The sequence below is a fragment of the Vigna unguiculata genome, chromosome 6 (genome assembly GCF_004118075.2).
Source record: "Vigna unguiculata cultivar IT97K-499-35 chromosome 6, ASM411807v1, whole genome shotgun sequence".
NCBI lineage: Eukaryota > Viridiplantae > Streptophyta > Magnoliopsida > Fabales > Fabaceae > Vigna > Vigna unguiculata.
The window spans coordinates 8,351,283-8,423,371 of NC_040284.1; the positions used below are offsets into that span (position 1 = coordinate 8,351,283).

The 72,089-nt window shown below is 34.1% G+C and overlaps 4 protein-coding genes across 5 annotated transcripts; 2 read left to right on the forward strand and 2 right to left on the reverse strand.

Annotated features, from left to right (window-relative positions):
- Positions 1-8,038: 8,038 nt before the first annotated feature.
- Positions 8,039-9,205, forward strand: LOC114188358. Its single transcript, XM_028076952.1, has 2 exons — positions 8,039-8,269; positions 8,810-9,205. Exons 1-2 carry the CDS (start codon positions 8,039-8,041, stop codon positions 9,203-9,205), a joined length of 627 nt encoding a protein of 208 aa, XP_027932753.1.
- Positions 9,206-17,656: 8,451 nt separating this feature from the next.
- On the reverse strand, positions 17,657-24,550 carry LOC114186785. Of its 2 annotated transcripts, none has more exons than XM_028074800.1 (6): positions 23,936-24,550; positions 22,069-22,367; positions 21,323-21,974; positions 21,019-21,218; positions 20,299-20,540; positions 17,657-19,113 (listed from the first exon to the last, which is right to left on the reverse strand). In XM_028074800.1, exons 2-6 carry the CDS (start codon positions 22,338-22,340, stop codon positions 17,990-17,992), a joined length of 2,490 nt encoding a protein of 829 aa, XP_027930601.1. In that variant the 5' UTR covers positions 22,341-22,367; positions 23,936-24,550; the 3' UTR covers positions 17,657-17,989. The 2 variants fall into 2 exon arrangements, with proteins under 2 accessions (XP_027930601.1, XP_027930602.1); XM_028074801.1 differs by having other exon boundaries at positions 22,069-22,332; positions 23,936-24,132.
- Positions 24,551-24,805: 255 nt separating this feature from the next.
- Positions 24,806-32,773, forward strand: LOC114186786 (protein CLT3, chloroplastic-like). Its single transcript, XM_028074802.1, has 10 exons — positions 24,806-25,367; positions 27,329-27,474; positions 28,106-28,143; positions 28,495-28,610; positions 28,842-28,941; positions 29,029-29,064; positions 29,470-29,520; positions 29,617-29,740; positions 30,976-31,101; positions 32,235-32,773. The coding sequence occupies exons 1-10, from the start codon at positions 24,964-24,966 to the stop codon at positions 32,402-32,404; spliced, it is 1,311 nt and encodes a 436-aa protein (XP_027930603.1). The 5' UTR covers positions 24,806-24,963; the 3' UTR covers positions 32,405-32,773.
- A 7,281-nt stretch (positions 32,774-40,054) lies between these two features.
- On the reverse strand, positions 40,055-41,692 carry LOC114188359. Its single transcript, XM_028076953.1, has 3 exons — positions 41,579-41,692; positions 41,106-41,432; positions 40,055-40,651 (listed from the first exon to the last, which is right to left on the reverse strand). Exons 1-3 carry the CDS (start codon positions 41,690-41,692, stop codon positions 40,055-40,057), a joined length of 1,038 nt encoding a protein of 345 aa, XP_027932754.1.
- Positions 41,693-72,089: the final 30,397 nt, after the last annotated feature.

Genomic DNA, 72,089 nt, shown 5'->3' on the forward strand with positions numbered 1-72,089 from the left:
AGAATATCCAATAATATTTTATGCAACTAAAATCAATTTTTACGCCACTTTTACCAAACTTACTCAATAAATCTAATAATCACAAATCCTAATTAAATCAATCTCTAAGCACAAAAAATTCAATTAAATCCCCAAATTTAAATATTAAATGAGGGCAAAAATTTGAACTCATCACCAAGAAAGACCATAACCAAGTTAAAGCATGGAACTAATTTGCCAATTTCACCCAAAATCCAAGTATAAAATTTGGTAGCATAACACCTAGTAAAAATGTCCAAATGGATTCACCAAGCAACACATTAGCTCTCAGCCAAACTGTTTTTGGTCATGAAAATAATTTTTCTTTTCAAAACTAGGTACTTAAGAGAAGGATATTTTAGGGTGTCTTGAACACTTAGTTCCTTAAAAATTAGGTCAAAATCAATTACAAGGAGCATGCTACAACAAAAGGCATAGATCTCATGCAATAGCTCAAATACTTAGAAACAAGAATAAGAAAACTCAAAGAAGCATATGACATATGACTCAAGCAAAAGTTAGACACATTTAAAGACTCAACATGACATACACAAAGACACAAACAAGTAGCTATCATGCATTTAAACTCATGGATTTGAGGCTCAAAGACTAAGCATCAAAAGACATGTTATCCAAACACATTTAAGAGTTTAAAGAGGTGCAAAAACCGTAGCCAAACTGCTACAACATAACCTGAAAACGCTGATTCCCGTATTCTTGGCAGATCTGACCTTTGCTCACTAATTTGATCATAACTTTCTCCACAAAACTTCAAATGCGTTGATTCTTTTTTGTATGGAAACTAGACTCAAAGATCTTTCTTTTGACACCAAAAACGTAATTTTTGGACCGCTGAGCGGGTGCAGTTGAATGTTTTAAAATCGTCACGTTTTCTGCCAGCATTATTTTTGTGTGTCATGGAAGTGGATTTGAACCATAACAAGATAGCTACAACAAGACAAGGTTAGCACATGAAAAACACCATATTCAAGATAGCCTAGGCTCTAGATACCAAATGATGAAGGATTATCTTGTTTTCTTTTAGGGTTATGAATATGGTGAAGTTGTTTAAGAAAGCTTTTTGAAAATTCCCACTAGACATTAAGATAGCAAGCTATCTAGATGTGAAGGTTCATTTCTCAAGCTCATGAAAGGAAGAAGAGAGTTGGATTCAAGCTTAAAACACACATGGAAATAGCAACACTTAAAGAAAGAAACAATAAAAATGGAAAGTATAGAAGATGAACAATGGAAGAAGCACACCACTCATACGGGGGATCTAAGCCAACCAAATTCTAGAGATGAGTGATGGTGCCGCCACTTACAAGCAAGATAAGGCAAAGGTGAGTTCACTTCTAGGAAGGAGAGCTCATGGCAATGGTGGTTGAATACACAAAGTTTATAACAAAATGATCAACCCTTTTACATGTCTAGGATCACCCCTTATATAGAAGAGTTTATGGGCCTCTAAGCAAATAAAAGATACCTAAGGATGTCTCTACAAAAACCTAACCCTAGCTTCTAGAAACTAGGTCAAATAAGGTTACAAAAATGAGAGACAAAAGAGCCAACTATGGTGTGTGCAAGGCTAATTTCGTTCTAACACAAAAGGAGACAAAGAATGTGTCTCATATGTCTCCAAAAAGTGGCCAAAGTGTGCTAAAAACAAATAAGACCAAAAGGTACATAGGTACACTTGTTTTATGCCTTTTACTTTATGCTTTATGCTTTCCTCTCTCTTCCACTTCATCCATGTGCTCCAATCACCATGTGCCACCTAGCCATGCTCTACTTTCTCTTAATTACCTACAAAACAAGACAAACAAGGATTATCATGTTGGTTTAAGTTAATATAATCTTGGTCAAATGTCAACTTTAGGTCAAAGTCAACAAGTCAACCAAAATAAGTCAACTAGAAACCAACTTAGGGAATTCAAACTAAAGTAATGCAAAACAAAGATAAAGGTGATGGAATAAAAGACTCCCTTCTAAACATGCTTCTAGTGATCCTTCTTGAGGGAGCTTCTAAGGAGGTGGTATGGTGGGTCACGCCTTCATCAGATACACCAATTAGATTGATGCAGTCTTGGTCCCAAAGCATGAAGTTAACAACCTTTTTTCCATTAGTCACTTGAATTTCAAGCTTGTATCTACAAACATCAATTCAACCATAAATAAGATTGTAACATAGGTAAACTATTACGCATCTAGTACAAATTACTAATTTTTTTATTATATTTGGCAGGTATTACTAACCTCATTCTTGAATACTCATTATAACCAATAATAAAAGTGTTAAGAATAGCATCAACAACAACAAAAAGTTGTGAATAAAAGTTTACAAAATCACAACTACCTCTAACACAGTTAGAATCTCTAAAACACTTTTAACAACAATTTTATATATAAACCTATATATCAACATGACTAATCTGGGAAGACCCATTGTATTGACTTCCCCACTCAAAAATTTCAGTGCACAACTTCTACACATTAAACATTAGTTAGTGTTTATCAAATATAAAGCTTTATTGAATAATACAGGGGGTAATATAAAAATATTACTTTTCAAATTCCTTCCTAAATTCAATTAGTTCAACTATATCATCTCCCACTATCAACTTCAAACCATTCCAACAATTGCACAACGACACCGGACATGGACCTATACAAAATAATTTAAATTAATTCATAAATTATGCACATTAGCTTCAATAAGAATAAAGAATATAAAATTTTTTTGTCTCCATAATAAAACCTTATGCAACCTTTAACTATTCTAGAGTAAGAATAATAGTAGGATAAGGTGTTTCACGACTTTCCCTCCAATAACTCACCAATCTTATACAATATGAATCCCACAGAGTGCAACAGATTGACACACCACTAAATTAATCTATACATAATATAATTCAAGGTAGCACAAAGTGCAAGTTTTAAAAAAAAACTAACAAAAGTCATCTTCTTTTCATTACTAAAATGGGAAATTGTAGAAGTGTTGAGCTGAAAGAACGTGGTTTTCTAACATGCAAGAACGTGATGCTTTATGTGAGTGACACATGTCTAAATTTTTAAATTTTGAATTCTTTCGTGAGCATATATTTTTCTTACTCTTTTCTATGTATCAGTCACCTTCCACGCCTCTTACACACCTCCCTCATTCTTCAAATATCCAAATGCAAAACACTTCATCTTCCTCTCCCCTCTCATTGTCATTTTATTCTCGCCCTATCTCCTCCACTAAATTTCTCACCATATTCTTTTTGTCACATTTTGGGCATGGTGGTAAGTTTCAAAGCTTGATATTTCACTATTTGCAACAAGGTTTAACACCATAAAGTTTTGGTATTTATTATTGATCTAGGATTTTTTGTCAGTTTTCTTTCAAACTACAGATGTATCATTTAACATTTTCACATCTTTTTTATCTTCATCCTTTGGACATTATTGATGCTCTTAGGAGATGAGTTGAAGAGGAAAAGACACTTGAATGGTTAGTTTTCTTTTTTTTTTCTTTTCTTTCTTTTATTTTATTTTCTGAATGTTAATTTATCCACCTCATCTTCTTTGCCTTCTTTCTATAGCATTTTGGGTATCGTGGTAAGTTTGAAAGCTCGATCTTTCACTATTTGCAACAAGCTTAATACCTTAAAGTTTTAGTTTTTATTATTAATCTAGGATTTTTTTTGGCCAGGCTTCTTTCTAACTATAGATCTATCATTTAAGGTTTTTACATCTTTGGTGTCTTAATCCTTTGAATGTTATTGGAGCTCTTAGAAGATGAGTTGAAGAGGAAAAAGGGACTTGAATGGTTAGTTTTCAGTTTTCTTCTTATCTTTCTTCTTTCAATTCTTTTCTTTTCTGAATGTTAATTTATCAACCTACTCTTACTTCTTTTTATTTGGTTTGCAACCATTTGATGAGTTTTCACTTCTTGGTGTGCAAGTTGTTATATGCAATTTTGTTTGGTTAATTGATGGGTAACTTTTGATACTTACTGTTGGTGTTGGCAGGCAAGGATTTTTTTTTATGTTAGTCCTACTATCAGAAGAGGAGTTGAAGAGTAAAATAGAACTTTAATGGCTAGTTTTTTGGTTTTTTTTCCTTCTCTAATTGTTTGTTTGAGTGTTTGTTGTTTCTATTAATCTATGTTTCAAATGAATGTTAACTTCATTGTTTTTTTTGTATATCTAAATGGATTTTTCATTCCTATCCATTAGCTCATTAGTATCATCTTCTTGAGCTACTTTATTGCTCCATATCATTAATCCATATGAACTCCTATCTTTGTAAATATATTTGGCAAATCTCTATGTACAGGATAAGGCTAATTTTGTCTTTGGAATCTTACATGTTGAAATTGCTACAAAAGAAATGGCTATTTGTTTTTAAAATGTTTGGTCCAAATACTCCTCTAATTCTCTCTTACACCCAAAATTATTTTACTTTTATTATTTTTTTGTTTTTTTCGTACTAATCTAGCAAAAACTTGATAGAAATCAAAATTGTAAGACCCGTGAAATTTAATTTAATTAATTAATTATGGTATTAGCTCAAATGGTTACGAGTATGACGTGAAAAAGTATTATTTATGGCATTAATTATTGATTAATATGACGTGAAAAAGTATTAGCTCAAATGGTTACGAGTACTTAATTGTGTTGGAGGACTTGGGTTTAAGTCTTATGTATGCCATTTTTGTGCTATTTGATTTATTATTATTTTAGCAATATGTTTGATCATGTTGAGTGATAATATAATTATAGAATTATATGAATTATCACAAAACATGAATTGGTTGAATGGTTGTGCATTGGTTTGACATTGGCATGGTTGTGGGTTCGAACCTTAGTAGAACCATATTAAACTTATTTTTGCTAAAATTAATTTTGGCATGAATTTGAAAGAGTAGAGAAACCCTAGTAACAATGGGCGACCAAGGGAGGCTGGATAAACAGTCCATAATGACCTAATGAATGACAATAATCATCAACATTAAACCATTTTCGTTTTAGTGCATTAACATATCATTAAGACACCATTAAAAGGCAAAATTTGAGTGAGAAGAAAGGTTTTTGTGCTGGCCATTGTTGCTTAGTGAGAGGAGTACGAAATTGGAGAGTGTACTGCGATAATTGAGTGAGAAGGGGAGCTAAAGTGAAAAAGCAAGGGGCGTCCATTTTGATCAAAGAAGAAGCCAAGAACCCCAAGTTTAAGCTAAGGAATCCATGTTAGGGGAGCTTTACTCGTTAGATTGGTGTTTAAGTCTGAATTGAATTATAAATATATTATGATTATGCATGAAATTCGTTTACTCTGTTTAATCTCGTGTTTCTGGAAATTTCCAGAAACTTCCTAGCGGGCGATGAACTGTCGTCAAGCGACTCATCCATTTTCTAAGCAATTTTGGGTTCCTACAGAGGAACCGCCTACCAACTATATTTGGAAAATAGTCTATTTGACCAACTTTGACCAGTCTTTGCCTATAGTTGATTGTTTGACTAGTTTTGACTCTTTGACTGTCCATTGAGAAGTTGACATGTGGTAGTCTGCTTTCTCTCTTCAGAACTAGGGTTTCTTCCTCCTTCCTTCTTCCTTCACCGTGGTTTCTGCCGCTGGGACGTTTTATTACATTACCAAGCAACCGCAATGGGTTCTCATGATGGTTGTTGTGTATGTCGCGTTTCAATCTACATCTGATGGTATCGCAAGGTTTGTGGCTGCGTTTACGTTGCACGATTGAATACGTGATCTCTGGTATTGCAAAATTGGTGAGAACTCACATGTGCGATGTGGGCATTTGCAGTGCAGATTTGTGGTATTGCGGCAACAAAGATGCTGGTGCGAAAAGATGAACGTTGCAGCGGATCAGTGGTGGACGGGAGGTGTTGCTCTGCTATTGCGACTTCTCCAAGTTTCACGAGTTGCTACAAATGTTACAGAACACATAAACGATGGAGGTGCTAGGTCCGCGACTATTGTAAAACAATGGTAACAAGTTCGCGTTCTAGAGCGGTGATGGTGGTTGCGAGAAAGGTTCGTGGCTGCAGGTTGACGGTGGTGCTACCATTGAAGGAGTCAAGCATGGTGACTTCGTGTTTTCTGCTGCCATGAGTGTTGTCGCGATGAATAAGACGTAGCTAATGGTCACGGTGGAAGTGGACGGCTTGATGGTCCAACGTTGATAAAGAGTCACACAAATCTAAAGCGGTGAAGAATTGAGGCTTACTCGAGCATGGTGCAGGCTGTGGTGGCAACATGATGATTTGGAGAAGATGGTGGCACAAAGACGGAGCAATGAAGGTCCGTTTTGGCTACTATAGGTGATGAAGTTGATGGCGCGATGTGAAACGACAAGTTGCAGCAGTGGTCAACCATTTGTAGTGGCTTTCGTGGAGGGTGGCGGCTGCCGACATGGTGATGGTGAGAAAGGAGAAAGATTAGGGTTAGGGTTTCTGTTTGGGAAGCAGATGATGACATGGCAAGCTTTGATTGGTCAGTTTAATCAGTGGAGGATTGCCACGTGGCATGATCTGGTTGAGTGGAGTTTATGTGGTAGTAGGGGTGTAAATTAGTAAAAATTAGAGGTGCAAAAAAGAATTAGGTGGCCCAATTGCAGGAGGAGTGTGTAAAATAAAAACTGGAGGTGCATTTAGCTCCTGATTATTCTCTTTTAGAAATTTTCTATTTTTGGACCTATTTTGTAACAATGAATAAATCCAATAATCACAAATCTTAATTAAATTAATCCTTAAGCGCAAAAAATATATTAAATCCCCAAATTTAACATTAATTGGGGGCAAAAGTTTGAACAAATCATACCTGTCAGGCGACACCTGCAGGCAGAGTGACACCAGAGGTGCTTGGCGCCTGGCGGTACGCATCCCCCGCTAGGCGGTCTGGAGGCCTGTTGCGCCTGGTGACTCGCATGCAGCGTCAGGAGATCTTGGTGAGGCAAAAGCGGTTTGCTTGTTTTGATGTGCATGGTCTATAAGGCTTTAATGATACTTCAAAGGTCGACTTGCTGGTGTTCCTTGAGTTGTGGCTTAGAACGAATCCCTTGAGTTGTGGCTCGAGATAAGGGTTAAGTACGTGGCATTCCTTGAGTTGTGGCTCGGAATGACATCTCTTAAGTTGTAGCTCGAGATGACGGATGAACACGAGGAACTCTTGAGTTGTGACTCGGGTTGGCGAGTGTTGTTGGTATGAGTGTGCACGTTGTGGCATGTACTGATTGGTCCAGTTAGATTGTCCTCCTCAGTAACAAGCTAACGAGTTTGGTAGTCTTGGGATATTACGAATGTTATTCATATTGGGAACTCCGCCTGGGTTACAGTGTGTGATCCGTAGCATGGTTTCCTACACGTGCTCTGCCAGTTGTGGCTGGTAGGTGTGGCAGCAAGACATATTCAAGTATTCATCAGAAGACGTAGAACACGGGTGACATGGTTATAGCCATGTGTGTGAAATCAAAGGATATGAGTTCCTTTAGTGTGTTTGAAATTATATGAATTGTGTGCATATCTTTTATTATGTTAGCTCACCCTACTTGCTTGTGTTTGGGGATGATCGTGTACGCGGTACACGAGAGCAAATGATGTTGCATGTGGATTTGGTGAGGCCTAGAGATGGAGGGGGATAGATCGGGATTATCAGAGTTTTGATTATTTTACTATGTTCAGATTAAATTGTAAACTTTATCAGACATCGATATATTATGAGAATTTTATGACCATGGAGTTATGGTTACAAAGTTTATTATATGATAATGGGAATAAAGTTTTAATTTTCCCATGTTTTTTTGGAATCTCAGTTATAATAAATGAAGTGTATTATTTATTTCTTTATTCTATTATTTAAACCCATAATATCCGATCGGGATGTTACATTTGGTATAAGAGCTTTGTTTTCAAAATGATTTTTGGGGTCTAAGGGGGGTAAGCTTGTGTAATTTTGGCTTATATAGTCATGACTTAAGTTGTGTGGTTTGAACAGCTGAAAAATGTGGCGCGCACAAGCTATGACAAATCTAAGAAGAAGAAATAAAGTTGGAGCTGATGAGATCACGCATGTGATTCAGTGGATGGTGGATGCCATACAGCCTATTACAGCGCAAACCAAAGCTGTGGTCGCACCTACTCGTCTTATGACCATGGGAGACTTTATGAGAGACAGGCCAACCAAATTCTCAGGCAAGGCCACTCCTGATGAGGCGGATGCATATAAGTTATCTTTCGTCACCTTCCTGCTGGTGACAGATGTTGAATATTGCTAGGTCGGGATGCAGCACTTGATGTAGACTCGAGAGGAAGCGATAAGTTAGAACTCCTTCAGGACGAGATTCCTGGAGAAATACTTCCCTGATAGTGCCAAACATGAGAGGGAAGTTGAATTCCTCACATTCCAGCAGGGGAAACTGAATGTGCAAGCATACACAGACAAGTTTGAGTACTTGGCGAGATTCTACTTGCCCGCTGTCATTGAGGAGTGGAGGTGCAAAAAATATGAGGGCAGACTGAAACATGAGTTGCGCTGATTCTTAGTACCACTCCGATCGAGTAGCTGGAGATGGGGCCCAACAGAGTGGCACGATCACAGAAGACTATTACAAAATCACGACAGCAGAAGAAGCCTTACAATTGTCCGCAAACTTCAGCTAGGAAATTATAGTGTCTTAACTGTGGGGGAGAGCATCTGGGGAGGGATTATCCAAAACCCTTTGGCAGCTTAGGGTGGTGTTAGCACTGGTAAGTGCTAGGTGTGTGATCAGACAAGACACTTTGCTTGACAGTGTCCCAATAAGAAACCAGCTGGAGGTGTGCCAGCAAAGAAGCCAGTTAGAGAGCGGCCTAGAGCACTAGGGCGCATGTTTGCATTGACGACCACCGAGACGACTCAATCAGGTAATCTCGTGCAGAAAACTTGTATGGTTTTTGGTAACAATGTGGTGGCGTTGTTTGATTCAGGAGCCACCCATTCATTCATGTCTAATGAATGTGTGAGAGGACTCGAACTTATATTACGAGAGCTGGGGTGCGAGCTGATAGTTGTGACACGAGCATCTGTTGAGGAATCTACCACTTCTGTTTGTGTGGGATGCCCTATGGAAGTGGCATGTCGCAGGTTCAAGGCGAATCTCATATGCTTGCCAATGGAGGGCCTGGAAGTGATTCTAGAAATTGATTAGCTGTCAAGCAACCATATTGTCATCGATTGTGGACGGCGTAGCGTAGTATTCCCAAATATAGAAGGATTTGTATTGTAATAAAGAATACAATAACAAACTTGTGCACAGCGTAGCGTAATAAAGAACAACAGATGAAGTCAATACCTTTGTTATGGATAAGTAATCTGGCTGAAAACTTGTGCACAGAAGATTTGTCGTCAAAATAACAAAAAAGATTTCAATAAGGATACAAACTTGCTGGAGAAGCAAACTACAAAATGGCTCCAATTCATTTAATTTATTAGATTAATAACATGGGTTTCGAAATTTGTTTTGTAAAACAATGCCTAACATGAATTTCAAAATTTCCGATAAACTTAAGGCTCATATACAGATGAAATCATAGGAAGATGAAGTGCGTACCTTGCGATTGTTAAGAAATTTGGTAGAAAACTTGTGTATACAAAGATTGTGGTGAACAAAACATATCAGATTTCAATTTCAATATTGATAAAAACTTCATGGAGAAGTAAAGTAAAGATCTGACGGAATAAATTTAATACTTTATTTTATTAAAACTATATGACGTGTTGATATGCATTAATTATGAGCATTGAAAAATCTGGATGAATATATACAAAATATATTGAGAAGTACAGACAATCATAACATTACACAGTTTCAAGACCAGAGTTTACAAATTATTAAAATTGAAAAGATGGGAGAGAGTTTTGACGGTTGAGTATGGCGTTAAGTACTTGCAAAAGTGTCTTGAATAGCGCAAAAAATGAAAAAAATCTTTAAAGTCATTTTAATCAACAATTAAAAAATCAAATTTAAAATTAAAAAATCATTTAAAAAAAAATACTAACTGATAAGACATTTTGGTGTCTGACATTAAATAAATTGAAAAGATATTTAATTGTGGAGAAAGATATGGAGTAGTGTTGAATTAAATGACAACTTTTTAAAATGGCAATAATATAGTTGAAAATGGAAATAATATGGAGCAAGAAAACATTGAAAAAGTTGCAATTTGTTAGTTCCCATTTGTATTTAGATATAGATTCAAACTAATAATGAACTTGACTCTTTATTCTAGCATGTCTTATAAGTTTCATACCAATAAATTTATTTTTAATAAACCCCGTGCGTTGCACGAGTCAAAGTTCTAGTGAAATAAAAAAAAACAACTTCAAAACACAATTAAACTAATATATTAAAACTGCTCTATCAAAGAAAATAACATTAATATTAAATTGTACCTATCTCGAAACGACATGTAGGTCTGCTGCCGACGTGGGAGTGATGAGGAGTAGAGATGTAAATTAGCATCATCACAAAACCGAGGTAGAGTTGGTGATATATGAAGAAAAAGAGTAGCATCGTCATAAAGCCGAGGCAGAGTTGGTGATATATGAAGAAAAAGAGTAGCAATGTCATAAAGCTGAGGCAGAGTTGGTGATATATGAAGAAAAAGAGTAGTGTCATCATAAATCTGAGGCAGAGTTGGTGATATATGAAGAAAAAGAGTAGCATCGCCACAAAACCGAGGTCATTGCAAGAAGCTAGAAGGATGTCTTAATAGGAACGACCTCTCTGTAAGAAGCTAGGATCGAGGAGATGGTGTGCGTGAAGATAGAATCAAAATCTTAGATTATGTAAAGTAATTATTTTGTTAAGAAAATGTTTAAAAAAGATACGTTAGTTGTTATTTAGGGGAATAATTTTAGGTTATCTCTAAGGCTATTGTTATTCATTAACTGATTATGTATATCGACAATATTTGTAACCAATTTACCTTCTATAAATAAGAATGTTACTCCCATGGTTGAGGGTTATTTTACACCTTTTTTTGACCGGAACATAAACCAACCTCAAATCCTTCAGGTTAGAGAACATTTTTCGCATTGGGTTTCTCCTCCACATTATCCACCACACCAATGCCATCACGCAAAAACTAAAAAGTAAATCAACACAACAAATTAAATAAGACATATGGAGAAATGACAAATAACTTACCAAACAACAAATTCGTGAATATTGACCATCAATGATATCCTTTATACTTTTGAACTTCCAAACTTTTGCAGGTATGCTGGCAATGTGTAAGACCCGAGAAATTTAAATAATCAATTAAATAATTATTTAATAAATGCAGGTAGTATAAGCCTTTAAGGCATTTAATGCGGAGTTCTATGACGTGGAAAAGTACTAGCTCAAGTGGTTGAGAGTACTTAGTTGTGTGAGAGGACTTGGGTTTAAGTCCTATGTATGTCAATTGTATGTTATTTTAATTTGTGCATTATTTTAATGATATGTTTGAATGTGGTTAGTGATAATGTAATCCTAAAATTTTTATAATTATCACAAAAAATGAATTTGTTGAATTGGTTGTGCATTGGCTTTGTAATTGAGTGGTTGTGTGTTCAAACCTTGCTAGGAACGAAACTAAACTTTCTTTTTGCCTAATTTTATTTTGGCATGGAAATGAAGAGGCATAGAAACCCTAGTTGCATAGAGAGGCAACTTAGTGAGTTAAAGACAACCAAATAATGGTCTTTGATTAACCATTAACCTAAAACTTAATGACAATTTCGGTTTTGGGTTTAATTAGAATTAACTAAGGTAGTTTTGGAGAGAGAGGAAAAAGGGAAAAACATGAGAGAGGAAGAGAGGAAATGAGGTGGATTCGTGGAAAGAGGAATCTGAAGGCAATTTGTGGGACTGGGCCATGCATTTTAGAAGGGGGAGAGTTGAGTTTTTGAGAAGGAAGGGAAGGCTCTTTGGCATCATAAAACAAGGGTTAAGAGACCTTTTGAAGTAAGAATTTCAGGTAAGGGGAGCAACTTTTGCGTGTTTTAAATCTTATACAATGTATTGTATTTGAATGAATCTTATTGCATGAATTCCCTCCTTAAAAGCGTTGTTTTCGTGATTTCTGGGTTTCTGCCCAAAAAACGCTTGGTGGTAAAGCCCGAGCCGCCAGGTGACGCATCAGTCTATGCCTGATTTTGTTGCATTTTAACATGAACCGCCTGGTGGCGATGAATACCCGCCAGGCGGCGCGACACTGTTCGTGTTTTCTAGTTCATTTTGTTGTGTTCTGTGTGAAAGTCAATGTGACTTCTGGAAAAATTGGGTGTATAAATCATATTGAATGATTTATTGTCGTGATATTAATGATATTTGAGTATGTGTTGAATCTTTGGGAAAAATTGTGAGTGATGAAGCATGAATATATGTTAGGAGTTTTGAGAAGAGTGATTGGAATCCAATTTTTGAGAGTAAGGGTTAATGGACATTAATAATGAAATTGGGGAGAAAGTTTTAAAGCAGCGTGTGTGATTCAAAGCATTGTGGTCCTTTAGAAATTGGAAATATTCTGGATTAGGGCCTTGGGCTACTCGCAGGTACAGAAACAAGAGGTTCTGTCTGGTTCTGATACACTGCCTGGCAGCACCTTGCTTGCCGCCAGGCGATGACGAGGTACAGGCACAGTTCTGCGAAATTGTGTAATTTGGTAACGAGGGAGAGACCTATGGAAGTGAGTGGTAATAGAAATTAGGTGATAAAATGGGAAGGAACAATATATATATATATATATATATATATATATATATATATATATAGTAATTGAGAATGGGAATAATTGAGAAGTGTGATAGTATGTATATATTAATATACAGTTGTGGAAACGTTGATGAATGAGAGGGAGAATGTTAATTCTAATCAAAAGTTTCAAGTTCTGGAAAGCATAGGTTTTCTTGGGTGTGTACAATTGGAACACGAGAAGGTCATGCCTTAGTCGCTTAAGGTATAAATCCTAGCTATGGAATTTTGAGTGGGAGGGGTTTTGGAATGCAAGACTTGGATACATTTTTGGGTTTAATTAGAAACTTGTGGTCTTATATTGAAATACTGGATTAGTGGTATTTTCTATAAGTGTGATTGAGGCATTATGCAATTTTAAAGTACATAGTGAATCCATACGCCTTGAATCAAGGAATTGACAATTAGGGTTGATAGGCAATCAAACCTTGTGAGGGTTTCAGATTTCCAAGAATTTAATCTTAATTGATGTGTGTATTTCTATACTTGTGGAAGTACCTTGGGTGGTAAGCCAACCTGCTTTGGGGTGCAAAAACCAGTAGGATTTTCGCTACTGGTATAGCGTCTGGCGACACGGGTGTGTGCGCCAGATAGGAGCACTAGGGGGTTTCTTTCACGCGTGGCATCTGGCGGCAGAGTGTGGTCCGTAAGACGATAGACTTCAAAACAAAGGGTTTGCAATGACTTGGCGCCTAACGGTAGAGGCGTTCTGCCAGGCGGTCTGCACAGGTTTCGCCTGGCGGTGCTTAGGCTGCATCAGGCGATAATGCTACAGAATGTGGCTTGTGTTTCTTGCGTTCAAGCAGTGATGCTATACTTGGATCAGGAGATGTTGTGCCATGAGCGGGTAGGTTCATGGATGGTGGTGAACACATGATGATATGAGCAGGTAGGTTCATATCATGTTACTCTCGTGTGGGGATACGAGCGAGGTAGGTTCGTATGTTTCGTGATCACATTTGAGATATGTTGCTTGCGGGGAGATACGCAGCTGGTGGATCATGTGTGTTGGACTACGGGCGGGGAGGTTCGTAGAGTAGGATTACAAGCGGGGAGGTTCGTAGAGGCAGGATCACGAGCGGGCAGGTTCATGTGAGCATCATAAATCCTGAGTACAAGGCTAACTAATTGTGTGGTTTGAAGGTTGAAAATCCTTAGGGATTAAGGTCTTGACCAAAAACTAATTAGGATGAATAAGATGGGTGTATTACTTTTATTCTATTATATTATATGTTGTTTTATTTTACAAGCTCACCCTTTCTGTTTGTGCTTGTCGATGATCGTGTAATTCTTTACACGGGAGCAGATGATAATACAGGTGATGTTGTGGATGCATAGGCGACGAAGAGAGGGCTAGCTTGGGGACTTGAGCTAGGGATTTTTACTATGTTTTCATTTGTTTTATTGGAAACTTGGAACTTATAATAACTTTGTGTTTTAATTTCATTTGAATTTTTGGCGCACTGGATATTATTTTAAACTTTCCCGCGTTTGGGAATAATAATATTACGACGTTTGAATTTCATTTTTATATTTATTTATTTAATTAAGTAATTTCCCATAGGGATGTTACACAATGGGTTGTGGTCGTACAAGCTCCTATAAACAATATCTTAAAGGGACGCAAACTCTATATTGAGCTCTGTTCTTTAAGATTTTGAAGTTATGCATTATATAACTTTGTCCCTCCTTTTACTTGTCTTCCCACGTACTAATTTCTTCCTTCTTAATCATAACAGGGATAACATCACCCTGAGCATCACAATCATGCATATAATGTTAAATTTATTTTTTATTTTCTAAAATAAAAAATATATAATGTATATAAACAATGAAATAATACATTACCTTTTGATCTGTCAAAACCATCTCCATATTTCATTTGGAATCCCATGATTCAACAAACTACAAATCTACGATTCTGACAAGTTTCAAAGTTTTCCTTTTTTCATCAATATCCTTGATCATATCAAATTTCTTTACCATCTAATAAATGGCAATAAAATAGTTCATACGTTTTAGCACAAAAAAACATAACAACTTAAAAATATGAACAACCATGTCTGCTTCAGCAAACATAAATAGATGACAAAAAAATAGCAAAAGACCACCAACAAAAACATAATCATCATCACGTATACTTTTTGTTCAAAAATACCTTCTAAAAACAAAAACTTGAACTTTTTCTTCAACTCACAGTAATAGTTGCACCAAGTATAAAAAAATAAATATAACACCATCAACAACAACAAAACATGTTCAAGATTTTGTTCAAAAACATCTTCTAAAAACAAAAACTCAACCTTGTCTTCAAGACGAAAAACATTGCAAAAATTAAATCTTTCGCAAAAAACAATCAACACGAAGTAAGAAAAAATAACAGAGTAAGAAGAAGAAAGAACAAAGATCCACGAAGAAAAAGAATAAAATTAAGAAAATAGAAGAAAAAATAAATAACAAAAAAAATTACCTACACCAAACCAAAAGTTCTATCAACCTTCAACAACAACAAACATGAAATAAAAAAAAAAATTAACTTGGTATGAGGAAGAAGAAAGAAGAAGGATTGAAGAAAAAGAAAAAGGAATATAGAAGAAGAAAAAAATAAATTACCTCGACGAAATTGATTGCCTTAGAGAAGAAGGATCCTACTGTAAGCCAACATCAATGTATAATTAAAGTGTTTCAACAACAAAACACTACTACATAAAAAGACAAATATAGATTCAATTTTAGACATGTGTTAATTAAACGGAATGTCTATTTCAGTAATTTACATACAATAACATTGTCTTAGATATATAATAAATTTATTAGCTTATAGTTTTGATTTGATGATAGATCGAGAATAGCTTACCATTTTGGAGATGCTATAACTTTTGATACAACATTTAAAAAGAGTGAATATATTGTGTTGTGTGCGCCATTTATTGGACTGAATAATCATTATCAATAAATTTTGTTTGGTTGTACATAGATGAATCAGATAATTCTTTCACATGATTGTTTCATGCACAGTTAAAGGCAATATGTGGGTAAAACGTGTATCTATCCTAACATTTCAAGATTTAGCCATTGAAGCTCTACTGCAAAAATGTGTTTCCAAAAATACATAAGTTTGCTCATATGTATCATTTCTTTTAAAGAGAAGAAGAAAAGGAAAAATGAAAAAAGAAAAAGAGAAAAAAGGATGAAATGAGGGGAAAGGGAGTCACGGTTTTACATCTTTCATATTTTATTTTATTTTTCATTTTTACTTGTAAACACTTTTGGACGTTTCACACCACTAGAAGAACAATTGAAACACCTTATAACCTAAGAAAATATCTTAAACTAACAACAGTGTACTAAGTATTTTGTTAAAGTTAAACTAGTAGTACACATAATAAGTAGTATGACTACAAATGTGATTATCACATCATCATTTGATGGTAATACTTGAGAAGAAAAACTAAAACTAACGCTAAGTAATCGTGAAAAACTAAGATTGATAAATAAAGGTATAAAGCTAACTGAAAAAATTCATAAATAGAGTTACATTAAATGTTTAAAATATATTGTTTTCTCTTTGGAATAGAATTTTTGAAACAGAACTTTTGAATAAGAATTTTAGAATACGTCCCTAATACATAAGATAGACACAATTTTCAAAACAAATTGTAAACTTTGACTAAAATGTGTCTGAGTTTTGATTTAAAATTTTTTTATATCATTTTGCTTTTCATTTTTTTCTTGAATTTATATATATTTTTATTTCATAATCAAAATTGTAATTGGTCTTGGTTCTTAATATCTTTTTGTCTGTGCCATCAAGTTAAAATGTTAACTGATGATGATGCAATAACAATGTTAATTCTTATGACATAATATTTGGTAAAGATGATTAAAATTACTTTTTATTTTGAATTTTGGTGTGAACACCAAAATTATATTTTAACGAACAAAAAGCGTTTGTTCTAATAAGACTTTAAAATGATGAGTCAGGTCATTAGATTGTCAATGTTGCTCTTACAATTACAATTAGTAGTAAACTGTGTTATAAAAATAAACAAAATTTTAATATAGAAAAAGCTCAAGAACTAATGGCGTGTTTTTTTTATAGTAAGAAACCAAAATCAAATTTTACTATAAAAATACACGTGTAAATTATGTTTAATTATTACAGTACTTGTTTGTCACATGATTATTTAACCATGTTAACATGTTCTTAAATATCAAAAACTGAAAACAATAAAAGAAAAAAGTAGAGAAATTAAAATTGTAAAATATAAAAAAGATTGAGAGATGAGAAACATGTTTCATTATTTTTTCAATTATTTTAAAATGTAAAAAATTTAAAGATGAACTAATTGAAGGTACTCTTACAGAGCTATTAGTAAAGATACACAAACTCTACAAAAAAGGACACTGCCTTGTTGACTCCCAACAATTCCTCCAATGACCTTTCCAGCTTTGAGTCCAATGTGATTTTGCAGAAGTTTCCTCATTCAACTCTTTTTATGTTATATTTTAGTCCATAAAAAGAAATTAATCCTTTTATTTTATTTATGGAAAAAAAAATTATACCTAAGGATTGGATGAAAAGAGGATGACGATTTCGCACACGCAGATGAGATATAAAGTCCAGAAGACAAGTTCCACTATGGGTAAGAAAACCATCAGCTCTTTTTTCCAGCACTTGTTGACAATAATTTAGAATATTTGGCTAACGGTGCTGACGTAAGTTCTAATTTATGAGAACATTTTAATCGTATAACCATTAGCATTAAAGATCTTGTAAGGCAATAGTGACGTGCTTTTTTGATTAATAGACTACAATAGAGAAATACTGAGCTTCGATGGGTACGAGGAATGCGAAGGTAGCATCAAGTGCGCAACATCAGTGTGCCATCGCCATTGACAGCTTTATGCACCTCAAAATTGAAATACACTACTGGAATAAGTTCTATACACTCATTCAATTATAGGTTGTCATATAATTAAAAATTATTGATCTTTGCCATAATGATTTTCTAATTACTAAGAACGAAATTTTTTTACAGTGTGTATCAAAATTTATCTTTATTGGCATCTATATCTCTAAATTGCCATTGTGTGTTCTGATTCAGGATTTAATTTCGGGAATTCGAGCCCAAACTCACATCCTCCTTGACGGTACCTAAATATTCTTCACCCATATCAACTGCAAGTGGCTTAACGGGTGTAGCCAAGGTTGGGGGATCTTGGGGGATCCAAATCCATAGCACAGTCTTTGCCACCTTTATCTAAAATATTATCTTCAATCTTATCATTAGAAAAAGCACCACTTTCAGAAGGTGAAATCTCATTTCCTGTAGTAGCCAAGCCCCACTCTTTGTTCTCTTGCAACGTGTCACTTGGAACGGTATCATCGATAGGGTGCAAGACAGGAGGGTTAACACAAGTTGATGGTGGATCAACATCCATATCAGAAGTCAAACTGTTCACTCCAGCACTCTCAAAACGTTCGCCATCCTCATCCTGATCGGTGATATCACGCATCGCACTCGTACATCCAGGGGCTTCATTTGAATCATGTCTATCCTCATCACCATCCAAAGATAAAACATCATTGATGACATGCTTCTTAATAACCATGTCCTGACCCCGGTTACCAGAGACAACCCTGAAACTTTCCAGTGGAATATCAATATCGATCCGTTTCTCCATGGAATCAGTGACAGTTTGGACACTTTCTTTATCCAGTAGAGTATTTAACTGCTTCTGAACTGAAATTGCCAATGACGCCGCGTGATCACGAATTAAAGAATCAAAAGGGGGGCAATGCAACATCTTATTCAGTGCCTGGTGATACTGAAACAAGGTGACAGATGGTAAAACGGACCCTCTCTTTCGACAGATACTGAGAACTTTCAAGATATGCTCACAAAGGTTGCCATCTTGTGCCCAACTACAATCACAAATGCTCAATATTGAACCAGTATTCCAGACAACAAAAACTTTTTCTCGATCATCTTGATCAGTAACCTTAGCACATCCATCTTCTATTGAGACATCAGAGTCTGGAATGTTCAGTGCCTTGCGCCATGATGTCAAACCACTCATCCATTCATTTTTCCAGTATCGTGCAAAATCATCTTTTCCCGAGTACTCATCCAGCCAGAAATAAGAGTGGACTTTTGTACCCAACTTGTCGACCAACCAATCTGCCCGCTGATAAACATCAATTTCTTTCTCATTCAACAGCCTAATCTTCAATTGGTTGTGGTAAAATTCTATTGCTGCACAAGACTCCTGGCTAGCAAGTGGAAGAGTTTGAAGTGCATTGAGCCATGCTCCTATATCAAAGGGACAGTAATTTCAATGTACTTTAAGTTACAATAACAAATTCATATTATAAAAATATCCCATACAAACATTATGATTTTATCCTCAACCTCATTGACGTTATATTAACAGAAATATTCAGGAAATAGCATCCTGCAAATATAACAAGTTGAACAAAACAAACAGCAACAGTCACAACCAGTTAATAAGTATATTATATGCAGTGGCTTTTCCCACCCAACAAGAGTAAGCCAGTAGATAAGAAGCCTTGAACATCACATCCTCGCACATATAAATTTTTAAAAATACTCTACCACTAATAAAATTACATAAATAGCACACCATGATTAAAGTCAATTTTCAAAACTACTACACTTGATGATTGATAATATTCATCACAATAATATATTGGCATCAATCAAGTTGACCAACTCTTTGTTGTCATAGTAACAAAATCTTTACCATAATATGAATGAATCTATATTATTTTGAGAAACCATTACAATCTTTCTAAGAAATACAATTTGCCTCTACGTCTTTGAGAAATGAAGTTTAATATCTGGGACAGCTAATGGATTCTATTTCTTTATTTAATATGGTATATTATAATGGGTCTGTGGGTGACTAAACTGTCAAAATTATTTTTAGAGGATAATATATTGTTGTTATAAACATTATTAATTATTAATAGTTTTTTCATAACCTTTTCTTTTTAGGCAGCCTAATTCTTTCTCCCTAAACATATATAGAAAGAGGAGTAACGACGGGACAGGTCACGACTACGTGTTTGACTCCGGCCAGAGAGTTCTTTTGTCCAACTACTACTCCAACTCTATAGAAAAGACAGTCAGGCCTCTCCCTTGAGCCCCGGGAGGACAGGTTATATTAAGAATAAGAAAAAGATTCCAGCAAGAAAACGGATGGCAATCAACGGCTTTAAGTACACCATGAAAAACTAAACTAATTTTGTACCCACAATTAAAATAATATTTTTCATGTATACATAATTTTGACATCACAATTTTAGCATTTAATTAGAGCACAGACTAGTATCAAAGAAAATGCTGATCTTGTATTCCTTAATAGGGCATTAAATCTAATAAGAACAAGAACAGTTATAATAGATTGTGGGCGCACTGTTACTTCGCAATTTCAATAGAAAATAAACCGCATTCCACTATCTAGGTATTACTAACCTATTCTAGGATGCCATGTGGCCTTGAAATAGTCCATAAATTTGGATTCATCAATAAACTCTTCCATGAATTCTTCAAAGAGTGATATGTTTCCTTGAAGGCGGCAAATATTATCCACTATCCACCCTAGCCGTCTGGATATCTTTATTTGCATATCAGATTTCAAGCACTTTACTATGTTTTTATGCCATAAATGACGAACACGCCAGAAACTAATCATTACTGTACACTGAAACACATCCCTGAAAAAATATAGAATATACATCCTTGTTAGCAAAGAGGTTGTTGTGGTAAAATAAATTCCTTGAACTGATGCAGTAAAGCACGCCTAGATTTAATACTTCAGATTTCAAAATGCAAAAAAGACTTCTATATCAGCATTAGAGCCAGTCATCATCAGTAATAGCATCATCACAGACACAAACTACACAAGCACCTATAAGGTCCGTACAAGCATTGAAGACACTTTCTAAGAGCAATTATTTCCCAAATTCAATTCTTTCCCAAACAAGCACGCAATTTGAATTTTTACAGTAATAAGCGACATGACCAAAAACACTTAAAAAGATGAAAATGTTAATTTTGGTCTTGACAGAAAAAGCAGAACACAGGAATACGTCACTATAAGAATAAAAGTTCGCAATGTATTGCTATACTTATTCAACATTAAAAGAATGCTACCTTTAACAATAGAAAATAGCAGATAAATTTTGAACCAACCTGATTGCTAGAATATCATACAACGGATCATCTACTATGAAGCCAGCCAACTTCCAAGTAGGATCTTTGGTGTGAACTCTATTGTAAAGAGCCCTCATCCATCGATGTGCATCCAAACTTGAAAACCTTGGTGCTATTATCCATGCCACTGGAATGGCCTTCTTGTCTGAGTTGAACACTAGAAGACTATGAATGGGATACTGCAAAAAATTACCGGCGTGCTTGCTTTTAGTTTCAAGAAAAGTAAACCAAAGAAAATATGTTTTTGGTTACTTCAAATCAAGGGAAAATGGAAGTAACAAACCTGTAATTTATTTGTACCAAATCTTGAATCTGAGGCAAGCAGACCCCGGTTTCCAAATTTAATCAATTGTTGTAATTGCCATTCTGTTTGAATGCCCAGAGTAAATGGATCTGAATCGGAGAAATCTTCATAGAAAAAAACCTGATTTTGGTGACTTTCGACCCACATGCTTATACTAACAGCATCATCATCATCTAGCTCATATGTAGAACGACGGATTGCCCTCTCTTGTCGTCGAACATAACGGTGGGTCAAAAGGTCATCACGGTTAGATGGACCACCTTGTTTCTCAACAGATTCATTGTGTCTCTGCATAATGGTTTCCACAGAGACTCCAACATATAGAAGAGATAAAACCCGAAGTCGGAGATCTTCTGAGATATATGGAGCGAACATAGCACGTGTTCCAGCAGCCTTTTTGTCCTGTGGACCATGGCATGGCAAACCCTTTTTGTCCACATGCTTATCATCATTATATATGATTAGGGCAACTGAAGGTTCAGCTATAAGGCGCTTGACAATAAAATGACAAGTACAACCTCTCTTGGTATTTGGTCTACCTGCATTTTTCTTCTTTGGAACATATGTAGTTCGACTTGGTCGGACAATACCACCTTTTCTATGGTCATCAGGACCAAAGGAACACCAATACCTACATTGAGATGGTATTAAACTCTACACTGCAGTAGAATGAAAAAACAGTAACAACGAGTAAGTGATTCCCAATAAAGACAATTACAACTTACAAAATGTACTCTAGTATGCCATCAACCTTTTGCTTGAAAGGCGTTGATGGAGACCGTCGACGCCTGGCTTCAACATGAAATCTTGTAGGACATTCTTTATTATTTGATTCACCCCTCACAAAATCATCAACTCTAGCAAATGGGATTAGAGCAACTTTATCTAATTTATCATGCCAACCTTCCACTTTTGACCACACTAGGTCAAAAGAAGAAATTTCCAATGTGGGAGGATTCTGTACTGGAAGAGATAAGATTGCATCCCATCTGGCCATTGTAGATTAACACTAAATGAATTTTTCCTGTTTAAAATCCATTATCAATTGATTTTGCAATTAGCATTATTATCATGAGGTCCAATCTCCAAAGAAACTAGAAGCACAGTTGAAGACACTGTCATTGTTACAATATTATAAATTGTACAAAGGAAGTACAGTTGAAGGAAAAGGTTGCCATGAATTTCATGATTGTAAATTTTTTTAAAGGAAAGCAGAAATTGGAAGAACTCAACCAAATGGAAGCAAAATAAATTCAAATTGCAAGCACAGGAGGGAAAAAGGAAGGAATTACTAAAATCACACACAAACACACACTAGCAGACCTAAATACTTCTAATAATAAAAGGTGCCAAAATCATATAAAATATACCTTTCAATTCATCTAATTACCTTTAAACTTACATAGAAACAGTTATTTAACTGAATAATTAATATATTGTTTTACTTTACTATCCAAGACTATTATTACCAATCACAGATAGCAGCAACCTCAAAAACTGCTATCTGTGCTATAGCTGATAATGAGAAGAGGCTTTATCAAAGACTAAGAATGCAAGACAAAGATTGATACTACACTTATACAAATGCTCAAAAATACACAGTCAAAATTATAGATATATTTGTCTCCAAATCAAAAGATATAGTAATAGATTCTAGGCGGACAATCACCAATCTACAGCATATAATAATAACAATATTAACAAAAAGAGTAGCAATACAAGGAAGATATAGAGAAACGGAATTTAACATGGACTGCCTAAAAGTACGGCTGAACATAGTAGAGCTATTTAAGCAGCAAACTCAAGATTCTATTCAGACTTAGGAAGTGGATACAGAATCGTAAATCATTTACAAGATATATAAAACTAATAATAATAAGCATATAACATAGCATAAATCAGAGGGGGAGAAAACCGTATAACACACCAAATGCTTAATTAATAATGACAAGGTCCTGTTTGGAGGAAACTTCTCAACAAGCGCTTTTAAGAGAAAAAAAAAGAAAGAAAGAAAAGCTGAAACGAACTTCTGCATACAATAAAATTTAGCTTATATACGAGTTATAATTCAGATTCTGAAGACGTATACTACACATACACAAAATGCTCAAAAATACACAGTCAAATCAATAATTATAGAATTAAGCAAACCATTCTCATTACACCCACCCATTCATTTTTTCCGCAGAGAAGTAGTCTCACGGTCGCATGAAGTCTAAGAAAGTCGTTATTATGCAATTGAAAATTCTCCAATGGAGCTTGAATGAGGTTTCACAATTCCTAGTCCCTAAAAGCACTTACCATTGATACCGGAAAGAAAATAATGTCAACGCTTTTGATATACCACGTCAACTCACTGTAAAAGTGATTTAATAAAGATCCAGGGAGCACCAACCATCAGCACATAAAAGCATTTTCAACTTGAGTATTTTAGTTTAGAGTTGAGATAATACTATAAAACCCTAAATCAGTTCCTAAATTGTCAACAGCAAAACCCTAAAACCTCTCCCGCTTTTGTCTACAATGAAACCCTAAATCCATTCTCGTTCCCCACTATTCTAGTGCAAAATAAAAACAAAAGATGAAAATTACCTGCAATGTAGGCGCAACGGAGAGGAAGGTGCAACGAAACGGAACTTTGGAGATGAACACTGAAGCTGAATGCAACGACCGAGACGGGAGAGATAGAGATTGAGAAACGATGAGCCAGAGAGTGAATACGAGAGTAAGTCTTTAGTTCGGTTGGATACAACAAACACTCCTTCACATACATCGCATACATATATACTAAACTAAAATATCTTCTCTTGTTTTTACTAAACCCTTTTTTTATAATTGTCTATAAAAAAGGATTTAACAACTTTTTTCTTTGAAAAATTTGATCGTTTCTTTTAGGATAATCCCTTATTATCCATAGTTTCATGCATAAAATGATCAACTTCAACATCAACTTCCCAATAAAAGTCATACCTCTCACCAACAAAACAAAATTATCATGTACTGTCACTAAATTCATCAACAAATACACATACTATTCGTACAACATTTTACATAAAAAAAAATATCATAAAAAAACATTGTTCTTGATTCTTCTTAGAAGCATTTCTTTGCCTCCTCTTTCAATTCATTCCATTCATTTTGTTAAGGTTAAACCATGACTTATACTTTTTGTTTTGTTATATATGCTATATTTTACGTTAATTAGAAATAAAACTATTTTATAATATATTAATTAAGATAATCCTTATTTTATGTGCCGTTTTTTTAAAAGAGTTAGGTTTGAGCTGTTTTTCTAATATTAAATTATTTACGTAAAAGTTTTTGAAAGAAAAAAAAAATCACTCATTGTATTTTTATGGTGCTCTTGAAAAGAAAAAGAAAAATATGGTAAGAAAAATTAAAATTATTTTAAGGTATTATTGAAGATACCACCTTTCATTTCCAAAAATCCTAAAACACACCACAAACCTTGGTTTTAAACAAAACACACAGTTTCCGATTCCTTCCCTCTGTTCTGAGCTCAGACCAACGTGACTCATGTGACTCGCATTCACTCCTTTCCCATTCTCTCTCTTCTTTCTCTCTCTACACTTCGGATTCTCAAATTACGTCACGCAACCATGACGTCACTTTTCCGGCGCTCCCCCGCCGCCGGCTCCGCCTTGTCTTGCGGGCAAATTCGCCTCCTCTGTCCGCCGAGCACCGCCGCGGTCCGCTACGGCTACTCACCTAGGAGGCCGAGAATCGAGCTCCGCCTGGCGAAGCCGCCATGCGCCGCGAAGTACGGCGGCGCATGGGCGAGATCGGGATTAGAAGAGGAGGGAGAGAAGGCGGGACCGCGCTTGTGCGCGGTTGAGGAGTTCGCGCCGGAGAGTGGGAGGAAGAGCGTGAATCGTTCGGCGGAGGTGATTATCGCCGCCGCGGTGACGGTGGTTATGGGGGTCGGAAACAGAGTACTGTACAAGCTCGCGTTGGTTCCTCTGAAGAACTATCCGTTCTTCCTTGCTCAGCTTGCGACCGTCGGGTACTTCATTTTACTCAATGTTTGTGTTTCTTTGTTCTAGTTGAATTGATTAATTCGGTGCTTAGATTTTAATTTAATTACGTATTTGGTTATTTATGATTCGGTTTAAATATATGTAATGGAGCTCTCACATTTTAGTTGAGAAACAAACAACTTCTTCAATCTTTTTTGTTGGGTTTAACAAGATTATTTTTGTTTTTTAGTTACTATTATTGCTAATGGAAAACACAGTGCATTTATATTTTTAGGTAATATCATAAGCGAAAATTGAAAAATTGAGAGAAAAATATTGAATAGAAAATGGAACCGCATTCACGGGTAAGGACAAGTGGGAAGAAGAAAGGGTACAAAATTGAATAGAGAACAGGAAATATAGAATCTGTTGTAGTGTGCAGATAGAGGGTAAAATAGATAGAAATGTATAAACCAAAATGGTTTTTGCTTTTATTATTATTGTTATATTAATTTATTATATATCCTTATTAACTTTGAGTATGTTCATGTTTTTCGCTCTTTCACTGCTACTTAACTGTTTAATCAGGACTGATTTTGTAGCGTGTCAAATTAATTGTTTGTTTTCATCTTTCTATTCTTACCAAGAAATAAAAATTGTGAAAAGGCTGAGCACTATACGTGTTTTTCTATTTTGGTTTTGGAGGTAGTGATTTGTGCATTGTTTTGCAAATATCAATTTGATGGGTCCTACCCGACCCTTTTCGTGTGGGTCAGAGCATTATTTGTGGCTGACCACTATATTTCTTTTCTATTTTCGGGTGAATATTGAGGAACGAGTTTTAGTTTCTAGTGTTCAGTATTTGGTAGAAAAGGGAACTGTTAGATGTGTAAGGTCGGGTAAGAATTTGGAGTCATTCCGTAATTTCTGTTGTTAGATAAAAGTGTACAGCAACAACATTGTGTTTTGATTGGATTATAAATAAAATAGAAAAAAGAAATTTAGAAATAAAGTATCTGTGATTTTTTTTAATTGTTTGGATTGATGAAAAAAGAAAATCAAGAATTTAATGATTTTTTTTTATATTAATGGCTCATTTTTATTACATTATTTAAAATTGAAATTGTTACAAAAAATTGTTTATTCATCTTAAAAAGTTGTTATATGGGTATTGATGGAACCAATTTCATGTCTAGAGGGGTTGATGCAATTTTCACGAGACCCATATTCCTTCCATATCAAGGATAACCAAACAATGGAAGTTAATTTTTCTATCCTACTTATTTCATTCCCTCCTATTTTTTATTTTATATTTTTCACTTAAAGCAAACAATGTGGGTAAAGGGAAAATTATAAGCTATCTTGCAGTTGTGGACACTGGAACGGTCATACGGAAACAAGCATTAGTTTTAAAATGTTATAAAACTATGAAGATTAAAATGACCAATCCTTTTAGAAACCTGGATTAACAAATATTTTATTCTATTATATTTTTCTGCCACATATTTATTTAATTTATTTAATTTATTTTGCTATAATCTGGCACCGTGCAATCCTATCTGAGAAGAAGTTGCTTTTACAGGGTAGATACCATTAAGTGTCACATTAGTCATAAAAATAAGCTCTTAAAAGTGTAAATTGTTAGTCAGTTTATAGCATGTTTTGATGAGTTTAGGATGTACGCAATAACAAATTCATGTTCAAAAACCTTAAATGATGCCGTAGCAAGTATATCTTGCTTTAAGTTGATCCATGTCCGGCATGTCCAAACATGCCATTACTCCAAAATTCAAAAAAGTTCCATGACTTGTGATAACATTAAATACTTTTAAACCTTGTTTTAAATTTCTGTAATTTTGTGATTAATATAAGAACTCATTACACTTGAGGACTAAAATGATGTTTATCCATTTTTTACTCTATTCAGTAGTATGGAATGCAGTCTATCTTGAAGGTTTTAGTGTTTACAAGAGTTATTATAACTATAATGATATTTTCTTTCTTTCAGATATGTAATTGTATACTTCTCTATTTTGTCTATCCGGTATCGTATGGGCATTGTCACTGACGAGATGTTATCAATGCCTAAAACTCCATTTATAGTTGTTGGTCTCTTGGAAGCTCTGGGTGCTGCCACAGGAATGGCAGCAGGAGGTAATGTTGTCCTGAATTATTTTTCTGTTTCATGTCAAATACTTCTGACTTCTTCATATAATCAAAATGCTTATGTGCCACATTTTGTGATTGTTTTAGTCGATTCCATCAAATTTCATGTTTTCTTTTTGTAAACTAAAAAAATTATTAAGACCAAGAAGAAAATAGAAAAGAAAAGCAGCTGGAGACTATTGAGAATGACTATTTATTTTAGAGTGAATCTACGCACACTGCAACTTCTGTTAGGAGAATAAATTAAATCTTATAATCTTTAACAACAGAAATTTATCATAAAATACAGTATCTTTACTATTAGCAGTTTTGTTTAAAATGCAAATGGTTTTTATGGAGTTTTAGTATTATCAATTGTAGTTTTTCTGGTTGAATTAAAAACATTAGTTACTATAAAATGTGATATATTTTGATGATTTTTTATTTCATTGTTGTTCACATTTTATGTTGTCTCCTTCGAATATAATTTATAATGGATCTTTTCCTGCTGTCTCTTCCATATTTTGTAAATACTGTTGGAGATAGGAAGATAAATGATTGGATTGTACAATTCTGATTAATTTATAAAATGTTCATTTCTGAATTTCTTTTAATTATTTGTTTCCCTCTATTATATCAGCAATGCTATCTGGAGCATCAATTCCAATTTTGTCTCAGGTAAAAACCATCAGAATTCATTGTTCTTTGCCTTTTGTTGATAAATGCTGCTACTTCTACATTTATATTGCATTGCTATAATAGAATAAAAATTTCAGAATTATTCAGACTTTAGATGTAAATGAAAAGTAATTGAAAATGTAAATTTTTTTCTATTAGATATGTTCATAGAAGTTGATCATGGAGTAATTACCACCTAAAGAAGCACGATTGTGTGACATGCTTTATGTAACCACCAAAAGAAATTCACAGGTCCAAGCGTAAAACAGTTCCCTTGAGAACATGGTGATAGAATGTAACCATCTTGATCTAACCTATCAAATTAATTAACTTATCTTTATTATCTTGCAGGCTTTTCTTGTGTGGCAAATTCTCCTCTCATTTATTTTTCTTGGTAGGCGATATAAACTCAACCAACTACTTGGATGCTTTCTTGTGGCAATTGGTGTAATTCTCACTGTAGCAAGGTCAGTCCATGTTAATTTTGTAGATGCTAGGTTACGTTGACTCATTTAACTGCACTCTTCAACCGTGAACCTTTAGGCAAGAGAACTTGGTCTACAATGATATTGAACATAAATCAACATATAAATCTGAATGGTCACATACATTCTGCCACAATTAATGGTTGCTCACAATTAATGTAAACTGTGTTTATGCTTCTGGTTTTCTGATTTTAGACCTTTTTTACTTTGTAGTGGATCTGGTGCTGGACACTCATTGAAAGAGGCTGGTATATTTTGGAGTCTTCTAATGATAGTTTCATTTTTATTCCAAGCAGCTGATACTGTTCTGAAGGTGGTTGTCTATTTTAGTGATTGTTTCATGTTCTGAGATTTTGAATTGTTTCCTTATGGTGACTCATGACTTTTTCATACTCTGTAGGAAATAATTTTTTTGAACGCAACTCGAAAACTGAAGGTGCGTACATTGATTAATCATTCATATGTAATGTAAATATGACTTTGGAAATGGAACGCATAGCACATGGCTATTTTGGACTAATAGTACTGCTGGCGCACTGGGTAACATAAGACATATGCCTCAAACTTCAATAGAGAAAGAACGATGTCACTAAATTCACGTAGAAACTCCCCAAAAGTAACTGAAAACTATTGGCTAAATTTTTTGAAACTTCTTACAAATCAGAAGTCAAAATACACATGGCTGATAGACTTATTTATATTGGGAACTAAAACGATAAACCCTTTTGTCATTCAAGGTTCTGAGATGAAAACCATCCCTTTTTGTATGCTTTTTAATTATTGTAGTTACACTTTCTGATATGATAATGTTGTAAACAATATCCAATGTTTTCTGAAACAGGGGGATTCTCTAGATATGTTTGTTGTTAATTCATTCGGATCTGCATTCCAGGTGCATTGCAATGGTCATGAAATTTTCTATTTTTTTTTCTATTTAGGATATAATTAAAAATGGATGCCTAAATACATGATGCTATGCTGACTGTAGGCACTGTTCATATGCCTTCTCCTCCCCTTCTTATCAAAATTATGGGGCATCCCCTTTAGTCAACTATCAAACTATCTTAAAGATGGCGCTGCCTGCTTTCTGAATGTTGGGACACTGTCAAGAGGTAAGTAGCTATTTTCTTTTCCATACTGTCATTTCTTACAGAAGGTGATAACCGAAGACTTTCTTTTGGTTCTCAAATGGTGTTATCTTAGAATCAAAGTTCATCAATAATATTGATGACCTAGATCTACCCTCAAGTTAAAAGGAAAGATTATTTTCCCTTCAAATATCTTAGTCTTTTGGTTTTCATACATTTTTCAGCTGTTATGTGAAATTCTTAAGCAAAACCTAGTGTTGTAGTAGCTTGCATGCATTTTTCTGATCATATAGTCCTTGGGGGAACCTACACGTATTCTCTGTTTAAGTAGATGTAAGACAAAGTACTTGGATTGTAAGTTGAATGTGCAGACGTTGAGTTAGGATTGAAAATTGAAGAATAGGATATTATACCATACCACAAAATGCACAGTTTAGATGTTTTGCATCTATATTACAAAGTAATATCTAGGAGTGCTTCAAGGGTTATTTGTGATCAAAATGTGTCGCTCAAACTCTGAAGGAAAATTTTGATATACAGCCAAGAGCCAAAGATGAGGACGTTGGAATGGATGAGTAGACATACAAGAACATGATAAGATTGGGAATGATTTCAATGAAGGTATTAGAAGGAAAGTAGGAGAAACACATGTTAAGGAGAGATAGTACCTAAGATGGTATGGCCATCTGAGAAGAATAAATACAGGAAGAAGCCAAAATAAAAAGAGTTGATCAAATGGTGAATAATCCAATAACTAAGGGTAATTAGAAACCAAATGAACTAATTGAAACAATTAGCAGAATTATAATTTATATGCCTTTCCAAATATTTGGCTTTTTATAGAATGTAATGGCATAATTTGATGTATGTAGCAAAATCCACCAAGTGGGAAAAGGCTTGTTGTTCATTGGAACATATTAGTGTCAGATTATTTTTTCTCCTTTTCTTTGTGCTTCGTTTTTTTTTTTTTTTTTGTTAAAAGTTCCAATACTTTTTTAAACCTAATTTATAGAAAGTCTGGCAGCTTTTGATATATATGATTATTGATAGGGTTAAGCCTTAGGGTTTGGTCGTCATTATCAATGCTGACAGTGGTAGATGGTAGCTAATTAAATAAAATGTTATTACATTCACATAATTATGGATATTGTAAACTGGTCTGGGCCAGGTAGGTTTCAAATCCAATTTTTAGTTTCTTTTTTGTAATTCTAGTAATAAAAAATTGCAGAAAGTAATTTTGCATTCGAATTGGTTTGTAGGATGTGACGGTGCGCCCCTGCTGCCCTTGTTGTTTATTGTTGTTAACATGGGCTTCAATATCTCATTGCTTCATCTCATCAAGATCTCTTCAGCTGTTGTCTCTTGTCTAGCCTCCACATTTTCAGGTATTTGATTTGTTTCTTTCAAAATATATATACATTAATGAGGAAATTATTCATGAGACATATAAAGTGAATAATAGTAATGTCTCAGTGGAGAAAAATGGACAACTGTAACCCGTTACAAGTAGGAAATCATGGGTACAATGTTGAAATATTGACCAAAGTCAGAAGGAACGGTTAATAGTTAGCCAAAACCTAGCTCTATTAATGTTGACTACATGCATATGAATTCTCAAAAATGATAAAAATTACTCAAAATTAACTACTATTCATAATTTACAATAAAAAGTCATAGGTGTCTATCATCAAAAGTCAAATACAAGTTTTGTAGATAGGAATCATCAATTATCACAATCTTCTAAATCCAAATTCTCTTTATCATTTTCACAATTATTACATCTATAGATTTCATCTTTGGTAATTAAAATCTCAAAAATAGTCTCTAAAAAATTCCCAATGTATTTGTTCATTGGACATTTGGGAATCAACACTATATAATGCTATAGTGGCCACTATACAGCTACTCTTTTATGATTTTGTTCGCCGATGCTAACGATTTTGTTGTTACAATCATGTGTGGCTTTTGAATTAGAAATACCATGTAAATTGTAAGATCATACAATTTTGAGTTAAATTTCAATTTTAACTACAGTGATTATAAGAGTTAGTCACATGTTTTAGTCTGCATTTTGGTGCATAACATTATTGGGTGCCATTTTAAATAGTTTCTCTGAAATGTGGACTTATGCTATAAATTTGACCGTAAACATCGTGGGATACTGAGTAAACATACTGGAATACGGAGATAAGCTAAAAGGAGCTTATGGAAGTCATAAGTTATTTTCGTAGCTCCCGTCTTTGACTTCAAAGATTTTCACTATATTGGCCTGAATTTGAATACATGGGTGTGTGTGTGTATTTTGAAGAAAGGCTTGTTGAGTATAGTGATTTCTATGGTGGGTGTCTGGAGGTATAGGCGATTTTTCTTGCTTTAGAAGAGGAGGGATTTGCTTAAATATGAAAGTGTTATTTTCTTTTTACCCATTTTTTGTAATTTTACAATCTATTATAAATTCTTGGTTATTGAAAATTCTAAGGAAAATTTAACTGAAGTGGTTCAATTTGGGTTGTGGCAGTTCCAATAGCGATCTATGTGTTCACGCTGCCATTGCCATACCTCGGTGTTGGGCCTTCTCTTCCAGCAGGCTTTGTTGCAGGGGCCGCCATTCTTATCATGGGGTTACTCATTTATGCATGGACCCCTTCAAGTGCTTCTTCCAGTACATCCATCACAGCATCCACCTAGAGAAGCTTGGAGTTGCCCCAAGTCCAAAAGGATATATAGGTATAGCTTGCACCAACCCTCATTACAAGCAATGAATGATTCAGCTCCACACTTTTTGTGATTGATGATGATCACAAGAGATACACTTTTCTTTTAATAAAGTGAGATATAGTCCTCTCAGAAATTAAGAAACGGAAAGTCAAATCTTCCTCAGCTTGCCCCAGTAAATAACAAACCACGTAGTTCTTTTATCACTCTCATCTAAGGATAGATCTAGTTCAAATTTTGTTTCAATTTTGTAATGATAATTTTGAAAAATGGAGTGGAAAAGTATCTCATTAGAGGAAATATGAGAATGTCTTGTAGGATTTCTAGTGTTTTCTTGTTCTACCTGAGGTTTTCCAAACTCATTCGGCTAGAGTTTTGTGGACTAATCTCTCTAGAGGTTTGACAGATATTGAATAAGCTGGAAGGGTGGCAAAACGTGACCCGTTTTGACTTGGCCCGTGTTTGGCCCGTTGAAAACAGGTCAAGACGACCAGCTCCTTTACACAGTACGGATTAGAAAATGGAATCCGTCTCGTCATGTGTCAGGTTGACGGGCTAATGGGTTATTCCATTTGGCCCGTCCTTTTTTTATTAAAGAAAAATAAATTGTTTTTTTAATTTGATTACTTACTAAATTATTGATTAGAAGAGAAAAGACAAAAAGGAGAACACTACATTGATATATAGAGATAAAATTTATATATTTATTCATGAAAATAAACTCTTAAAAATTTGGATTTCATTATTCATGATGAAGAAAAAAACAAAAAACATTGATATGGGTTACGGACTAGTTCATTTTACTTGATATTGAAGGGTCACGGGTCAGTCGGCGGCTTACTCGTCCTGCAACCTGACCGGCCACATAGGCGGGTTAATACGGGTAACTGGTCAAATTCTTAATTCAACCCACCCTTTCTACGGGTCATCCATTTTGCCACTCTTGATAAGTTGATGCTCTTTATTATTTAGTAAACTCAGTGTACTTTGACATCTTCGTTAAACTTTTTCTTTTAATAAATTCATATTAGATATCGTTATCTAACTTAACATCTTAGTTAAGTTGGTATTCTTTTTGAATTTTGGCTTTTTTTTCTTTCTTTTTTTTTTGCATTTTGAATTCAGGAATTGAGGTTTGAACCTAAGTCATTTTGGTTCAGTAATGCTAGTCAAGTAGGTCAAATTTTTATATCTAAAATATACTTTTAAAGTTAAGCATGAGAAGTTATACTTAATGTATAAAATTTATATATTTAATTATTGTCACTAATGTAATAAAAATAAATATATATTTTAATATAATTATAATTATAAAAGATATTGTATGAATTTAAAGAATTGTCTTTTTGTTCTTTTAGAGTTTTGAATTGATCAATGATAGAATCAAAACTAAATTTTCAACTATTCTTTCTTAGTGTACATACCATATTGTCAATAAGAAATTCATCTTCTAAGATTGATTCAATAAGTCTTTACTATCTTTCATTGCATTATTATGTGATGAATAATCATAGTGCCATATCTTCATCTTTAAAAATAGTTTTTTTTATCACCTTTAAAAAATGAATATATTATTTTATTTTTCACTAATATACCTATTTAAAAAGAATTAAAATTTAAAATAATATATTAGAAACTAATAAAAAATTACGAGATGTAATTAGTAAAAGAAGTTATGATAATCAAACCATAATTAAAAATCGATTATAATTAAAACCCATGAAAAAAAAATTGAAAATACCAAATTTTTTATATAAATGTACAAAATTTTTTAGAATACAATTTATCAAAAATATATCAAAGTTTTAAAACTATTTTTTAAATTATATATAATTAATTAATATATAAAAAAAAGTTGGAGTCAAGACCCCTCCTTGTCTCTCCCAAGCTCCGTATACTATGGTGCACAGATACGATATGTGTATCAGATATGACACGTATCCGATCGATACGTTTATTTTTAAAATAATAGGATACGATACGTGATAGATACGTGATATGTGAATAATGAAAAATGTAAAATAATTTTTACAAACATAGTAAATATATGATTGTTAATGTGTCAATTCAAATTTTCTAATTAGAGACCAATTATTTTGGTAGTCAAAACCTTGTAGTTAAGTTCGTGACCAATTTAAAAATTAATTCATTATTGAAACTATTTTAATTATCAATTTAGAGATCGATTATAATTTTTTGGAACTATTTTAGTTGTCAATTTGGTCACTATATAGTGACTAATTAGTTTTTGCCACTAAAATTGGTCATTATTCAAAGATTTTATTGTAGTGTACAACTACTTTATAAATTAGATACTTCATTGATAAGTATCGTTAAAGTATCCTAAAGTATCGGACACGATACGTGTCAGATACGGATACGTGACCCAAGTTAAAGTATCAGTGCATCATAGTCCGTATATATATATATATATATATATATATATATATATATATATATATATATATATATATATATATATATATATATATATATATATATATTCTCATTCGAAGTAGAAGTAAAACCATCTCTGGCCACAATAATTTATTATAAACTAAAACAAATTATTACCATTTTATTAATAAATCAATAATATTTTGGTAAACATTGGTAATATCAGCCTCTTGTATAGTTTTTAAATATAGAAGTAATTGTGAAACATCAAAAGAACAAAATGTGACTCATTGTTGGAAGCATGATCATATTATGTTAATATGATTTTGTGGCCTAGTTTGATAGGTACTAGCACAAAAGCTATAGTAGTGAATATATACCCATAATTTAGTTTGATTCTGTAATGGTGCGAAGCAAATGAGTTATTTGGTTGGCTAACATATTCGAGACAATGTTTGTCTCTAAGTGTTGTGATTTTGTAGTTAAGTTCATTAGGGTTGTGACTTGGTTCGGTTCGTGCTTCAGGCAAGTCGAGTTGACTCGATCTTTTGCTTTGGATGTATTAGTTTGATTTTCAGTTAGATAGAATCAGCGCGATCTTCAATCTGGTCTGATTGAATTTGGTCGACCTTTGACCTAGGTAAAACCAGTTCGACCTTTGTCTTGGGTCGAATTGAATCGACCTTCAGCATGGGTCAAATCGTTTATTCATTTAACCTAACCTAATTAGTTTCGACTTCCAGCGTAATTGACCTGACAAGACCTTGGTCTGAGCCAACCTATTAAGACGTTTAATCTTGGTCTCAATTTTGATCTACTCAGCTCGAACTTCGACCTAGATCAGGTCAACTCAATCTTTATATAATCAACCTTCGACACATGTCAAATCGTCTCTTCCTTTAGCCTGACCTGACTAGTCTTGACTTTCAGCACAATTAACCTGACAAGACTTGTGGTCTAAGCCAACCTAGCAAGACCTTCGGTCTTGGTCTACTCGGCTCGATCTTTGGTCCAAGTTAACTTGATTGAGCCTTTGGCATAAGCTAACTCGACTAATCCTTCAGTTTGAGCTGACTCGGCTCGATCTTAATGAGTGGTGTGAGTGCGATGAAACAAAGTAGATTTTGAGATTCTTATATTTTGTAGTGTATTTGAAATTACCGTACTTATTTATTTGAAATACCTTTCATAATTTAAATTAAAATTTCTTTCTAATTACTTTACTCAAACAAATCATTTTAGTATGAAGAAATTTAAATTCTATAAATAAGTGAATTAGCTTTCTAAATTAACTCGTCCAAACATATCACAAATTAAATGGACTAACTAATATATGCAACGTCAAAATGAAAAAAAAACTAGTAAAATAAGATTATTTATGTATATGTTTATGGGTCTTTTGTATCAATTTTTCAAATTATTCAAGATATTCCTATGGTCTTGGCAATGATTTATAATTTGTATTTCTTTGTTTTTTTATGCTTTTATCTCGAATTTTATATTTCTTTATTCTTTAGTTGAAACTTTTTTTTTTAAATTTTGAAACACTTTATTTTTAAGATTATTTGAATTTAGTTTTTTAAATTAACTCTTACTTAAATCTGCTCTTTAAAATTTCATTACTTTCAATCATTTATGTTCATGTTTCAGAACTTTTAAAATTAATTGTTTCATTTTTATTTTTAATATAATTCCCACATAAAAATATAATGGAGGAAGATGTACTGACTCTAAATCATGATCATATGTCAAATGAAAGCATAAAACACTTTCTATTATAGAGCCGTATTAAGATTAGTTTACATCCAAGAACCTGGGAGATTTGTTGAAAATTAAGGAAAGACGTGTATCTTGTAGAAATCATGGTATGAATTGAAATAAAGTTTAAGGTAGTGGTACAAAATATTTGATGATTTTCTGAAACAGACGCGATTTCAATTACGTAATTATGAGAAATGTGTCTACATTTTGAAAAGAATAAATAAATAAATGAAGAGTGCATTGTTCTTATACTTATATGTAAATTATATTCTTATACCCAGCTAGCTTAAAAATGATATTGTTAGAAAATGAGATTTTCTTAAAGTCATACTTGAAAAATTTGGAAAACTTGGTTGTTAAGAAAACTTAGAGGTTAAGTTTTGTAAAACTTGTTTAGTAAGTTTTGGAGGAAACATAGACTTATATCTCTCTTATAAATTAGAGAGAAATACTTTGTAGAAAATTGAGTCACTACATTCCATTCATATTCTGTAGACTCTTTGGCTCTCCCTTTTCATAGTGCATAAAAGCTCACTTCTCTATTTTTTCTTTGATTCTACAACCTTGTTTGTTGTTATTTTATGTGGTATCAAGAGCTCATTCATTTTTATGGGCTCGTGAGAGAGTCAAATCCAACGAGAAAGCCATGTACACATCGGAAAAAAATATACTCATGAGAAAGGATAGTATCAAGAAGTAGTTCTTTACATCCACTTCTTATTTCTATAGGAGAAAATTATGATTTGTGGGTTGAAAATGAGATATATTTGAGAGCTTAAACATTATGGGAAGCGGTGGAAAATGGAATTAATTCACCCCTTTACTAGAGAACCCAATAGTGACTCAAATACGGATGGAAAAATGGATTAACCTGTCTCGTCTTTGATCTGTCAAAAAATAGGTTAAAAATTACATTTCGTCCTATCTCAATGCAGGTTAGCGAGCCAGTCTATCATTTTTTTTAATTATTTTAAAATTTATTTATATATACCTATAAATAAATATTAAAAACATATTTAATCATAGAAATATTTTCTAAGTTTTTAATTGATTAACTAATTGGATAAATTAAAAATATTATTATATTTATATGTTAAATTATTTTATTATAATAATAATTAGAACTTAGTTTATAAGTCTTAATGATATAAATTACAATAGTATGATATATTTATATCTTTACAAAAATATATATATATAGAAAGTTTTTTCAAGGAACTTGATTAGTCCTATTTCTCCATAGTCATAATTGTCGATGAAGAAAGTGTAGATGTCAAAGGCAAAGGAGTGGTTGTTATTGAAACTCCTTCATGTACTAAATACATTTTAAATGTTTTATTTGTGTCCGATTTAAGTCAAAGTCTTTGAGTGCGGGACAAATGCTTGAAAAGAAACTTGTTTTGCACTATAAAAATATGTGATGTTACCATATATAATCCTTTGGATGTGAGATAGTGTATGTTAAAATGATAGAGAAAAGTTTTCCTTTAGAATGGAATCAAACTGTTTCTCAAGCTTTTCCAAGTAAAGTAGAAGCCTTAATGAAAAAACACCTTTTGAAGCATGGTATTGATGGCTTTTTCTTGTCTCCATTGAAGCTTGCATGAAGAATGGAGGCTCCATGAATGGTGTTGGATGCGGAAGCATGAAGGAAAGAAGCTTAAGGTGTTTGGTTTGGTGTAGGTGAAAGGATTCTTAAGAGAGGTGAGGCCAACTCCTAAGGAAGAAGACTAGAGTAAACTAGAGAACAGTTTACTCTAAGGTGAGCTCAAAAGAGATTTGTGCACAAATTTGGGCAGCAATTCATTACTCAATTTTAAGCTGAAAAATACATCTCCTAAGCCTTCTATTTATAGGCTAAAATGAGACCAAAGAGTCTCTAAAAAGTGGAGGGAAAAAGGAGTCTAGAAAGTTGAATTTTGGAGCCAAAAAGGAACATGTGGGAGGTGTGACTTGCCACCTAAGCAAGTCACACTTGTCTTGCCATGGGAAGCTAACTCTCATTCTTGGAGAGCAAGTTTGAGAAGCTTCTAGGCTTTTCTAGAGTAGACACACTACTCTTGGCTCAATTCCCCTTTTTGGTCCAAAATTACTTCTAAAGTCCAATTTCCTCAAAGGCCTAATACATGGCCCAAAGAAAACCCTATTCTTCTGGGCCCAAAATACAAAGCCCAAAATAAAATCCTAATCTAGTATTTACAAGCAAAATGTCTTAGGCTAGGTCTTCACATCTTCCTTGGCCCATGTGAAGTTCATCTTGGGCCTTGCATGCGCATTTAAGGCCCATTCCTCTTGTATTCTCCTAGCCATGACTCTTGTTGTAGGTCCCTTAGCTCGAGGCATCTCATCAGGTATGAAAGGAAATCTTCAGTAAATCATCTCAAAATCTTGGGTTACGTATGTTATACTTTTGTTTCAAATGTAAAAAGTGACAAGCTGGACCATAAGTCAAAAGTTGGCATCTCTTTGAGGTATTGTAATAACTCCAAACATTATAGGATACACAATCCATTAACAGAAAAAAAAAAAAATCTTACTTCTAAAAATGTGAAATTTGATGAGTTTTCTAAATGGAGTTGGGAGAACTGCAGGGCAAAAGTCTCAAGCTAAAAACAACTTGGAAACTGAGATTTTCCTAAAGTCATACTTTGCGGAAAATTTGGAAAACTTGGTTGTTGAAAAAACTTAGTTGTTAAGTTTTGTAAAATTTGTTTATTAAATTTTGGGGGAAACTAGGTTTATATCTCTCTATTATAAATAAGAGAGAAATCCTTTGTAGAAACATAATCCACTACACTCATATATTGTGTAGACTCTTTGTCTCTCCCTTCTCGCATAGTGCAGAAAAACTCTCTTTGTTTTTTCTTTGGTTCTACAACTTTTATGTTTGTTGTTGATTTTACAACATATATAACAAAACTTAGAGAAAAATTAAGCTTAAAGTTTGAGATGAAGCATTTTGGTCCCATGAGGTGAATACTTTGAAAAAAGAATGAAGAGTGTATTTTTCTTATACTTATATATAAATGATATTCTTATATCCAGATTGCGTAAAAAAGATATAGTAAAACTTAGGGGAAAATTAAGCTTAAAGTTTGAGATGAAACATTTTGGTCCGATAAGGTGAATACTTGGGATGGACATATATAGAGGGATCTTTCAGTTGAAGTGTTAGCATGGTTATTTGAAGGTTATTGAGAGGTCTAGGATGCATGAATCTAAACTTGTGAGTACTCCTTTGGGACAACACACGAAGCTCTTAATTACCCAAGCTCAATGTTTGTCAAAATCGACCAATAATGTGATATACTTTGTGTTTCCTCATGTAACTAAATATCACTCTAGGATGTCAAATCTCTAAACTTGATTGAAATTGACCAATAAACATATAACAGGAATTAAATATCAAAGTCTTTGATAATGATTTGATCCAAAGACTCAATTGCCTTATATGCTGCAACTTCTTCACCCAGAACGTAATCTTTCAGCATCACTTGTATCTTTAAGCAGCAACGCTTGTGAACGAACCCTTTCTCTCAGAAACTCAAGAAATGTTTTGCGCTCCCTCTCCTCTTTTTCCAACTGAAGCCAACATAAAGCACAATTTTTAAGAAGATAAATCATTGATTCAAGACAAGGAATAAAGCCAGTAGGACTTGAAAAGCATTCTTTTAGCTGTTTCACACGATGATCCCAATATATATCTCTAATATCTTCACCAATTTTTAGCCTCTCATTGCTCCCAAACAATAGTAATTCTCCCATTGGGCAGAACAAATCCCCATATCTTTTACTATTTGCCTCTTTCACTAAGGTTACTACACGGGAAGCCAATTCTTTGATGGCAACATTTGTGGGGGCACATACGAGGACTCTGTAGTTCATCTTCAGTAGAACAAAAAGTAGTGTGGCCAAAGTTTTAGTCTTTCCAGTCCCTGGGGGACCCCATATGAGTTTTACAGCAGAGTTGTGATTGCAATTGAGACCAGACAGACATGCAGAAATTGCCTTATTCTGGGATTCATTAAGCTCTGATAGTATCTCTTGATATGAAAAATCATCCTTAAAGCATCAGCATCTTCCAGAGAGCCACAGATACCACATTCCTCAACCTGTGTTCCACCAGGCATTCACCAGTTACAGCACTAACCTACACACTTTAAAAAAACTCGTTCCTACTTGCATTGTATGCATTCTTTTTTTCCTTAAAAATTATACAAGTTGTACGCTTAGTCTCTCTCACTAGGGGGGGAAATTAAATAAATGCACAACATATTTAAGCCAAATTAAATTTATTTTTCTTACCTTATCTCTGTTGCATAAGATCTGCTCGATTACCTTCAAATTTCTGGGTATACGAAATGCATCCCAAATTCTTCTGTTAAGGCTTACGTTTGTCAAGAATACAAGAAATACAGTTTTATTCATTAATACTTCAAAGTCTATCATTTGAAGCCTTAACATCTAAGGAAACAGATACGCTGCCATCCTTATATTTATTCTCTTTTGTTCTTACAACTGATACAGAACTCCACATCCTTCCAACCCTTTTCAACTCTTTTACATTTTCTGGTTTGTAATCGGCCAAAACTAAAATATCATCCGGCGAAGCTTTGTATGATTCTCCATGATGATGAAACCTGCTTTTCCAGCTCTTAATTTCCAACTTATAGAGTCTCTTTACCACAGAGTTGTTTATTGGACTAATTACTTCCGCATAAGGTGCTTTGTATAAGATCTCCATACTTGAGCATATTTGTGCTCTAGTTTCTTCCAATAAAGGATTGAAAAAAGATCCAAGGTAATGATCAATGGACTCGAATGATAATTCAATCTTCTCTACCTGAAAATCACAGACCAGGATACAATAAATTGTAGATCATGAGTTTACACTCATAATATGTATTAAACTGTGAAACAAACATGGCTATGCAAAAGCATTTTGGAAAAAGTCATATAATAGAAAGAAGATATTGTTACACTACTAACCTTGTTCTTGAATAAATTTTCGTCCAAAATGTCGTCAATGGACCAGGAAAATATTGAATTCGTGAAATCAAAATCATCAGAGTTGTGCTTTGTACATGAAGTCTCACCATCCATCGTTCCTTGTAATCTCAGTTCACTTGGAAGAACAAGATCGCAAAAGTTTAGTTTTCTTCTTACATGAACGCATGCATGCAATTCAATACTATACTAATTTATCAGAAACCTACTGAGAGAGTGAGACTCTTCGAAATTTTAACTTCAATGATCACTTGTCTTGGAATTAGTAAGAAACGAGCATGCCGTAATAATGAAAAGTCTGAGATTAAAAAGCCTCACCCAATCAATGCTTGAATATTAAAATCCTCACTCAATCGATGCTTGATTATTAAAAGCCTTTAGCTTAAAAGTAGAACAGCAAAACAGTCTTTTTGTCTTCCTATTATTATGGGTTAAATATGTTTTTGTCCCTCAAGTTTAAGTGAATTTTGAAATTAATCCCTCATCAAAATTTTATACCAATTTAGTTCTTCATCTTTCAAAATGCGTGAATTTAGTCCTTTTAACCAAATTTTATTAAGTTTATATGACGTTTCAAGCACATTTCATGATAGTATTTAAGTTAACATTGAAGCAAAAATGTGTCAAACAGTGTAAATAATTTAAATGCTATCATGAAATGCGCTTGAAACGTCAGATAAACTTAACAAAATTTGGCTAAAAGAACTAACCTCACACATTTTGAAATATAAAGGACTAAATTGGTCAAAAGTTTTGATGAAGGACTAATTTCAAATTTCGCTGAAACCTGAGGACCAAAAACATATTTAACCCTATTATTATTCACTTCTTTTGGTTTTACATATTTCAATTATAATGCTTCCTTTTCTTTTTACCTCTTGATTCTTGTCAGCTCATAATATAACCATTTTCTGGGGAAAACTGTTTAACTTCTTTAACTTTTAATTAATGTGATTCTGTCTCCAAAATTTATTATGGAGAGTTTAATGATATATATATATATATATATATATATATATATATATATATATATATATTTTATAAGTTATTTGATGAGTTATATACACTTTGAATTAAATACACAGTCCCTTTAAAGAGCTCTTATTCATTTATGAAGTAGTCCTAGTTGGTCTGTCATGTTCTGGCTTTGACTTTTTCATATAATCGAAAAAGGGGGCTTTTGCATAGCTTAACGTTTCACATTGTGGAAACAAAAAGAAAGTACAGGTTTGAATCTTATTAGGTGTTGCAAGCATGCAAAGGTTAGATAAATTCAAATTCCATCTTCAGTAACACTTTGAAGAATGAAACTTCAATCAATGCCACTGATAAATTTCACATTGTTATTGCTTTAACGAGATCATGAATGGAAAATTTTATATAATATCAAAATTATTTACTAATTCATTACATAACTTAATTTTAACAGACAATATGATTTTTAAAAATACATAGTTTTTCGGTATTAGAACTTTAATAAACAGTGGCATTAAGCTAATATAAAGAAATTTTCTCTCCAACGTACACTGGCATACGACCCTTTGGCATCCATACCCTTAGAAGATGCTTGGTTTGCATCAAATCATGCCTTTTGATACCAGATAAACGAAAGCCCATTGTCATGTTGAATTTGCTGAGACTTGAGAACAAAATGGTGTAAGAAAGACTTGAGAGAGAGGCTTATGAAAATTTAATGCTTCATGATGAGTTCTTCAATGTCACCTCTCTCACTTGAATTAGTTGTAAATCATGCTAACGGAGACCGAGATAAATATTCTTAGATGAGGCAAATGTACAGAAATCATGCTAGTGTAGTGCCTTCATCATCAATTTTCTTGAAGGCCAATTGAGGCAATGCAAAGCCTCAACTTAGTTGTTGTGACAGTCTTGGTCAACATATCAGTCGGATTCTTTGCACTTGGAATCTTCAACAAAAACAAGTCTCCATCATTTATCAAATTTATGATAGAATGATAATTCAATTCAATGGGTTTGCATCTGGAATGGAGAATTGGATTTTTAGCAAGACAAATAGCACTTTGACTGTTACTGAACAACGAAGAGTCATCTTGCTCTTTTTCTATTCTTTTAGAAGATTCTGTTAACAAAAAGAAGAAGATGAACATCTTCCTCTAATAAGGAATTTTGATGATGATGATGACTTATGAAGAAGTATGGAAGACTTGATGATGATGCATGGAAAATGTTGAAGACTTAAAAGAATGCTTCGATTCAAGAGATTAATTGAAGACTTAAGAGTTTAGTTGTTTAAAGTCTTGTAATATGTGTACATTATTTAAGATAGTTAAAATAGTAGGTCAAGAGTCAAAAGGCAGAACCCAAACAACAGAGCACTGAGAGAAAATTCTTATTTTTACAAAACGCACTGTGATAATCGATTATCACTTATGATAATCGATTATCATAAGTTTTCTTTTAAATTTTTCAGAAACTGCTCTGAAATAATCGATTATTTCAGAGGATAATCGATTATCAGTACAAAACAATGTTTTTCAGAAACTGCTCTGGAATAATCGATTATCACTTATGATAATCGATTATCTATGGCAGTTGTGACTTAACCTTTCATATTCTTAACCTAATTTCTAAATAGGCTTCTATAAATAGAGTGGTAGGCTTCCATTGTAAAATACAGAAGTTAGAGAAGTCTGAGTACTTGAGAACTCTTTGTGGAAAGGCTTTGAAAAACCTAGTGTGGGTAGAGCGATAACTTTCATCAAGTGGGATCTTGAGTGATTGAGTGCTGCTGCTGTTGCTAGGAGAAGCCGATCATCCTTTGTGGGATTCAAAGGAGGTGTTCATTCCTTGTGTGATTCAAGGAAGGTGTTTTCATCCCTTGTGGATTTCAAGGGAGGTGTCTTCATCTCTTGTGTGATTCAAGAGAGGTGTTTTCTAAACCCTAATCTTTCTTATCATTGATTGTAAGTTTGGTTTATTTTAGTGATTTAGTTAATCTCGTTTTTGAAAGATTAACAACTGGACATAGGGTCTTTTGATCCGAACCAGTATAAATACTTTGTGCAATTTTCTCTTCTCTACTCTCTTTATTTTATTGTGTTTATTAAAATAAAGGAAAGATTTTTAATTGATCTTTGATACAAAAAGGGAAAATATTAAAAGCACAATTTTTATTAAGAACCCAATTCACCCTCCTCTTAGTTTTTGTCTGCACGCTCAAACATTCCGCTGCGCGATACCAACAATTGGTATCAGAGCTTGCTTTGATAGTTATTCAAATTTTTCGAAAATGGTTGGACAAAATCAAACTTTTGCTGAGGGTGCGTCTATTGACAGACCTCCACTTTTTACTGGTGAAAATTATCCTTTTTGGAAAATCAGGATGCAAATCTTTTTGGAGTCTATTGATAGAGGTATTTGGGATTCTATTTTAAATGGTCCTTTTGTTCCTACTATTACTGTTAATAATTTGCAGGAACCTAAGCCTTTTTCCCAATGGACTGCGGAAGAAAATAGAAGGGCTCAATATGATGTTAGGGCCAGAAATATAATATCATCTGCACTAACTCTTGATGAATTTTATAGAATTTCAGTTTGTACAAGTGCCCAGGAAATGTGGGAGATTTTACGAGTAACCCATGAAGGAACAGATGATGTTAAGCGTGCAAGGAAGAACTCATTAATTCAAGAATATGAGATGTTTCGAATGCAACAAGGCGAAACCATTTATGATGTGCAGAAGAGATTCACCCACATTGTTAATCATCTCTCTGGGTTAGGTAAAAATTTTGATATAGATGAATTAAATATTAAAATTTTGAAATCTTTGAACAGGACATGGCAGCCAAAGGTTACGGCGATCACTGAATCTCAAAATCTTACAACAATGTCCATGGCGGCTCTTTTTGGTAAATTGAGAGAGCATGAACTTGAACTTGGGCGTTTAAATGAAGAAGAGGACCAAAGAAGGAAAAAGAACATAGCTTTCAAATCTGAGATTGTAAAAAGCAAAAGCCTCAAAGAAGATGATGACTCTGATGATGAGAATATGAGTCTAATGATAAAGAAGTTCACAAAGTTTATGAAGAGCAATGGTAAAGGTCATCACAAAAGGTATAAAAACGAAAACCAAAACTTTGTTTCAAATTTCAATTGCTATGGATGTGGTGAAACATGTCACATAAAAGCGGACTGCCCAAATGCTAAAAAGGGTAAAGAAAAGAAGGGCAAAAAGGTTTTCAAGAAAAAGAAATGGGAGGATAACGATTCAAGTTCTTCTTCAAGTTCTTCTTCAAGCTCATCCAGCTCTAGTGAATCTGATGAGGAAGCAAATCTATGTTTGATTGCTGAACATGACTCTTCTAACAGTGAGGTAAGTTCTTGTAGTAATGACAATGATTATGATTCTTTGTATGATGCATTTCAACAACTACTTTATAAATCTAGTAAGTTAGATGCTGCTCACAAGAAATTAAAATATGATTTTAAGGAGTTACGAAGTAAGTTTGAAAAATCTCTTGAAGAAGAAGAAATTTTGAAAAATAAAATTTCAATTTTAGAAAATAAAGAGACTGAAATTATTGAATGTGCATCTTGTAAAAGCTATATGTTTGATTTAAATATTCTAGAAAAACAACTTGAAGATGCATTAGAAATTAAAAGTGTTAAAAAGCCTAATTTTAAGAAAAATGATTTAAGTAACAATAAGCAAGCTCCTAAGAATAAGAATAAAAGAGCCCATAGGGTATGGGTAGAAAAAGGTAAACCTTATTCTAGGAATATAAATTGTGTAACATGTTTTTATTGTATGCTAAAGGGGCACACTTCAAATAAATGTAGAATCAAACATTTTGATGTCCCTAATGGAAGATATGCTTGGATTCCTATTTTAAAGTAACATGTCTCTAACCTCAAAGGACCAAAAGAAGTTTATTAGGGACCAAAATTTTATTGTTCTCTATCTCACAGGTTATTTAAAAAAAAAAATAAATAAATAAATCAAGAAAGTACCTTTGGATGTTCAAAGATCTAGTATATTTATCAAACTTTTGGTATCCTGGTGAGTTATATGATTTTATAATGGGTTTGAGAATATTAGATATGTGAAAAAGTGGTAAAAATCATTAATTTCAGTGTTTTCCGAAAAACTCCGCTGTGATAATCGATTATCTCAGGTGATAATCGATTATCAGTAATCGATTATCTCAGGTGATAATCGATTATCAGTAATCGATTATCTCAGGTAATAATCAATTATCAGCAAATCTGGAAATTTTTGTTCATGGGTATGAACCAATAATCGATTATCTTAAGCTGATAATAGATTATCTTGCATAGTAGGACACATATTTTCAAATTTTTTACCGTTTGAGTGAGCTTTTCAAAAATTTAGACCATGAGCAACCACTAGGTACTTCGTAAATGCAAATTAAACGTTGGAGTTCATTTTGTTAATATAACATTTCCTTCTTTAAACCCATATTTTTTAATCTTTATAGTCTTTCTTTGATTTAGGGGGAGTCTTTGATTAAGGGGGAGTCTTTGATTAAGGGTGAGTATTTGTTCTTGAAATGTTTGTATCAAAAAGGAGTTTTTATATCTTAAACAATTTTTTAAGGGAACTTAAGTTATCTGATTTAAGGGGAATTGTCTAAAGAATTCATTTTTGATAATGATCAAAAAGGGGGAGATATATTTGTGTTATTATCTTGTGATAAGTTGTACCTATTTAAAGGGAAGATATATGTTTATTGATATCTTGTAATATCTTATGTTTTAAAAGGAGAGAAAAATTAATTATCTTTTATTTTGATTAACTACTCTTTTCTCTTAAGTTGTTTATTAAGAACAGGACATATCACAAGTCTTCAGTAATTTTTGATCATCATCAAAAAGGGGGAGATTGTTAACAAAAAGAAGAAGATGAACATCTTCCTCTAATAAGGAATTTTGATGATGATGATGACTTATGAAGAAGTATGGAAGACTTGATGATGATGCATGGAAAATGTTGAAGACTTAAAAGAATGCTTCGATTCAAGAGATTAATTGAAGACTTAAGAGTTTAGTTGTTTAAAGTCTTGTAATATGTGTACATTATTTAAGATAGTTAAAATAGTAGGTCAAGAGTCAAAAGGCAGAACCCAAACAACAGAGCACTGAGAGAAAATTCTTATTTTTACAAAACGCACTGTGATAATCGATTATCACTTATGATAATCGATTATCATAAGTTTTCTTTTAAATTTTTCAGAAACTGCTCTGAAATAATCGATTATTTCAGAGGATAATCGATTATCAGTACAAAACAATGTTTTTCAGAAACTGCTCTGGAATAATCGATTATCACTTATGATAATCGATTATCTATGGCAGTTGTGACTTAACCTTTCATATTCTTAACCTAATTTCTAAATAGGCTTCTATAAATAGAGTGGTAGGCTTCCATTGTAAAATACAGAAGTTAGAGAAGTCTGAGTACTTGAGAACTCTTTGTGGAAAGGCTTTGAAAAACCTAGTGTGGGTAGAGCGATAACTTTCATCAAGTGGGATCTTGAGTGATTGAGTGCTGCTGCTGTTGCTAGGAGAAGCCGATCATCCTTTGTGGGATTCAAAGGAGGTGTTCATTCCTTGTGTGATTCAAGGAAGGTGTTTTCATCCCTTGTGGATTTCAAGGGAGGTGTCTTCATCTCTTGTGTGATTCAAGAGAGGTGTTTTCTAAACCCTAATCTTTCTTATCATTGATTGTAAGTTTGGTTTATTTTAGTGATTTAGTTAATCTCGTTTTTGAAAGATTAACAACTGGACGTAAGGTCTTTTGATCCGAACCAGTATAAATACTTTGTGCAATTTTCTCTTCTCTACTCTCTTTATTTTATTGTGTTTATTAAAATAAAGGAAAGATTTTTAATTGATCTTTGATACAAAAAGGGAAAATATTAAAAGCACAATTTTTATTAAGAACCCAATTCACCCTCCTCTTAGTTTTTGTCTGCACGCTCAAACATTCCGCTGCGCGATACCAACAGATTCTTCAACCATATCATCTCCTTCAACCATATCCTTTAAGTGAGTTCCGAAAGGTGTATTCTTGGTTTTAGCATTTTGCAACATTAAACCTGCTAAGTAATTTTTTTATATATTTTTCCTAAGATAAGTTCAGAATACCTTCAGATCTATCCCTGAAGATTCTCATATCAAGAATTTGGTTGGCTGGACCAAGATCCTTCGTTTCAAAATGTTTTGACAATTGTTTCTTCAACTTGTCAATTTCTACCATATTAACACCAGCAATCAACATGTCGTCAACATACAAGGCAAGAATGATATAGTTGTCAACATATTTCTTCACATAACACTAATACATCTGTGAAATTCTTAGTTTCTCATAAACTCATTAAACTTCTTATACCATTGTCTCGGTGCTTATTTCAATCCGTACAAACTTTTATGAAGCTTGCATACAAGATTATTTTTGTCTTGTACTTCAAAACCTTTTGGTTGTGCCATAAAGATTTCTTCTTTAAGATCCCCATGTAGGAATGCAGTTTTCCCATCTAACTGCTCCAAGTGAAGATTTTCTGCAACTACTATACTCAAAGTAACTCTGATGGTAGTCAATCTTGACAACAGGAGAGAAAGTTTCTATGAAGTCAATTCCCTATCTTTATTGGAACCCTTTCACTACGAGTCCAGCCTTATATCTTTTGCTACCATCTGGTTCTTCTTTTAACCGATAGACCCACCTATTTTGCAAAACCTTCTTTCCTTCTAGTAGCTTGGTTAAAGACCATGTTTTATTCTTCTGAAGAGACTTGATCTCATCTTCCGTTGCTAGCTCCCACTTAATACATTCATCTCTCTGCATAGCCTTAGCAAAATGCTCTGACTCACCAGTATCAGACAACAACAAGTAATACAATGAAGGAGAATACATTTGTGGTGCTACAATTATTCTGCTAGATCTTCTAATTAGGACTTCAAGAGTTGTTGTCTCTACTATTTGTTCAGGTTCTGACTCAGGCTCCATTTCTGTATTCTGCCTTCTATTGACTACATCACTTTCTGAAATATCTTCTAATGATACCTACTCTGACTGTTTATTTACATTTGCAAATTCTGCAGTCGTGTCTTTATAGAACATGTTTTCATTAAAAGTAACATTTCTACTTCTGATAATTTTCTTGTTTAGGTCATCCCCAAACCTATAGCCATACATGTCAGATCCATAACCAATGAAATAACATCGCTTTGCCTTAGGGTCCAATTTATCTCTACTATTAGAGTCTAACACAATATATGAAGCACAACCAAAAACTTTTAGATGTGATAGGTTTACCTCATTTCCAGACCATACTTCTTCAGATAACTAATAGTCTAAAGGAACTGATGAACCTCTGTTTATGAGATAGGTTTTGTGCTTATTGTGTCTACCCAAAATACCTTGGGTAATTCTGACTAGATTCTCATACATCTTGCTCTCTCATTTAAGGTTCTGTTCATTCTTTCTGCCATACTATTTTGTTATGGAATTCCTAGAACCGTCTTGATCATTCTAATCCCATTCTCTGAACAAAACTCCTTGAATTGACTATTGTCATATTCTCCGCCATTATCAGACTTCAAACATTTAACCTTTAAACATGTTTGAGTTTTAAACTCCTTTTTCCACCTTTTAAACACAAAAAACACATAAGATTTATTTTTAAGAAAATAAACTCATACCTTTCTTGCAAAGTCATCGATGAAGGTTGCATAATACTATGAACCTCCAAGGGAATTCACTAAAGTTGGCCCCCAAAACATCTATATGCACTAGTTCTAGTCTTTCAACTCTAGATGACTTACTTGCTTTGGAGAAGCTAACTTTTTTTTTCTGCTTTCCAAAGATACAATGTTTGCAAAGTCCAACGTCAACATGCTTTAAGTTAGGTATTTTACCTTTTGAGACCATGAGCTTCATTCCTTTCTCACTCATATACCCAAGCCTCTGATGCCACAAAGATGAATTGTTGCCAACTTCTGCAACTAATATCATATCCTCATATGCAATCATGTAAAGAGATCATTGTTTCTTTCCACGAGCAATAACAAGATTACCTTTCATTACCTTCCAATGTCCATCTCCAAAAGTGGTGTAATGTCCCTCAACATCCAACTGTCCTACAGATATTAAGTTTCTCTTTAAGGCAAGAATATGTTTGACATTATTCAAAATCCATACGTCTCATTAGAGGTTCATATATTAATATCACCTCTTCCTATAATATCAAGAGATTTTCCATCTACAAGGTAGATCTTTCCAAACTTTCCTGAAACATAGTTAGATAATAGACCTAAGGAAGGTGTAGTATGAAATGACGCACCTGATTCCATAATCCATGAGTCAATAGAACTATCTAAACTACATAATAGTGCATCTTCAATTTCATTAGTTGTTGCATTTGCTGCTTGATCATCATCTTGCTTCTTGTTGTTGTTGCGCTTCTTTGGAGCCCTTCATTGTTTTGTATAGTGACCCCTTTTCTAACAATTCCATCAAGTGATATCATTCCGGAATTTTGGTTGTGATCTCCCTCTAGACTTTGATATGTCTCAGCCTTGATTACAACCTTTCTAGCTACTTCTTCCTTTAGTTTCAGTACTAAATGTTGAACCAGAATTAGAATTGGAAGATTCCCTTGAACTTTTCCTATGAACATCTTCACTTAAGATCAAGTCGCGAATGTTATCAAGCTTCAACTTGCTATTACTTGCAAAATTACTAACCACAGTAACAGTTGCATTCCAACTTTTTGGGAGAAATGATAATAAAATTAAGGCTTTCAAGTCATCATCAAATGTTATCTACACTGATGTCAACTGCGCAATAATTGAATTAAATTCACTAATATGATTAGTAACTGAGTTACCTTCACCTATTTTTAGGTTGACTAGCCTGCGAATCAAATACACTTTATTGGATGTAGATGGCTTCTCATACATATTTCACAACACTTGCATCAAATCTGCGGTTATTTTCTCGTTCATGATGTTGAATCCAAGATTCTTGGCTAATGTCAATCGGATCACACTAAGTGTCTGTTGATCTAACAACTTGCATTTTGACTGGTCCATGTCAATTGGCTTCTACCTTGTTAAGGGTAGATACAACTTCTTCTAATACAGGTAGTCCTCTATCTGCATCTTCCAGAACCCGAAGTCATTGTCATCAAACTTCTCAATCCTCAAGTTTCCTTCTTCCAATGTCATTGCTCCTGCTTCTTTTGAAGAAAGCTCCTATTTCCTTTGACAAAAGCTCCTGCTACTCTTGATGAAACTGAGATTCCCAAGAAGAAAAAGAAACCAAATCTTTTTTGATGTGGAAGATTAAACAATGATGCAACCACAGAGCATACTAAGAAAAATGGCTCTTGATACCAATTGTTAGGAACAAGGCAATAAAGGAAAGAATAAAGGAGAGAAAAATAAGTGACATGAAAAATATAACGTGGTTCGACATACAATGTGTATGCCTACGTCCATGACTATAGTAGGAAGTATTTTTATTTTTGGTATGTATCAAGCTTTACAAAGGGTCTCTTATATAGTAAAATAGAGAACCACATCTCACAATCCTAAGCTATGTGGGACTAAACCTAGCACCATAATACTAATAGAGTTTACATCGACAGAGTTCATTAAAGTTTTGTGGGAGTTTATCATGTGCGATTGATTGGATTATGCTTTATAACTTGGAAAATTGTTATTGTAATTTCATTTGTGAATTCTTAATCTCAGAGGGAGGTTAAGAAGCACACCTGAAAAGGTTGATACTCATCCGTGTGACCTAGAAAGGATGATTTCGTTGTAATCATGTGTTTTAATTAGTTGAAACTCCTAAGGAGTGTGCTTAAGAGAGAATTGGACGTAACCCAAGAGTTAGGAGTGAACCAGTGTTAAAATCTTTTTTATACATTGTCTGTTACTATTTTGTATGATATTATGTTACACACAAAAAAGTCTAAGCTCTATTCAATCCCCTTTCATGCCCATCTACACCAACGAGTGGTATGAGAGCCTGCCTTTGGGGGAATTCCTTAACGGGGCAAGGAAGAGTGGTCTTATAGACCAAATCAATGGAAAGGGACGGTCAAACAACCAATTGTCCACCTTTGTTCAAAAGAAAAAAAAATTATGACATGGAAACTCAAAATGTTGACCTATCTTGAAGCAATGAATATGAATCTATTGGATATCATTGAAAAATGCATCTATTCGCTACTACACCATATTTGGATTGACATCCTACTAACTTAAAAATAGAATTTGGATTGACATCTCTATTTATTTTTCTGTATTGTTTTTCTACTATGCTTTCAAAATAAACTCATGATCATTAATTTTGAAGTTTTAAAATATATTTAAAAGATTTTTAATATACTAATATAGTGTAGCTTTAATGCTCAATAAAGAACAACATAAAAAAAATCCAATAAAAAATTTGAACTCATCCTCGTTACAATGACTATTATTGTGATTATATGTGAGTTTCAACATTATTTTAATTAACAAACTTAATTTATTCAATGTTTGATGAATGTTCACATAAGCATATATTGGTTAAAACGATGTGAGAAAAATATATAAAAGTATTTTGACAGTAATAATTTAAACAATACCAGAAATAGTAATATAATTTTTGTGTATTTTTAGCTTTTTATAAGTATTTTTTAGGTTCTAAGACAATTAAAAGAATTTAAAAATAATCTTAAGAAATTAAGATATAGATAACATGTGTTTAAAAATAAGACTACAAATCATCTAACAAAAAGTGTTTCAAGGTAAGATTTTATTTTTATATTTTTAAATAATTAACGTTATGTTTTAAAATATAATTATTTTAATCTTTTGAAATGATTAAAGTTTTGTTTTAAAATATAATTAAATTAAAATGAGACTTCTATTATTTAAAATGGTTCATATTTTAATATAAATATATATTATAAATCATATTTTAAGAATGAAAAGTGTTTTAATAAATTAGTCTAAATTTCATTTGAAAATTAATATTTAATCAATATTTGACAGATTTTTATTTTATACGATAAAAGAATAATAATAACTATAACTATAGTTTTAAAAAAAGTTTTTAAATAGGGATATTGTAAAAAATTTACACTTACATTATCAAAATAATGTTTCTTTTAAAAGCGGATTGAAATATTGATCAATCCTATCTTATTAGATATTCTGTAAGGCCCAATACTTTTTAACAGTATGCAAGTTTGAATTTATTTGGCAAAAACTTCGTGTATCTAGCGTCTAAACAGGGAGAACAGTAAGGAATTTGCTTTAGCACTCCATGTTTTCTTTTCTTATTATTGTAATTGTCAAATCACTATTTCCAATTGTAAGAAACATTTAACATGCTCTAGTCAAAAAGTTAAAGTTTATGTGGCTTATTTATGGAATGAGAAGTTATGTCTTTTAAATTTTTTAGAAAGTTATGTTTTTTCAGTGTTTTTTGTTTGTTATATAAATGAATGTATGATTGTTAATAGACATGAAATGCAAGCAAAATGTTTTTATACCCCAGATAAAACTTCCTTAGCAATGATCCATAAATTTATTTAGTTGGATATTAGAGTCATTATTTTTGAATAAACATAATAAATGCACACATCCAAAATAATTAAATAATTAAAACATCACACTAATGACATACATTGGATTTAAACTCAAGTCCTCTCAACATAACCAAGTATTCTCCACCACTTAAGTTACTATTGTTCCTTGTCATAACTATCATCATTAATTAGTTCAGAAATCCCTTTACTTGCATTTATAAATATTTATTTATTTATTGAATATTTCCAAGTCTTACACAGAGAGGATGCTGGGTAGGGACAAGCTCGAGTAGTAATCTAGGGATTTATTATGCCTAGAGTTGAGAGATCACCTTGGATTTAAATTCCCAAGGTTCTAGTTAATAGGGATGCATCTAGATTTACCTAAGAAAGTACTTCCATAGGAATAATCTTGAGAAATTTTAGATAAAAGAAGGGAGATTATAATTTGAATTAGGGGAAAGACAAAAGCAATCAACCTTGTTCTCTAATTTACCATTGAAATTTTATACTTTCTAAGTGAAATAAAAAATTAAATATGTAATAGTTGTGATCTAATTATTGATGACCTTTTGCAAGTCTATGTAAAAATGACTTTTACTACCTCAATATAATAGTGCACTTGCTGTAAAACAGAATTGCTAATGATAAAATATCAATATTATACTATAATACTTAATATAATGAATGATGAGATTATATTGTGACAATAAATCCACAATCAAAATAGTTTACAACCTTATAAAACATGATAGAATTATACAAATTGAAGTGGTCAGATACTTTGTCAAAGAAATGCTTAGTAACTTGATATGTACCTGTATGTCATCTACTCAAGGACACTTGCACACATACTCACCAAGAGATAAGTATTTTAGAAAGTTTCAAATTTTATTCCAATTGATTTTAATTTTGTATATTGGTTGTAGTATATTTATTTTATCACTACTTTTGCCAAATATTAATAAAGGTTGGGTTGATATATACGAGGTAATAAGGTGCAATCTTTCAAAGATAACGACCAATCTTGATAATGACCTTTAATGATATCTTTGTGCATGAGCTACACATGTAACACAACTGGTTTGACTTGAAACAGTTTGAGCCACAGTGGTCCTTTGCGTTCTTCGATCACTTCAAAACCGTCTCATTTTCTTAGGGTCGTTATGTTCTTCACACACAAAATTTCATCCTTTATAAAATAAATAAAAATATATTTAATTTAATATGAATCAATTTTTAATATATGTTGTATATAATTTAAAAGTTTTTAAAAAAATTAAATTTTTAATATATAAAATTTTAAAAATTTAAAAAAAGTTTGGAGTGTTGGGTTGATGAAAATAACACGTTTTGAAAAGTCTCACATCGCCTAGGATAACCAAGGGGTTGGATTTTACTGACTATATAATGAGCTCTAAGTCCATGATGTTGTCAGCCATAAGTCCTTAAGATTGTTGTAAATAAATGACAAATCATGAACAAAAAGAGTACTTCTTGAGGCGTGTAAATTCATTACCCTTAATGACTTATCCGCGGTGTGTTGCGCAAGCCCCCTAGAATACAACATGAACTTCTCGAATCTTCCAAGGATCTCAGAACTAGCAAGCAAGTACTCTTGAAAGAGTATTTAACCCAGATAATAGAAGAAAGAAATATGAGAGATAGAAGAGAGCTTGAAGAATGAAGGATAAGATTGAGAGATGGTGTGTTTTGGAGAGCACCAAAACCACCTATTTATAGGTGTAAATGAAGGAAAGGATGGGCTAAAAACATAAAGTTTCACCAACGTTCAAATCCAATATTGCAATGTGCTTTGGGATATTCATGAACCAGAATAATTGAATTAAACATGGAATCAAAACGGAAGCATGATATTGCACCAAAACAAAACTGCAGCAACAAAGAATTTATAGGTGGTAGCAACGTTCACATCTTTTGAAATGTTTATAACGCTTGCTTCACAACAATCCCCCACAAATTGCTAAAGATAAGAAAGGAAAGGCTGAAGGAAGAAAACCTGGGTCTTATAAAATGTAATGCATCGGAGCTGGTATAACAAGCTATATGAACCAGTCCTAGATAGATAAACTTAACACACAGTGTATTTGGTATAACAAGCTATATGAACCAAAAGACACTTGATGTATGTTAGTGGTTTATCGATCACAATACACCCCCACAATCCTTATTATTAACGCTGTGTTACGCTTACTAGGCCATGCGCGTGCCCGGTATTCATGAGTGCTCTAGAGATAATGCCAAGATCTCATACAAGCGGCCTCACTTGCCACTTATATAGGTGATTACATCAAGTGTATGCTACAAATCATACACCACCCATAAAGGATTTGAAAATCACTAAAACTTTGTTTAAACTAAAATTCTTACACCACATAAAATTTTAATTTACAAAGTTTAATCTCTCAATAATGCAGCCTTTAGCATTTTCATGCACACCATAGGAATGAACATAATTGATTTAAAATCAATTTAGTGCTATCAGAACTAACATGTGACTTGTTTTTACCCAAATGAACCTTATTCATGGGATCTCTAATCACAAAGGTTGGGTTACCATCACTTGTTTGTTTGCAAGTGGCTTAAGTCTTATTCCCCTTGATGTTTCCAAAGTCATATTTTCTTCCCAGGGGTTTTGTTAGGGGATCTGCTAGATTCCGTTCTGACTTCACATAATCAATGGAAATAGTTCCACTCTTTAGCAGCTGCTTAACTAGATTATGTCTCAATTGTATATGTCTATTCTTTCCATTGTAATTTTTGTTTTTAGCTATAACTATGATTTGAAATCACAATGTATTGATACAGATGGGGTTTGTTTCATTCCTAGAGGAATGTTTACTAAGAAGTTTTTCAACCACTCAGCCTCACTACCAGCCATTTTGAGAGCAAAAAACTCAGATTCCATTGTTGATCTTGCTATAATTGTTTGCCTTGCTGATCTTCATGTAATCGCACCACCTCCAAGTGTGAATACATAACCACTAGTGGACTTTGTCTCATCTGAATCAGAGATACAGTTAGCATCATTGTGCCCTTCTAGTACAACGGGAAGTCCACTATATTCAATGGCATAATCTATTGAACCTCTTAAGTATCTCACAAGCCTTCCAAGTGCATCCCAATGCTCTTGATTAGGACATTGAGTGTATATACTCAGTCTACTTACTACATAAGCAATATCAAGTCTTGAAAAGCTCATTAAGTGTAGTAAGCTCCCAATTATCTGGGCATACTAAGGTTGAGAAATAGATTCCCCTCTATTTTTCATTAATTTAGAGTTAGCATCATATGGGGTACTCACAGGTTTAAAGTCATAATATCCAAACTTCCTAAGAAGTTTCTCAATGTATTGTTCCTGGGATAGTAATATACTATCTCCCTTCCTTATGATTCTAACTCCTAAAATCACATTGGCTTCACCCATGTCTTACATTTCAAACTTAGATCCTAGAAACAATTTAGTTCTAGAGACTATATCAATGCATGTGCCAAAAATTAACATGTCATCCACATACAAACATATAATGACACATTCACCATTTTCAGATTTAGAGTACACACATTTATCAACATCATTAGGTGAAAGACCATTACAAAGTAACACATTATCTAGTTTTCATGCCACTGTTTTGGTGCTTGTTTTAACCTATACAAAGATTTTAAAAGTTTTCACACCTTATTTTATTGACCAGGGACACACCCTTCAGGTTGAGTCATATAAATTTCCTCCTTTAATTCACCATTCAGAAAAGCAGTCTTAACATCCATCTGATATATCACTCGAATAGAGGAAATCCTAGTCACAGGGGCAAAGGTATCAAAGTAATTTATGTTAGGTTTCTAAGTAAAACCTTTCGCTACTAATCTTGCATTATATTTATCTATGGATCCATCAGGGTGATACTTTTTCTTAAAGATCCACTTACAACCAATGGGTTTTGCTCCTTTGGGCAAATCTACTAAGGTCCAAGTATTATTTTTCTCAATTGATTCAATTTCCATCTTAATAGCATTATCCCATTGTTTTGCATCAAGAGCACTAGTAGCCTCTAAAAAACTTGTTGGATCATTTAAAACTAGATAAGTATAAAAGTCATCTCCAAAAGAAGTTTCTTTCCTTTGCCTTATACTTCTTCTTAAACCCTCACTCATGGCATCACTATAAGTATCTATAGGTTGTTCAGATGTATCACTAACTTTTAATGGAAATATATGTTCAGAAAAACATTTTTTGTCTCAACAATAGTATTATGTTCAATCACATCACTTTTAAGAACAAGTAACCTATAGGCAGCACTATGTTCAACATAACCCAAGAACATACAATCAGAGGTTTTAAAGCCTATTTTCCTTTTCTTAGGATCGGGTAACATTACTTGGAGCCAAAAAGGAGCATGTGGGAGGTGTGACTTGTCACCTAAGCAAGTCACACTTGTCTTGCCATGAGAAGCTAACTCTCATCCTTGGAGAGCAAGTTTGAGAAGCTTCTAGGCTTTTCTAGAGTAGACACACTACTCTTGGCCCATTTGGCCCAATTCCCCTTTTTGGTCCAAAATTACTTCTAAAGCCCAATTTCCTCTAAGGCCCAATACATGGCCCAAAGAAAACCCTATTCTATTGGGCCTAAAATACAAAGCCCAAAATAAAATCCTAATTTAGTATTTACAAGCAAAATGTCCTAGGCTAGGTCTTCACATCTTCCTTGGCCCATGTGAAGTTCATCTTGGGCCTTGCATGCGTATTTAAGGCCCATTCCTCTTGTATTCTCCTAGCCATGGCTCTCGTTGTAGGTCCCTTGGCTCGAGGCGTCTCATCACTATTGGTGTCTTCTATTATGATGTGTGTAATGAGCTCTTGAAGCGTCATTTGCTTGTGTCTATGTTTCAGCTGTTGTTTATAGTCAGTTCAGGATGACGGTAATTTCTCGATCAAAGAACATACTCTTTGCTTTGATATCTTCAAGTAACTTGTGATATTCGTTGATTTGAATCTTTATGTCTTTATCTTCGATCATCTCCCAACGATAGTAATTCTCTATGACGAACCTTTGTCAGACGATGTCCTCAACAGTATATTTGACAATCAATGAATCCCAAATTTCTTTCGCTTCCTTATATGAGCAATACACATCGAACAAATCATTAGACAAGGTGCTAAGTAAGGTGTGTCGGCATACCTTGTTTGCATAAGTCCAATCTTCAACTTGTTTGGCACTGGATACGTCTGGTTTTGAAGTTGAGAGAGCCATAGCTACTCCATACATGTCTAGAAGAATAGACACACGTTCTTGCCAGCGTCGAATGAGATGCAACGTGTAATTAAGTGGGGAGCTATTGTACACCTTTAGAACAAACATTTCAATTGTCGATTGGCATTCCTTTTCCAAAATAGAGTTATATTATTTGTAACTCCCATCACAATTCAACTATAAAATAAAACAACCATTTACTTGGAACGTATCCTTGAGTTGTGGCTTAGGATAGGAGTTAAGGACATGGCATTTTATGGGTTGTGGCCCGGAATGACTTTCCTTGAGTTGTGGCTCGGGATAGCGGATGAACACGAGGAACTCTTAAGTTGTGGCTCAGTTGGTGAGTGTTACCGGTGTGAGTGTGCTGGTTGTGGCCAGTACGGATGGGTCCAGATGGATTGCCCTCCTCAACGATTGCTGACGAGTTTGGTAGTCTTGGGACGTTACAAACTATGTTCGTATTTGTGAACTCCACTTGGCGTTACGGTGTGTGATCCGTAGCATGGTTCCCGCATGTGCTCTATCGGTTGTGGCGTATAGGTGTGGCAGTAAGGCGCCTTGAGATACTCACTAAAAGATGTACAACACTGGTAGCATGGTTGTGGCCATGTAGAAGGATGGAATGAGTTTCCTTGATGTGCATTGATATTACATGGTTGTGGCCATGTGGAAGGAAGGGAATGAGTTTCCTTGACGTGCATTAATATTACATGGTTGTGGCCATGTGATAGAGAAGGAGGAGGTTCCTTTGTGGTGAAATGATATCATACATGGTTGTGGTCATGCGAAATAAAAGAAGGGATTTTCTTTGATGTATTTTATTATATATATATATATGATTGATATATATTTATGTGTTATCTTTTTAGCTCACCCTATCTGCTTATGTTTGGCGATGATCGTGTATGCGGTACACGTGAGCAGATAATATTGCACGTGGAGCTACTAAGGCTTAGCCGCGGAGTGGGGCAAAGCCTTTGAGTTTTGTATTATTTTGATTTGAAATATTTTGTAAACTCTTATGAGAGGCTTTATTATTATGTTTAGTTTTATAAACTATGGATTGTGGATTTTAATTGGAAGTAATAAAATGTTTTAAATTTCCCACGCTTTATGGGAAATGAAGTATTATTAATTGCAATGTAATCTTGTTTTACCTATTTTATTTTAATTTAAACCAGTAATATCCTGATGGTATGTTACACCTTATGGGAAGGAAGACTTGGATTATTCAGTATAGGTAAGTCAAGAGTTGCAAACATGGAGTCAAGTTGGGTTAACACAGAATTTGTCCCATTCTTAGATTGACATGTAACTTCTGCAATTTCGTAAAATCTCGTACACATGAAGTCATACCTTTTGACATCGGGGTCGTCGTTATTATATTTGTATGACGCTCTTATGTAAGTGTGTCTTTGTCGAATGCGTTTGCTCCACCGCTTCAATAGGTAGTGATGTGATACACTTTTGATCTCTTCTTGTGCTAGTACAAGAAAGCTGTGTCGACATAAAATACCTCTAAATTGAAACAAAAGACAAGTACATCGAATTTGTCATCACTTTGTCCATTATGTATGCACTCCTCTTTAACCATGTACTTTGAAAACATTTCATCACATTCACAACTTTTGATAGTGCAATTGATTTTACTCCTTAACTCTTGCTGAACTTCAGCTAGCTTTCCATGAGTGTATTCTTCCTGGAACTGCCTTTCAATCAATGATTGAGTGGCACAAGGTAGGGTGGTATTGGAGGAAGCAAAATCGGCTTCAATTTCCTTCTCTGCCTTGGACCGTAGCGCATTGTCGTATTGGACGCCAAATTGTTTCAGTGTTGTGGTTGAATTTATGAAACCATCAAAGAAGGCATTCATACTCTCACTTCTTTGAGTGGTGGACATACCAGCCCAAAATTGAGACTTCAAATAACAAGGAACCCATCTACTTCTTTCGGCGTAAAGCGTAGAAAGCCATTCGTTATGATGTAAGTTGAAGCTGGATATGAATTGTTCCCAACCAAGCTCAAAATTAATAGTGGAGGTGGACTCGTACACCAATTGTTTCAAAGCATTTTTTATGGTCTTGTACATTGTCAATCCACCCAACTTTTCGGGCACTTTCTTCATGATGTGCCACAAACACGTATGATGCCTGGTGTTGGGAAATACAACAACAATAACATTTTTCATGGCTTTGCATTGGTCAGTTATGATGCCATCTGGTGCCCTATTCTCCATGCACCTTTACAAAGAGCAGCCCACATCCAAGTAGAATTGAGTGGCCATGATGGTTAACACCAACGAAGGGTGCGAACGACATGTTGTATTTGTTGGTTAGGTATGTAGTGTCCAATGATATGACATTACCAAAGTCCACTGACGCAACTCTACTCCTTGTATCTGCCCAAAAGACATTAATGATTATATTTTCAGCATTAGTGTCAATTTCATAATAGAATGAATTATTCAACTCTCTCATTCTTGAGAAATGTTGAATCAAAGCCTGGCCATCTCCCTCCTTGCCAAAAGATCTTCTTTGCTACCCGATGTAATTCCTTGAGTCTCGCTCAAGAAACTGTAAGTTGTCAAAACCTCCTGCTTGACCAACCAAGGACCTAAATGTCTTGTTCAAACGTACATCAGCCTCGTCATTAATATCAAGTGTTCGCTTAGCCTGCAAATGCAATCTTCTATTCCCACGTATTAACCTTGATTTGGTTGAACTAATGTCATGATTGTGATCATTAACCATAGTGCTTAGTATCCATGCTTATGGTTTTTTTTACTGTTGTTAAGCATGCTGGACATTGTCTTGTTTGGATTGGGTGGGTATTCAATTCTGGCAGGATATGGGTCACATACTTCCCTTCCCTTGAGCAAACTAATTTCAGGTAACACAACTGTTTATCGTCATCCTTTTTTTATGTACGAGTTCGAACACCAAAACCATATTTCACAACATGTTGCTTGTAGAAACTCTTAACCTCTTTTGCACTTTCAAATCACATTCCAACAGTGGGCACAACACCCTACTCAGTGTTGTTCATGTCTTGAGCACTATCAGACGTTTCATCTACATCAGATGTGCCTAGTCCACAGTCTTCATGAAGTAAAGTTATGTCGTCCAAGCATATTGGGTCATCATGTTCACCATTTTGCATTTGTTCATTAAAGTAAATTCACATTCAGTTTACTTTATCCATAACACTACCATCCCAATGGCCATTGGATCAGTTTAGATATTTTATTCTTTGTTTATAATTTCAAAACTCTGTTTGTGATTCATATGAAGGTAGCATTTAGATACCATTTCATTTCATAAATAATATTTCACTAAGTTTAGGATTGCATTTCAGAATGTATAAGCAAAAAAAAACCTACATAATTAGTATAACGTATATAGGAGACAATAAGCAGATTAAGCCGCACCATTGTAAGTGGTCCAACTAGTTGTTGGTGGAACTAAAAGCTTGCATTAAATTCTTCTCTTACGTCTTCAATGGTGGCTAAAATGTCAGCCCCTGTTAGTCGCTAGACATTAATTCCACCTTCAATCTATTTTTACGGTGTTTATGCATTTTAACTTTTTTGTTAGCAGAAAATCACACCATGCCTTCATTGCAATGAATGCAATTAAATGGTGATGGCTGACGGGACGGGTGTGTGTGGCTTGTTTAAAAAGTCACAGAAGAAGTGCAATGGGACAGTCTTTAGAGTAGGAAAATGTCACATCACTTAAATAACCAGTTTGCAAGGGTATTTTGGTCATGAAGTTTGTATTGCACAAACTTAACACGTTTTCTTCAGCTCCAGCTTTAACGTGCTTTCATTGGGTGATATTGCATCAGAGAAAATGGAACAATGGGAGTCTCTGGACTTAGACGAAGCGAAGCTGCAAAGCTTCATGCGACGGTGTAGTGGAAGCACGTCTTTGATCCCTGGTCTAGCAGGAAATTATCAAGTTGTGATCATGAACTGTGTGGCAGGAAGACAGGAGTCCACGCAGCAGTTTATGGGGCACATTGTTGTTGCAACTTTTGCTCGTGACTTTGAATCAAATGCTTGGAAATGGGTGACCATGTTCATCAAACACCACAATAATTTTTTATTGAAACACTACTACAACCTGGTTATAAGCTTCATCATTCAAAAGATATGAGCGCACTAAATGATGCCATATGCAGGTTTGGTGGAAGGGGGTGACATGAAAAATGTTACTCCAATGTACACCAAAAAGGTGTTTGACAAATTGCCCTTTGTGGCATGTGTTGTGAAGGAGAGTAAAGGAAATGGGTTGGGGGATCTGCTTCTCACTATTAAGGTATTTCAAGTTATATTGTGTTTTTTATTTCCAACATTTTGCCCCACTGAAACTGCTCAACAAACATTTTAATGGTGGTGAGCTATTTTATTAGGACCCAAAGCACACTGCCTAGGCCAGCGTTCACAATAAAGCAGTTTCATATCCTGAATGTGGTCCACTGATTGGTATTGGGGTTGTGATTTTACTGAAACAAGTTTTTGTATTCAATCCTAAGGCATATAAGTTGTACTTAAGCATCACTCTAAGTAATATTGTTAAGGTGTGATATTTAATAGCTTATTCATCATATTGTGTCTTGTCCAAACACATTATTGATTGTGTTGTAAACAAATGCATAGGTCTTCAAGCATGACATCAGTGATCCAACAATGGAAGAGGTAGCAGCTTCACACAAGGTTGATATAGAAAAGGAACCACCCCAAGAACCTGTTCAACAACAGATGAACCACACTGAACCAGTAACTGTAAACCCTGATGTTGAACCAATTGTTCAGCAAAATGTGGAAATGAATGTGGATTCAAATTTGGAGCATTTGGACCAAATCCTTTTAAAACAGTAGAGGATAGCAGTGAAGATGAGGAAATGACCTACATCAGCATTGATGATAGGATTAAAAGCCTAGTTGATCATTTCAAGAAATTCAAGAACACTAAGGCAGGGCAATCATCAAAGTCACAACCATAGTGACAACTATATCCTGTTATATATTATGGTTTAAGATGAAATCCTCAACTCAATGCTAAGTTTAGTTATATTCTGTCAAACGTTGTCTTATGCAAAACATTAAGGGTGTTTTGATTTATAATTTCACTGTAATGTATGCCATGGAAGGACCCCTTATTTTGTTATGTGATTGCTTAAACTGTGGTTGTGGTTCACATATCATGTGCTTTGGCAGTTAGGTTGTCAATGGATTGTGGACCTAAGTTTTTCTTTGAAGGAAACTTCAGGTTTGCAGTTAGCATAATAGAGCTTTGCATTTAAACTAGAAGGGAATAATTGTTAGACATTTATAATAACTGTGCTTTGCACTTATGATAATTGTGCTTTGCACTTAATCTGGGACTTGGTCAATTTCAAAAAATTAACAAGGTCAAAAACTTATCCTAATACTTATTCCTTCTCAATTCGTGATACTCTAAAGGGAGTCCATAATTTACTCACCCCACCAAAGTGGATACTTATCATCCAACCCAACAAATCTTAAACATCTTGTTCAAATCATATGACTCAGGTTAGCAGAAGGGAAAACTATACTTCGCACTTATATCCTGAATCATTTCTCACACCACAAACTACTGAAATGGGTTCACCTTTAATTAACCCACCTCATCCACCAGGACAACACCATAAATCTACTAAACTTAAGGTAAATAACTTGTACGTCGCTCCATGAAATGAAGATTGTGCAATGAAGTTCAGCTTTGCACTTATGATAATTGTGCTTTGCATTTAATTTGGGACTTTGTCAATTCAAAAAATTAACAAGGTCTAACACTTATCCTAATACTTATTCCTTCTCAATTCGTGATACTATAAAGGGAGTCCATAATTTACTCACCCCACCAAAGTGGATACTTATCATCCAACCCAACAACTCTGAAACATTTTGTTCAAATCATATGACTCAGGTTAGCAGAAGGGGAAACTATACTTCGCACTTATATCTTGAATCATTCCTCACACCACAAACTATTGAAATGGGTTCACCTTTAATTTACCCACCTCATCCACCAGGACAACACCATAAATCTACTAAACTTAAGGTCAATAACTTGTACGTCGTTCCATGAAATAAAGATTGTGCAATGAAGTTTAGCTTTGCACTTATCATATATGTGTTTTGCACTTAATCTGGGACTTGATCAATTTCAAAAAATTAACAAGCTGCAAAACTTATCCTAATACTTATTCCTTCTCAATTCGTTTGACTGTAAAGGGAGTCCATAATTTACTCACCCCACCAAAGTGGATACTTATCATCCAATCCAAAAAATCTTAAACATTTTGTTCAAATCATATGACTCAGGTTAGCAGAAGGGGAAACTATACTTCGCACTTATATCCTGAATCAGTTCAACCCACACATTTTGAGGTTCACACTTACCAACCACATGCTACGCACATAAAATGGAACCTTACAATACTTGAAATTATATTTATGACAATGATGTGAAAAAGCAAACCAAAGTTTACCATTTATTTCGTCCTGGGTTTCAACAACATTGCAAACATTTGTACAACAAAATATATCTGTTCATATATATATTGAATGCCCTATACAGAAAGTAATTAAGTTCAGGCTTATAAACCACCCTGTCATTTACAAAATCTCAAATCCTAAACCTATCAAACTGATAGGAAAGCATATGTGTTGTAGTGAATGGCGTAAAGAACAGCGTTGCAGTGAATATTTTGGGGATCCATGACTCAATCAATTATGTAGTCTTGCCGAAACTTTTGCAGTTCCGCCTGCAATAAAAAATTAACAACTCAATACATTGAACTTAACTTTTCAATTCAAGTAATGAATGAACAATTTTCCTCCTTGCACATTAAACTTACCCCACTATAAGTAGGCCTGCTTTGGCCATTGTACTTTTTGTTAGCTTCCCAATGCTCCATGTATTTCAGTACCATAATACCACACTCAAATCTGAAAATGAAAACCAAATTCAGTAACATCAGCTATCACAGAACTCATCATCTCCAGCATTGAACAACAGTTTGAAGTCAGAAACACAATAACTTACAAATTTGGTTGTTGTGGCAGGTCTTCAATGATTACTTTCAAAGATGGTGTCTCTTTCAGGTTGGGACCCATTAGCATTGAGAACAACAACTCCATATTATGTGCCTTTAAACATACGAATTGAAGTAACATGTCATATTACTTAATAGGTTAAAGAAATTATAAATTAATTCTGCAAAGTCAACAACATAACAGTACTTACAATGTGGTTGTCAATTTGTTTTCTCCTAGGACACTTGTGTCCTAGGGAAGCACAAACAATTTTTTGGATTCCCAATCAAGGGCATAGCACCACCAATGGTTGTCATGAAGCACAGATGCCATTACCTGAAACAAGTAAATGAACTTATAAGCACATAATTAGTGCACACAACTTGAACATAGCCACAAGAAAGATAAATAAAAATAACAACACTAACATATTCTGCTCCCAAAATATCATGTATAGATAGAAGGCGATTTGGAAAAAGTTCATTGTAGTCCAGTAAAGACCAGACCCGTCTGTTCACCTTCCTCTTGGCACAATCACAGATAACCTTATCCTGCATAAAATATTAATACAATTAAGTCTTGCTAACAAATTAAAATTGTATATAAAAAAATGACAACACATACCGTGTACATTCGACTAAATATGACTCTACTAATATTCTCAGTTTCACATTTTTCCTTGAACATAAATGTCGTTGCTGCAAAGAAAATGGACTACATACACACACAACAACAAAAAAGTCATCACTAACCTTATCTAGAGGGAAAGTTTCTAGTTTTTTTTACTTGTCAAGATCTGGTCATTGATCTCCACAAATAAACACCTATCATGTCAACAAGTTTATATTAAAGTCATCAAAATAAGAAAAAAAATAACAAAACAAAATTTGAATACCATTACCCTATTCCTTTGGGAGTTACAATTTGATACAAAAAGAACTTGTCCACATGGGGAGCAGTGATGAAGGCGTGACCACAACCACCACCACCACCTTAGAAGCTCCCTCAAGAAGGATTACTAGAAGCATATCTAGAGGGAAGTCTTCTATTCCATCATCTTTATCTTTGTTTTGCATTTCTTTAGTTTGAATTCCCTAAGTTGGTTTAGAGTTGACTTCTTTTGGTTGACTTGTTGACTTTGACCCAAGTTGACCTTTTGACCAAGATTAGATTAACTTAAACCAACATGTTAATCCTTGTTTGTCTTGTTTTTTTAGGTAATTAAGAAGAAGTAGAGCATGCCTAGGTGACACATGATGATTGGAGCACTTGGATGATGTGGAAGAGAGAGGAAAGCAAAAAGCAAAAGTAGACATGTACCTTGTCTCCTTTTGCCTTTTTGGTTTATTTCTTTGAAGGCTACTTGGTCTCCTTCCTCTTTTGGCCTATAATCCTCATGGGAATGCATCCACCAATCATATACACTCACTTGGCCGAGACTTCACATGCTTTAAAGTTTCTAGGGTTTGCTTGTTAGTCCATTCCATGTTTGTGTTTTTGCTAAAGGACCCCTATGAACTCCTATTTAAAGGGTGCTCCTTGTCTTATAAAAGGGTTGATCATTTTATTTCTAAACTATTGTGTGTTAACCATTAAATTTCTGTGAGCTCTCCTTCCTAGAAGTGAACTCACCTTTGCCTTATCTTGCTTGCAAGTGGCGACACCATCACTCATCTCTAGGGCTTGGTTGGCTTAGATCCCCCCTATGAGTGGCGTGCTTCTCCTATGCTGATAAAGATGGCTACTGGGATTGACGTAAGGCACAATTGCTAGTAGATACGGGTTGTAATCACATTCTTCAGTCTCCATAACCTTATCTTCATTCAACATAGTAGTTGCCACCTCCTCAAGGGAATCATGACCTTCTTCATCACACATTTGCACAAATTTCAGACATGTTAGAACCTTCCTACTATAACTATATATTATTAGTTTAACAGACTTGTCTATCACTTGTGCTGTCAGCTTCTACATCCCCTATCTGCTGAGAAATAAAGGCCAATGCCTCAACAATTATCATAGCATCCTCACTTAAACTGCAATCCACAACATCCTTGGACTCTTAAGTAGTTTTCTCTTCTTCAACACTTGGCCCACCTTCAGCAGATTTTTCAGGTTCCTTAATGCCAAAATGTCCTGTATCAGGACTTCCTTCACCTGCATCAGTCTTACATGGAGATGCTACGCCAATGTCACAAGATTCCATTTTGGATGGTACAGAAATCCCCTTTCAGAAAAATATCCTAACTACATCACAACCCACCAACCCAACCAAATAGAAAAATGTGGAATGAATCATTAACTTATTGTGCAAAAACTCCTTAAAAATAGAGACCAAATACAGCACCTCCAACACTCAAACCAGTAACAATACCAGTGAAAAAATGACACCTTTCCAACAGAAATCACAAGGATAATAGCATTCAAAACATGATTTACCCACCCCTCAGCTTCAATGACTCCCTCAACCCACACGACCTCTACCACCTCAACTTTCGCCAACAATGGAATGAAAGCAATCGAAAACGAAAATGGGGATTCACTTACAGCAGAAAGGGATGACCTTCAGCGGAAGAGGAAAAAGTTCATAGAGAAATGAAGTGGAAGCGGCTTAACTGCAATGTCAAGGGATTTTTTCTGCCAAACAACGTCACTGTTATACACTTGACTTCTGTAACTTCTTCAAAACACCTATCACGCTTTCCTTCAGACAGCATCGTTACGTGGCTTATTTTTTGAAAAAAAAATTAAAATCTCTCACAGCCACGTCAGAGAGTCAGAGAAGTTGTGAAAAGTTGGTTGCTAAAATATCATTACTATTCAAATAAATAAATGTTGCATGCTTTCGATTTATGTTTTCTACTGTAAACCATCTAATATGTACCATTCAAATAAAATAAATATTGTATTATTTTATTTTATATTATTAGAGTAATTCATTATAGAGAAATTTTATGGCAAATGCAGGATTTGATGCGTATTTGACAATACGTGTTATTTGAAAATTTAATCTAAATCTTAGTATGGCTAAATTGTTAAAGTTAATAGAATTGGACTATGATACTTGAACTTTTATGGTGTGAGATTTTTATCCCCACACAACTCAGTATCAAAAACAACATAATCACCCCCAACACTTAAGCCCAAACATATGCTCATGTCTAAACAACTTAACTTAACCAACTGCTGTCTAACTTGGATGAATTCCCCAATAGTAACCCACCGACTCAAAACCTCTCTAAGCAAAGCACAGTTGATATTCAACTCTTTCTTTATCCTTAGGCATGATGAAAAAGGGGTCAATTCAATAATGCCACGGTTACTATTGCTAAGAAAGCGTTTGCTGCAACAATGTATCTAGTTTGGAAACGGTGCTCAACACGGACCTAAGTAAAATATATTTGAACTTCAAATTAACACAATCTTCAGCAATGTAAAAAATAAACCAATTTTAATGCATATATATACATTAATCATTTAAGTCACCTCTTTGTTATCACAAGGTTTGGCATCACTCATGGGTGCTTTTTTTTTTTGCTACCGGGTGCCTTTCCTCTATTGACATCCTTTTTCCTTGTGCTAACAGATGACTCTCCTCTATTGACATCCTCCTCCAATTTCTGTGATGACGCATTCCTTTTGCGTTTTCCAGCCATTTCACTTTGAAAAAAAACCAACTCACTAACACATAACAAACACCCAAAACCAAAACGCACTAACAGACCAAAACTAAAACCCAACAAGCAACCTCATATCTTTCTTCCCCAACAATAACCAAATAACTCCAACATTGATATAAATCAACCCTAAACCAAATCAGAAATCCCGTTTCAGAAAAAATATCCTAACTACCTCACAATCCACCAACCCAACCAAATAGAGAAATGTGGAATGAATCATTAACTTACTGCACAAAAACTCCTTCATAACAGAGACCAAATGCAGCTCCTCCAACACTCAAACAACACTAGTGAATAAATGACACCTTTCCAACAGAAATCACTACGACAATAGCATTCAGAACAGGATTTACCCACCCCTAGCTTCAGCGACTCCCTCAACCCACACGACCTCCACCACCTCAACTTTCGCCAACAATGAAATGAAAGCACTCGAAAACGAAAATGGGGTTTCACTTACAGGAGAAAGGCATGACCTTTAGTGGAAGAGGAAGAAGTTCAGAGAGAAATGAAGTGGAAGCGGCTTAACTACAATGCCAAGGGAGTTTTTCTGCCAAAGAGTGTAACTGCTCTACACTTCACTTTTGTAACTTCTTCAAACTACCAATCACGCTTTCTTTCAAACAACACCGTTACGTGGCTTTTAAAATAAAATAAAATCTCTCACTGCTACAACAGGTAGTGAGAGAAGTTGTGAAAAGTTGGTTGTTAAAATATCGTTACTGTTCAAACAAATAAATGTTGCATGCTTTCGATTTATGTTTTCTACTGTAAACCATCTAATATGTACCGTTAGAATAAAATAAATATTGTATTATTTTAATTTACATTATTAGAGTAATTCATTATAGAGAAATTTTATGGCAAATGCAGGATTTCATGCGTATTTGACAATACATGTTATTTGAAAATTTAATCTAAATCTTAGTATGGCTAAATTGTTAAAGATAATAGAATTGGACTATGATACTTGAACTTTTATGGTGTGAGATTCTTTATCCCCACACAACTCTCCTCTATTGACATCCTCCTTCAATTTCTGTGATGACGCATTCCTTTTGCGTTTTCCAGCCATTTCACTTTGAAAGAAAACCAACTCAGTAACACATAACAAACACCCAAAACCAAAATGCACTAAGGGACCAAAAATAAAACCCAACAAGCAACCTCATATATTTCTTCCACAACAAAACCAAATAACTCCAACATTGATATAAATAAACCCTAAACCAAATCAGAAATCCCCTTTCAGAAAAAATATCCTAACTACATCACAATCCAACAACCCAACCAAACAGAGAAATGTGGAATGAATCATTAACTTACCGCGCAAAAAATCTTTCAAAACAGAGACGAAATGCAGCTCCTCCAACACTCAAACCAGTAACAACACCAGTGAAAAAATTGGCGCCTTTCCAACAGAAATCACAACGAAAACAACATTCAGAACGAAATTTACCCACCCCTAGCTTCAGCGACTCCCACAGCCCACACAACCTCCACCACCTCAACTTTCGAAAACAATGGAATGAAAGCAATCGAAAACAAAAATGGTGTTTCACTTACAAAAGAAAGGAATGAGCTTCAGCGGAAGAGGAAGAAGTTCATAAAGAAATGAAATGGAAGCGGCTTAATTGAAATGCCAAGAGAGTTTTTCTGCCAAACAACGTAACTGCTCTACACTTCACTTCTGTAACTTCTTCAAACCACCAATCACGCTTTCCCTCAGACAACACCATTACGTGGCTTCTTTTTTAAAAAACAAAAAACTAAAATCTCTCACTGCCATGTCAGGTAGTGAGAGAAGTTGTGAAAAGTTGGTTATAAAAATATCATTACTATTCAAATAAATAAATGTTGCATGCTTTCGATTTATGTTTTCTAC

Excerpts from the sequence above, each read along its gene's own strand:
- LOC114188358 (XM_028076952.1), top strand. The coding sequence starts at position 8,039 with ATGACAAATCTAAGAAGAAGAAATAAAGTTGGAGCTGATGAGATCACG. Across the intron at positions 8,270-8,809 it reads CTTTCGTCACCTTCCTGCTG|TGTCCCAATAAGAAACCAGC; the intron begins GTGACAGATGTT and ends TTTGCTTGACAG.
- LOC114186785 (XM_028074800.1), bottom strand. The coding sequence starts at position 22,340 with ATGGCCAGATGGGATGCAATCTTATCTCTTCCAGTACAGAATCCTCCC. Across the intron at positions 21,975-22,068 it reads GGCATACTAGAGTACATTTT|GTATTGGTGTTCCTTTGGTC; the intron begins GTAAGTTGTAAT and ends ATCTCAATGTAG. Across the intron at positions 19,114-20,298 it reads CACATGGCATCCTAGAATAG|GAGCATGGCTCAATGCACTT; the intron begins GTTAGTAATACC and ends CCTTTGATATAG.
- LOC114186786 (XM_028074802.1), top strand. The coding sequence starts at position 24,964 with ATGACGTCACTTTTCCGGCGCTCCCCCGCCGCCGGCTCCGCCTTGTCT. Across the intron at positions 27,475-28,105 it reads CACAGGAATGGCAGCAGGAG|CAATGCTATCTGGAGCATCA; the intron begins GTAATGTTGTCC and ends CTATTATATCAG. Across the intron at positions 29,741-30,975 it reads TGTTGGGACACTGTCAAGAG|GATGTGACGGTGCGCCCCTG; the intron begins GTAAGTAGCTAT and ends ATTGGTTTGTAG.
- LOC114188359 (XM_028076953.1), bottom strand. The coding sequence starts at position 41,692 with ATGGATGGTGAGACTTCATGTACAAAGCACAACTCTGATGATTTTGAT. Across the intron at positions 41,433-41,578 it reads AAAATTTATTCAAGAACAAG|GTAGAGAAGATTGAATTATC; the intron begins GTTAGTAGTGTA and ends TGTGATTTTCAG. Across the intron at positions 40,652-41,105 it reads TGTGGAGTTCTGTATCAGTT|GATGATTTTTCATATCAAGA; the intron begins GTAAGAACAAAA and ends TGATGCTTTAAG.